At 49.5% G+C, this 67851-nt stretch overlaps 5 protein-coding genes across 8 annotated transcripts; 1 reads left to right on the top strand and 4 right to left on the bottom strand.

Annotated features, from left to right (window-relative positions):
• Positions 1-7137: 7137 nt before the first annotated feature.
• On the bottom strand, positions 7138-11739 carry Rrp8 (ribosomal RNA processing 8). Of its 2 annotated transcripts, none has more exons than XM_013126256.3 (7): positions 11526-11739; positions 9815-10166; positions 8846-9317; positions 8612-8741; positions 8367-8473; positions 8190-8286; positions 7138-8002 (listed from the first exon to the last, which is right to left on the bottom strand). In XM_013126256.3, the coding sequence occupies exons 1-7, from the start codon at positions 11622-11624 to the stop codon at positions 7883-7885; spliced, it is 1377 nt and encodes a 458-aa protein (XP_012981710.2). In that variant the 5' UTR covers positions 11625-11739; the 3' UTR covers positions 7138-7882. The 2 variants fall into 2 exon arrangements, with proteins under 2 accessions (XP_012981710.2, XP_005087487.2); XM_005087430.4 differs by having other exon boundaries at positions 8846-9314.
• Positions 11740-11816: 77 nt separating this feature from the next.
• Positions 11817-18094, top strand: Ilk (integrin linked kinase). 2 transcript variants are annotated; one of them, XM_005087425.4, is made up of 13 exons: positions 11817-11928; positions 12329-12464; positions 15381-15546; positions 15709-15804; positions 15974-16070; positions 16156-16239; positions 16339-16424; positions 16567-16676; positions 16771-16898; positions 16974-17095; positions 17181-17280; positions 17392-17522; positions 17687-18094. In XM_005087425.4, exons 2-13 carry the CDS (start codon positions 12376-12378, stop codon positions 17834-17836), a joined length of 1359 nt encoding a protein of 452 aa, XP_005087482.1. In that variant the 5' UTR covers positions 11817-11928; positions 12329-12375; the 3' UTR covers positions 17837-18094. The 2 variants fall into 2 exon arrangements, with proteins under 2 accessions (XP_005087482.1, XP_021079428.1); XM_021223769.2 differs by having other exon boundaries at positions 11922-12057.
• Taf10 (TATA-box binding protein associated factor 10) lies at positions 18067-19337 on the bottom strand. 2 transcript variants are annotated; one of them, XM_005087429.4, is made up of 5 exons: positions 19061-19337; positions 18812-18966; positions 18602-18666; positions 18397-18511; positions 18067-18233 (listed from the first exon to the last, which is right to left on the bottom strand). In XM_005087429.4, exons 1-5 carry the CDS (start codon positions 19290-19292, stop codon positions 18144-18146), a joined length of 657 nt encoding a protein of 218 aa, XP_005087486.1. In that variant the 5' UTR covers positions 19293-19337; the 3' UTR covers positions 18067-18143. The 2 variants fall into 2 exon arrangements, with proteins under 2 accessions (XP_005087486.1, XP_012981711.1); XM_013126257.3 differs by having other exon boundaries at positions 19115-19337.
• Positions 19338-21205: 1868 nt separating this feature from the next.
• Positions 21206-26681, bottom strand: Tpp1 (tripeptidyl peptidase 1). The gene is made up of 13 exons (XM_005087423.4): positions 26585-26681; positions 26399-26470; positions 25991-26130; positions 24576-24726; positions 24258-24385; positions 23939-24117; positions 23626-23824; positions 23302-23490; positions 23019-23088; positions 22693-22813; positions 22426-22584; positions 22125-22250; positions 21206-21950 (listed from the first exon to the last, which is right to left on the bottom strand). Exons 1-13 carry the CDS (start codon positions 26665-26667, stop codon positions 21810-21812), a joined length of 1758 nt encoding a protein of 585 aa, XP_005087480.2. The 5' UTR covers positions 26668-26681; the 3' UTR covers positions 21206-21809.
• Positions 26682-27338: 657 nt separating this feature from the next.
• On the bottom strand, positions 27339-60878 carry Dchs1 (dachsous cadherin-related 1). The gene is made up of 21 exons (XM_005087424.3): positions 60616-60878; positions 45258-47156; positions 40146-40334; positions 39823-40054; positions 39452-39688; positions 38185-39210; positions 37786-37979; positions 37474-37570; positions 37216-37373; positions 36157-37018; positions 35827-36066; positions 35579-35704; positions 34859-35068; positions 32752-33630; positions 32520-32633; positions 32158-32369; positions 31915-32069; positions 31598-31728; positions 31231-31514; positions 30752-30890; positions 27339-30424 (listed from the first exon to the last, which is right to left on the bottom strand). The coding sequence occupies exons 2-21, from the start codon at positions 47040-47042 to the stop codon at positions 27813-27815; spliced, it is 9882 nt and encodes a 3293-aa protein (XP_005087481.1). The 5' UTR covers positions 47043-47156; positions 60616-60878; the 3' UTR covers positions 27339-27812.
• Between the last annotated feature and the right edge of the window lie 6973 nt (positions 60879-67851).

Below are 67851 nucleotides of genomic sequence, written 5' to 3'. Positions count from 1 at the left end.
GGGAGGCTGTATGTGTCTGAACTAGGTCCTCTGCATATATGGTATGGTTGTGTAGATTGGTGTTCTTGTGGGACTTCCAACAATGGGAGTGGGGAGGGCTACTATCTCTGACTCCTTTGCCTGCACTTGGAACCTTTTCCCTCCTACTGGGTTGCCTTGTCCAGCCTTGATATGAAGGTTTGTGCCTAGTCTTGTTGTATCTTGTTAGGCCATGTTCAGTGGATATCCCTGGAAAGCCTGTTCTTTTTTTAAAAAAGGGAAACAGAGAAGTTGATCTGGGGAGGGGGAAGTTGGGGGATAGACTGGAAGGAGTGGAGGAAGGGGAAACTGTGGTCAGGATGTAATGTATGAGAGAAGAATAAAGGAACACTCTAATCACACCAAAAAAGTTGCTTGTGTTTGGGAAGTGGCTTCTGCTGCATAATCTGAGTGACTACCAGTGGCTTTGAGATAAATCAGAGTTAAATATTATTTCATATACTTTTCTTTATAGGTGCTTTGTCCCTTTCAATTAAAAGGGCTTTTAAGAGATTACTAGTGCCTCAGGAAAACAGCAATGTATTTCTCACTAAAGTGAAGCCTAAACCCGATGCTCCTATTGTGGGTGACTCTAGATTTGGTAATGCTCAGGGATCTAGGCACCTCTGTTCCAGTGCATCAAATTGGACAACGTGGAAATAACATGGGGAACTGTTTGTTAAAAGATCCAAGTCTGCCAGGTGGATCTCTCTGAGTTCAAGGCCAGCCTGGTCTACAATGAGTTCCAGGACAGTCTCCAAGGCTACACAGAGAAACCCTGTCTCAAAAAACCAATGGGGCAGGGGAAGAAAAGGATTCAAGTCTGGAAACCAACTGTCTCAACTCAACTCAACCTGCTGACATACAACACTATGGGAAGATGGGGAATATAGTATAGTTGACTTCCCAGGAGGAAAATGAATGTGTGAAGAGCACTGGTAATTCTCCACTACAACACACATATACTTAAACCATCAAGTATTGTGTCAAGGATATTTATGAGTCTAGGGATATAGGAGGGGGACAGGAGAAAATGGTTTGGAGCCATACACGGTGACTGGTACTTTTCATCAGCACAAGGAAAAACTGTCACCTGCTGCCTGGCCTGCTTTTCAGTTTTGGCAGGATAAATGTGCATGGGTTTCCTGTGGCTCCTTGAAAGGTAACCAACTAGTCTTGAGGTATGTAGGGACCTTCTCTGGAACAGCTTCTTGTTAGGTGAGGCTCTTTAGCACTAGGTGGCAGTAGATGCACTGTGTCCTAGGTTGCTGCGTGTTGCTGTAGTCAAACACTGAAAAACCAACTTGAAAAGGAAAGGGTTTATTACATCCTACAGGGTTAGAGCAGGTCATCAAAGGAAGCCAGGACAGGAGGTTGAGGCAGGAACTGAAGTAGAGGCCATAATGCAGCTTAACTAGTTTGCTTGCCCTGGTTAATTCAATTACCTTTCTTACTAGCCCGGCCTACCTGCTATGAGTGGCAATGCCCAGAGTGGGCTGGGCCCCCCACACAATGAACGAGAAAATGCCTTACAGGCCAATCTCATGGAGGCATCTTCTCAGCTGAGATGCTCTCCTCCTAAGTTACTCTAGTTGACACAAACTAACCAGCATACACTGTCAGGGTTAGGAGCTATGGACTTGAGGGACAGTTAGGTAATATCATAAGGAATCAACTAAAGTCAGTTAATGCACATGTCCCTCTGGGGAGCTCTGGGGACCTCAGCATTACATACAAGACTTAATATTTAAATGTTTGTTTTGGTAAAACATACCAATGATGTATTAATTAAATTTAATCTTCTCTGATATACTTTCCTCCATTCCAATCCCCAAACAAACAGAAAAGGTAAAGAATGAGTAAAAGGGGGGGCTGGAGAGATGGCTCAGTGGTTAAGAGCACTGACTGCTCTCCCAGAGGACCTGGATTCAATTCCCAGCACCCACATGGCAGCTCACAGCTGTCTGTAACTTCAGTTCCAGGGGACCTGACACCCACGGCAAAATACCAATGAACATAAAAAAGAATGAATAAGAGATCATATTCCTGGGCTGGAGAGATGGCTCAGAGGTTAGAAGCACTGACTGCCCTTCCAGAGGTCCTGAGTTCAATTCCCAGCAACCACATGGTGGCTCACAGCCATCTGTAATGAGATCTGGTGTCCTCTTCTGGTGTTCAGACATAATGGAAGCAAGATGTTGTGTTCACAATAAATAAATCTTTAAAAAAAAAAAAAGAGATCATTTTCCTTGGGGCGGTAGTGGCACACGCCTTTAATTCCAGCACTCAGGAGGCAGAGGCAGAGACAGAGGCAGGTGGATCTCTATACGTTCAAGACCAGACTGGTCTACAAAGCTAGTTCTAGGACAGCTAGGACTGTTACACAGAGAAATCCTGTATTGACACACCTCCCCCCAAAAAGAGATCAGATTCCCCCACGGAACTGAAGAGAACAGTTTGACACTTAGGAGCTATTGATAAGTTACTGAAATGTGGGAAGTGGCAGAGAAGGAAAATGTATTTAAAGGGTTTTTTTTTTTTATTTAGGCTGGATTCAGTCATCATAGAGAACATAACATATTTATACCAGAGTACTAACAAGTGAAAAGATCCTTGAAGTGAAGCCAATAGGAGGGTGGAGGGTAGGGGAGGAGGCTGTGGCAATCCGAGAGACATCCAAGAAGTCTAGTATGGTGTCTCTGCCTAACTAAGAATGCACCTGTGACTGCAAGAATTAGGACACCAAGAGAAGCACAAAGCCCTTACTTGGAACACTTCTGAGCTCCTGAAGTAAAGCCAAGATCTTTCAGGTTCCTTGTTACGTTAGGAAAAAATGTAAATGTTTAAAACATTTGATGGGATCTTTTAAGTCACAAATAATGGATAAATATTTCTGTTTTCTGATGTGAGCATTATTTTTCTTCATTTAAAAGTAGGATGAAGGGTTGGAAAGATAGCTCAGGAGTTAAGAGTTGCAGAGGACCTAAGTTCAATTTTCCACACCGTCATCAGGCAGCTCACAACTGCCTATAACTCCAGCTCCAAGAAATTCCATTTCTCTGGCCTTAGTCACTGCACTCACACATACATAACCCCATATATGTAATTAAGAAATAAAAGAAAATCTTTAAAGAAGGACAGTTACAAAGTACAGATTGGCACATGGTAAGATAAATGCTGAAGCCCCCAACAGGAAACAGGATTTTGTGGTAAAGTGGACCAGAAGATATATCCAGGATGCATAATGACAATTGCTGTAACATGCTCACATTCATTAGCTTAAGGGGTTTAGTTCTGTTTCAGAATCCAGTTTTCTCCTAAAATAGCCAAACTTCTTGTATCCTATGACTCCATCACCTTCAGAACCTGTCCTTCCTAGGTAGGGAGTAGGAGAAAACAGAAAAGGCTCATCTGCCTTTCACTTTCTTTGTCTGGTATGAAAACACCACTCTGACTATCTCTGGCCTGCCTAATGTACAGTGCTGGAAAATATAGTTTAATTTTAATGTGCCCAGAAAAATAGCACTGATTTTTTTTTTTTTTGCAGGAAAGATAAACATGTCACTGGTAAGGATATCTGGAAGAAGAAAATGAGTTAACTAAGGGAAAGAGTATTTTAGGAAGATGGAGGGTGCAAGTATAGACGTAGGGGCTTGGCAAGCTCCGGCTGTTAGTACTGAGGAGGGGAAGAGTGAGTTAAGATGCAGCTGGACTGCAGAACTATGCCTGGGTAAGACAACACTGGACCTGGGAAGGAAGGAGTCTTTCTTTTGTTCTCAAGCAATGAGAATCCATTGAAGGATTTTATGCAGAGAGGTCACATAATCTGATTTACATTTTCATAGAGATCACTTGGCAGTATGGAAAATGGATTGCTTTGGGAAGCAAAGACAATTAGAGCCCCATAGCAATCACTGCAGTAGTCAAAAGTCCTACAACCAGGTGGCTAGTTAGAGAACTCACCTGGGAAGGATGACCTGGTAATCAAAGGCTCTAATTACCAGTCTCTGAAAAGCTGCAGAGGGCTTTGTGTGATTACGTAACGGGTGAGTGCTTGGAGCTGAGCTGTCTCTGCCAAGATCGCACTGTTTCTTTTGGAACTGTGTTCTCTCTTAGGACTGTTTTACGGGAACAAAATCAGGAGCACACGAATAATTGCAGAACACCACTGCTTGGAGAGCTCTAAAAGGGACATTGAACATGACCCAGGTCTAGATTGACATCCATACCCAACTTCCTTCTTGTCTCCCACAGCCCTGAAAGAGTAGTTAACTCTTTCTCTGCTGTGGAGAAAGGCTGCAGCAAGCCTATACTCTTCTTATTCATTCATTCATTCACTCATTTATTTATTTTACTTTTAGTTTGTTTTACGAGTGTTTTGCCTGCATGTATGTCTGTGAACTACGTGTAAGCCTGGTGTGCCCGGAAGCCATGTGGGCACTGGATCTCCAAGGACTACCATCAGAAGATTATAAGCCAACTTGTGGATGCTGGGAATTGAACCTGTGTTCTTTCCAACAGCAGTCAGTGCTCTCAACCACAGAAACATCTGTTCAGCCCTACTGTCATATTCTTACTTAACTGACAGTCTATAATCAGCTCAAGGAGTAAACTAAATTAGAATGTCTAATTCTATGTAACAATAAATAACTGGCCCCTCCCAGCTTTGCCTCGCCTAAGTCAAGGAGGTTGCTTTGGGGAATGGAGGAAAGATCCCTGCTCTCCATAACTCTTTCCCACCTCCTTGCTGACTGTTCCAGGCACAAGCACTGAGGAGAGACAAGGAAGTCCAAGTATGGTTTGCCTCGATGGTTCTTTGACCAATGGTCTGGTGGACATTCAAAGGGGAAGTCTGTCCGTCTCTGATGGATACTGCATTATTCTGGATGGCTTTCTGAAACCGTTCCATCAGCCCAAATGTTCTGACTCCTCGCTGCTTGTTATGAGGTCTCTTTATCTCTTCAAAATGGTCCTACGGGACAGAACCCAGGCCTATCTTAACACTTAGCACAAGAGGCACAGAAGATACGCATGTGCTGTTGCCCAGGGCACATTCTGGGAATGCAAGTCACTGCCACTCCACCCAAGTAGCCTCTGAGCTTTTCCTTGCCCTGTATTTTTTTCAGGGCAGGAGTAAGACTCTAGGCGTATCATTCCTTAGAAGTAGAAATAAATATCTCATGTTTCCCTAACAGTTCCAGCAGACCTTAGGTAGAATTGTGGTTGGTGGGCAGAAACCTGACCCTGTTTGTTTTCTTGTAAATGGGGGCTGGATTCTGACAGACCAGTGGTAAGGGAAAGTAACAAGCTCCCAACACGTTATACCATGCTCCATCCTCTTCTGCCACAACTTCACGTGTTATTAACACTGCCAACACTTACACTCTATTTCCTTAGGTCAGGGTCTCCCTATGCATTCCCTGGCGGGCCTGGACCTATGTAGCCTGGGCTGGCCTCAAACTCAGGGGTTCTCCTGCTTCTGCCTCCCAAGTGCTGGGATTCTTTGTTCTGTTTTGTTTTCCTCAAAATCCCAATCCTCTCCCCACTTTTACTTTCAATGAATTTTGCTTCCTCTTCAAGAGGAAAACCCAAAAGCCATCAGAAAAGAATTTCTAGGACCCTACTCATATCTATAGAACCAGAAACTACAGGAGGGCTTGGAAGGCAGCAAAATAATAAACCCTGCAGATGACTCCAGTCACCCTAAAGTTTGAAAGCCACTATCTGTCACAATTAACCCCTCCTGTCCCCACTAACCTACTACTCCTCTCTCTCCCCCATCTGCTCTGGCCATAGAAGCCTCCTGTTCTTTTTATGCTGTGTGCGAGAGTGAATAGTGTTGTGTAAGCCCATGCAGGGGCGGAAGCCAGGGGAGGACATCAACTTTCCCGCTCTATCATTCTCTACCTTGTTACTCTGAGGCAGGGTTCACTGGATCTGGGGCTCACCACTGTTCACGGAGGTTAGCTGGCCTACAAGCCCCGACAGCTTTGTCTCCACTATCCCAACTCTCCTCAGCTTCAGAGCCATAGGATTCACTCTTATGCGGTGCTAAGGATCTGAACTCAGGTCTTCATGATTGCACAGCAGTGCTCCTAGTCACTGAGTTATCCCCCACAACCCAATTTCAACATTTTCCAGTTTATTACAGATTCTTTTCTCTCAAAAAGCCTCAACATTACACCAACTCTATCTGTGGGTTCTCCTGCTGGCACGCTTTTCCCATCACTAGTTCACAGCAAGCACCCTTACTATAACCCAGACATGACTTCAACTCCTGTAGTCATCAAGTTCAGTTAACTGAACTGTTATTCCTCAATGAGTCTGAGCACGCCCCCCCACACACAAGTAAAAAACAGAAAGATAAATATGGCTTGAGAAGGCTGCAGTGAAATGTATAAACCATCCACAACATAGTGCTTTCATGCTAAAAAAACATTTTGCATACAATATGTTGAGAATATAGGTACTTCTGGGGAAGGGGCTTTAAGAAACAGCTAAGCTATTTGGGAAAATGAGTAAACTTTGATAGTGAGATGCACGCTTAGCAGCAACATTATAAACAAAGACATTATATGGTGTCTGCTAAGGTTGGCCTCATAGTCCAGCCTCCAAACATGCCTTCCGGCCTGTGTCTTTTTCAAAATCTTTATTCCTTTAGGGCTGGGGGCATTTAATTGGTTCCGAATCCTGAGACCTATTTGCTCCTAGAGGGAACTGTGAGGTTTTGTTTTTGTGAATGGGTAGAAGAGGCTGTATCTTCAGTACCTGGATGCAAGGCAGATAGATACCTTCGGGATGAGCTCAGCATGTGGTCCTAGCTCATCTTCCCTCAGCACTTTATTTCTTGCCTGTAGTTTTCCTGACATGCAAGGGAGGCCCTAGGGCCAGGTCCTGCCAATGAGCAGCCCACTCAGCTGTTGCTTATGAACAGAGACGCAGCTGCTTCATCAACCCCTCCCAAGGAAAGCTTCCAATGCAGTAAGCCTCTAAACAGCAAATACCTATCACATGCCTATACCAACTTTCCCAGGCTTTCTCGGTCACAATGAAACCATTTACTCAACCTCCAAGTCAGCTTAGGGGTGATCTTTAAAGAACGGTAGGATCACCAACACACAACAGCCATAGCTGATTTATTTAGCGCCTCTTATGTCCCCAGCTCTTGCTGCAGCTTTCCTCAGTTAACCCATACAGCATGCTGTACCACAAGAATTTTACATTTTTCAAATGAGAAATGAAATACTCAGAGATGAAGAGATTAACCTGGGTACAGTGGCTCACGCCTGGAACCCCCATAATCAGGAGAATTGCCATTTAAGGTAGCCTGGACCTGTGTGAGATGCCCTCTCAAAGCAACAACAACAGAAAGACATTAAATGATTCTCAGCTCCAAGAAAGAAAGAAATAACTGCCAGCCCCAACTGGCAAACTAGCATTGGGACCTGCCATGAGGCAAAAGCTGTGTGTCTGTAGTCTTGAAGCTGAAGGAGCAGAAACTATGGATGAGCAGAGGCTAGACCATACAGTCAGAAGACGGCACAGTGGAGTGTCCTTGTGCCTTCTGAAAGATGAAGAAAACCAAACAGAGATCCATCGATTCCAAGCCAACTAGTTTACATGACATCTGAAGTGACCCACAATTCCCAGATACACCAATGCCCTCACAATAAACTCCTCCTTCTTGAGCATGCTTTGCGTAGCCAAGAAGGCTCCATTAGAGTAGAGTTGAGCAGAAGGCTTTACCAGTGTTCTTGATACAGGAGGACGGCGCCAGGTCCTGGCTCATAGCTTGGGTAGGTACAGTCTTCAGAGTTCTGAGCTTGGAGTCTGAGCCCCCCCCCCTTTAACAGGTGTCCTTTGGTCACCTGCGCTTGTAGAGACAGGGCTGAAGTTTCAAGCCTGACAGCTGGGCTTTGGGTCCTACTCGAGGAGGCCCAGTCTTTTCAAAGTCAAACAAGAAGAAGTGGCTGTTGGTCAGGTCCTAGGAGCAGAAAACACCAGTGAGTTAACAAATCCTCACCTCAGTCTGGCCTCTGAGTTTCCCCAGCTCAGAGAGCTTCCTATAGCTCCTCCCAGAGTTTTGCCTTGAAAGAGCAAAATGTCTATCTCTGTGGCTACGGCCTCCTTTCTGAACACCATTACCCCGAAAAGCTTCTTGGGACCCTTACCTTGTAGATGACCTTAAAGCCAAGTTTGGTCACAGCCCCCAAAAAGGTCCGAATGTCCTCAAAGCGGCTACTGACTTCAGCTACTTTGAGCAGACCCCTGGGAGAAGGAGGAAGTCATGAGTAAAGGTGGAGACACACGCATGCACACGAAAATTCATCCGTGTCCTAGGGACTCACCCCAGCTTCAGCACTCGATTTGCTTCCTCAAGGAAGTCCCTGATGTTAGTTCCCATCAGTGAAAGGCAAAACACAGCTACATCCACAGATTCATCCTCCAGAGGCACCTGACGATGAGGCGGGTCAGACAGAGCACACGGTGTTGTGAAAGGGAAATTCAGCACCAAGTGCTTCAGTTGGATAATAGGATGGGAAGAGCAGGAAGGGTTAGAAAAATCACAGGCCAGACACACAGAGGTGCTTACCTGGGCCATGTCACATACGGTGACCCTGGGGTCCAGAGAGGCCAAGTCAAAACAGTGCACAGGGTTCCGGACACTTGAAGCTAAGCGGCAATCTCCACAGCCAAAGTCAGCTACCACCAAGGATGCAGGCCTGGGTGTGGAGGGGAAGGGGGGTCACACACTGGTCAGATCCAAGTCCCTGATCACCGACTTCACCCTCACATACCCCACAGACCCGACTCCACCTCCCATTACTTCTGTCGGAGATCTTTGGCAATACGATCCACTGGGTGCAGTGGCCACTTTTTCATTTGTTTCTGAAAGCCCCGGTGATAGAGGAGAAAAGCCTCGGGGTCTTCCTGGAAGAGGCGCTGGGCAGCACTGCTGGGCCCTGAGTACAACTGTTCATTAAGGTATCGAAATCGGGCCCCATCCAGCCGTTGCGTCATGCGTGCCCGAAGGGCTCCGGCTCTAGTCTGCTGACTGTCCAACTCTGGGGCAGGAGGCACCTCAGTCTCCTCTGTGGAAGCCACGGGAGGAACCTGGTCTGGAGGAACCTGGTCTGGTGTCTGAAGTGGTCGAAACTTGTTCTTGTGTCTCCGCTTATTCTTCTGTCGGTTCCGCCACTGTTTGCGGCTCAGCGTATGTGAGGAGTCACAGGGTGTGGACTCGGGGCCTCGCTTGGGTGGGTTAACTGGAGCCGTACTTGTCCTCGACGTGTGAACTGCTGAGAGGAAGATGAGACGGCATTTGAAGCTTGATTCCCTAAACTCAAAGGCATGGCAAGTCATCCTGGCTTTTCCCTTGTCCGTGAGGCAAAGTCTGTGAAGTCTGTGGCCTGGATAAAAGTGCCTTCTTTTTTTTTTTTTTTTTTTTTTTTTTTTTTGGTTTTTCGAGACAGGGTTTCTCTGTGGCTTTGGAGGCTGTCCTGGAACTCGCTTGGTAGTCCAGGCTGGTCTCGAACTCACAGAGATCCGCCTGCCTCTGCCTCCCGAGTGCTGGGATTAAAGACGTGCCCCACCAATGCCCGGCAAAAGTGCCTTTTATGTCCAGCCCATGGGGTGTGTGTGTGTGTGTGTGTGTGTGTGTGTGTGTGAGAGAGAGAGAGAGAGAGAGAGAGAGAGAGAGAGAGAGAGAGAGAGAGAAAGAGAGAGAAAGAGAGAGACCTTTGTCATCTATGCAGTTAGCTCACAACCCCCCCCCCATATACACATATACTGGTACCTGTGTGGTCAACATTGTTCAGGTGCTGGGTTGGGTGTGAATGAGAATATTTCTGACATTTCTTCTTTCCTTTTTCTTCTTTAGCAGAGATCCCACCAAGGAGAGTTTGTGTGTGGCACTTGCCCTCAGTGTCACTGATAGATGACACCTGTTTTTGACATTTTCTTTTTCTTTTCTCCCCTACTTCCTTCGAGGCGTTGGCCAGTGAGGGCCTTTGGAGGTATTTTTTCTTCCTTCCTACCTCCTCCTCCTCCTCCTCAGAATCACTGCCAGGTGGGCTGGGGGATTTCTGGGAAAGAGATGCTGCTTCCAGAGTCCGTAATGTGGCCAAGAGATGGCGGCGCTTGCGGCCCTAGAGGCAAGCAAAGGATGAGAGTAGGTGTGAGAATGGATGGGGTCTAGAGACTAAGTAAGGGGAGATGGGGATATGGTTCAGATACTGGTGATTCTTCTCAGCCGTTTGTAAAGTATGCCAAGCCCAGAACTTTCAAGCTGCAATCCCACGCTCTGGGAAGCTGGAGAGTGGCAACATGCTTCCAGCCTGCTTTTTTAAGTGTGTAAAAGACTGTCAGGTGATGCTCCTTAAAGGAATGTGCTAAGGTCACAAACCACAGGATCAAGACAAGACCGCAGGTGACAGCATTCCAGGAGCACCAGAGAGGTTTCTTGAAACAGGGAGGACAGCATCACAGTGTCTATTAAAGATGATCCTAACTGCGGTAGAGATAACAGCCTGGTAGGCTGAGGCTGCACACAGGCAGGCCAGCGGCCTGCATTAGAAGGATAGGCTACAGAGATGAAAAGAACACCCTATGGAGGTACAGTAGCTCTCACATCCGATGAGGCTCAAAGGAAAAGACCTATTTTCTGGGAAGCTGACTTGGGGTTCAAGTCCTGCTGCTGATCTTTGGCCAGGCATTTACCTCAAAAGTTCTGGGTTCCCCATACCTGCTTTTAATAGTGACTCTGATAACCTTCCCTGCCACCTGCTTTGACTGTGTCCAATATACTTTCTATAGTACTACTAAGAACCTTTCCAAGCTGGGGGTGCAGCTCAGTGGTGAATGCTTGTTTACCATGCTGAAGGCCTGGAACTGATCTCCAGTGTAAAGTGATGCCGGGTGATAGAAAATGTGGAGAAACCACTCCATTGCTACAACGACTCCATTGACTTCTACCCTTAGTATATAAAAAGGTCCTTTTCTTTGTTTTGTTGTTGTTTGTTTTGTTTTGCCTTTCGAGACAGGGTTTCTCTGTATTGCTCTGGAGCCTGTCCTAGCACTCACTCTGTAGACCAGGCTGGCCTCGAACTCACAGAGATCCGCCTGCCTCTGCCTTCCGAGTGCTGGGATTAAAGGCGTGCACCACCGACGCCCTACCAAAAACTTACTTTTCAAACCTTTGGTTTACTCTGTGCTCCACCCTCCGAACCCCGCATTCCTATCTAGATACACTCTAACTCCATGTGTGGCTGCCCCCGGGCTTCTCCACGTTTCTCTCCGTCTCAGGCACGTTCTTCTCTGTACCAACTTCTCACCAAGCGTATTTTAGGGTCAGTTTTTTGGGGAGTTTCCGGATCTTCAGATAAGGACTAACTATCTCCATCCCGATCCACGACAGCACTGCTGGCTCTCCCTCTCCCCAGCACGCACAAGGGCGGCTCGGGAGGGTAGTTTCGCCACCTCAAACAGCCCAGTCCCTGGCCCCTCACCTTGACTGGCGGGGCAGTCGCCGGCCGAGTCTGTGTTGTTGCCGGCCGGAGACCCACGGCTGCTGGGGCCGCCTCGACCCATTCGGGCTCCTCGAACATGCCAGTGGACGGCAGGGTCGCAGGAGCCCACGCCGCGACCACGTGCAAAGCCGGTCAGAGACTCCTAGTGCTGGCCCCAGACCAAATCCAGCCGGAAGCCACCGAGCGAAAGCCTGTGGTGGCTAGAGCGGCTGGCGCGGAGCAGAGCACCATCGAGTGCAGCTGCTGGGAGCTAGAGAGGCAGTAGGAGGTCGGAAGGGAGGGACGGTGGCCCGTTCTGGCCGGAGAGGGCCGGGGCGGGGCCGGGCGGCGGGCGCGGCCGGACGGGAGTTCCCCGGAGAAGGCGCCTGCGGCCCGAGTCCCGGTGAGTGCGGGTGTCTCTGCGCCCTGCCCCACGTTGGTCCTGCAAGCCCGTCTCTACGATCTCTGCGGCGGTTACGAGCTGGGAGCCGGGGCCGCCCGGGAAGGACTTCTGTCTCGTCTTCTCCTCCGGGTGTTTGCAACTTGTTCCCCCCTCCTCCCCCAGCCGTGCTCGCGGGTCGGGACTCGGTGCCTACTGACACCGGCTCAGAAGATTAGCAAAGTCCCTCCTACACCGCCACACCCCGCCTGTCCCTCGCTCCCAGTGGTCGCCCCGCTACCCTAAGTCCTTCACAGACAGCCACTATCACTCTCGCAACGCCTAGCCCCCCATCCCAGCGCAGACACTTCTGTTCTGCAGAGAACAGAGCTGAGCTCATCCTCTTGTCTCTGCTTTCCTGCAGTTCCCCAAGGCTTCTCCAGTCCCGGGTCTCCGTGCTGGGTCGCCGCTATGGACGACATTTTCACTCAGTGCCGGGAGGGCAACGCGGTAGCGGTGCGCTTGTGGCTGGACAACACAGAGAACGACCTCAATCAGGGGTGAGCTGTAGCGCTGGAGAGTGAGAGAACGGCTTTCAGTCCACTCTCCGCTATGTGGGGTGCTCTTGTCGGGCGGGGGCAGCTGACTGCTATCCAGTGTGAGGAGTATAGTAAGCAGACTGTTGGAGAGGGATCTACATAGAGGAAGCTGTGTCTGAACTGAATTTTTTAACTAAGCTTCACAATCAGGGGTTCCGGGTTGCTTTGCAGCCTCTGTGAACTCATGTCAAAGGCAGACCAGAGTGCCAGGAAATTGCCTGGAATTCCATGTGTTTGGAGAATAGGTTTCAGTGCCCTAGAGCACTGGATAGAAGTGGAAAAGGACAGATGTCTGTAAGCAAAGCTCTGAAGCTGTGTAGTGATGGAGACTGCCCATTTGTCTAGTGTCATCCTGGAAGTTGCCTTGAAGTGATGTTTTGGACTAGAATTGGGACAGTTGAAAACTAGAAGTGGTGAGGTTCTCCCGAGTCATAAGGATGAAGAAATTGACTCAGCATGGGAACTGAGGGTAGTCAGAGATGACCTGGGGTTTGTGAGCTTTGGACACTTGGTTACTTGGAAGTTCTGGACTGATACAGTCATGATGACACTACAGCAATTAGAAAATGTTGGGCAGGTTGTTAGTTATGTAGATTTGAATTTCATGAGAGGTCTGACTGGGAGACCAAGATACCACAAATTATCATTTAGATGGTATCTGAAGATTCTATAGTGTGAAAAATAGTACCTCAGAAGAGTAAGAAATTAAGGCAGAGGATTAGAAGCCTGTCCGACTGACAGGGATCAACCATTTGAAGGAGAAATAGAAAAATTGGTTAAGATTAGAGAATGTTTTAATGAAAGGAGACTGGTCACTTGTGCATAGGCTTCTGAGAGTTAAAGAACATGAGCTAACTTACATTTAGGCTATAGTTGATCTTGTAAATGAAATTTCAGAAAAGTAACAGGAAACTGCATTATACTGGGTTCCTTCAAATAAGGAACACCACCTGTGGTGTTAGAGTCTGTAAATCACAGTCAATGCCCTTGAGATGGCAGGCTCCTGGAGGGCAGAAAAGGGAATGAGAAGTGAGGAAACGGAGAAAATATGACACTTTCTAAAATGCTGGCTGATACAGGAAAGCAAGAAAAGCATTGCTGAACAAGTTTAGTAGGTAGTGTTGGTTTGCTTTTGGAGACAGGGTGTCATGTAGTTCAGAGTGGCCTCCTGCTCTCCATCCTACTGCCTCAGCCTCCTGAGTACTGGGTTTTTAGTTTTCTGTCACCATGTGTGACTAGAAGAGTGTACTTTTTTAGGTAGTAAAGGATCATCTGTCATCTTAGGCCAGGTTTCACCAGTTCCCTCTAGGCTGTTTTATTTTTCTGTAATATTCAGTTGTTTCATTTTCCACATGACTCGGATGCCCTGGTACACACTGAGCCATGTTTTGTTGGTAAGGAAATAGAAGTTTAGGCTGTTGTCCGGTGGGAGTGGCATTTTGTGAGATTCCTTGCTGTCAAAAGGTGGAAGGGTATCATTAGGGAAACCAGAAAGATTTGGTGGCTTGAGGGGAACAAGGTATGTTGGTGGTGGTTAATTCCCTACAGGCTTTCTTGAGATAGAAATCTAGGCCCTGGGGTGACAGTGAGCAAAACTCTGCATTTATTTTTGTTCTAAACTTGGGCTTACTCTGAGGCCAAGACTGCCGGAGGCTGTTATGTCAGAACACATGAACAGTCTGGGAGACAAGACTGATAGCAAGGATATACTCACATCCTGGGAAAGGTTTTGCTGATTATGTTAGCAGATGAGGGCTAACTGGAGGAACAATTCTTTTAAAGCTACATACCTCCTTCAGCTGTTGGGGGGTTCTGGGTGACCAAGTCTGGATCAGCTTAAGGCTCCTCCTCCAGCCCCCTCACAGGAAGTGACCACAGCACTCAGGCATCTGGAGGCTGCAGGCCTAAACCACAGACCGCCCCCTGTTCCGCCCCTTAGATCGCATCTCTGGACTGGAGGGAATTTCCTTTTATGGCTCCAGGCTGTCAGTTTCACCCAGCCCACCCAATTGTTTTGTTTGTACACTTCTCTTTATAAAATATATGTTCTTAGGGAATGAAAACACAAAGTGTTCATTTTAAAGCTTCCATTTATGTTTTCTCTTGTGTGTCCCGGGTTGGTAAGTAGGAAAATCCTGTTTTGTGTTATTGTTTGCCTCATCAGTAATCAAAAGCATGTTTCCTTGTCATTATACCCCTCCCAAACATTTTAATTCATTCCATTTTTAGATGTTAGTTTCAATACCAGAGCCAAATAATAAGCTTATTCCCTTTCCTAAGTTATGGCCTGCCCGCTCCAATATGCCCCTGTCCCATCATTAACTTGCCTGGAAAGAACATCAGCTGCCACACTATCCTCAAGCATATTCTTTAACAGGCAAGACAAGCAGCTCACAGCAACAGATCCTCACAGCCCAGTCAGTGTAAGTCTATAATAAAGAGAGGCGCAAGAAGCAGTGCAAACAAAGGGTTATAGGTGTTGCTAAAGATGTATGAGCTAGAGATACAGCTTAGTGGTGTAGCATGTGCCAAGTATCTACAAGACCCTGGGTTTGACTAATACTGTCAAACAAGGAGGCAGAAAAAGCCAAAGAGTCCAGGAAGAGTGTTAGCACCTAATGAAGAGCTGCTGGGGAAGAGGCTCTGGGAGATGGTCATTAAAGTAATAATAACCTTACAGTTGTTGGGACATCTGGGTGACTGTTTAGGTGTGAAGCTCAAGGGAAAATCTGAATTGAACTTTGGAAATTGCTGACTTGAGTAAGAACTAAGTACTAGAGAGGGAAGCCTTCTCAGTGAATATAGAACTCTCCCATCAAAACTTTTGTCCCTCCCAACCTCCAACTCCAGCTTAGTGTCTATGCCTCTTTCTCAAAGGGATGATCACGGCTTCTCCCCCTTGCACTGGGCCTGCCGAGAAGGCCGCTCTGCGGTGGTTGAAATGCTGATCATGAGGGGAGCACGGATCAATGTGATGAATCGTGGAGATGATACCCCCCTGCACCTGGCAGCCAGTCATGGACACCGTGACATCGTACAGAAGGTATGGGCAAACCCTTCAAAGCCCACATCTCACAGGCACACAATTGTAAACATAGCAGGGACTGTCATATGGAGAATGTGTACTTTTCTCCCTTTCCTCATGCCTAGAAACAAATACCTCATTTGTGACTATGTTCTTTCTTTTCTTGGCCACGGGGCACAGCTGTTGCAATACAAGGCTGACATCAATGCAGTGAATGAGCACGGGAATGTGCCCCTTCACTATGCCTGTTTCTGGGGTCAAGACCAGGTGGCAGAGGTAAGTACTCAAGACTCCAAGTCCTAGGATGAGTGGGAAACAAATTGAGCGTGGAACCCATCCTGTCAGTCCTACTGTGTGACACAGGACAGTACATTGCATCTCTGTTCATGTTTGCTTGCGACACAGTTAACAGAGGCTCCTGAATAAAATTATCTTTTCTTTTCAGGACCTGGTGGCTAACGGGGCTCTTGTAAGCATCTGTAACAAGTATGGAGAGATGCCAGTTGACAAAGCCAAGGCACCCCTTAGAGAGCTTCTCCGAGGTCCACTAACTCACATCCTCTGGTCCTGTCCTGCATCTCTTCCCTCTGTGTCACAGTTAAGGCTAAGACTGTTTTTCCTCCCCAGAACGGGCAGAGAAGATGGGCCAGAATCTCAACCGTATTCCATACAAGGACACATTCTGGAAGGGGACCACTCGCACTCGGCCCCGTGAGTCACTGCTGTCGGGGGAAGGGCTCTAACTTAGGATCCTGGGCTAGTGAGGTGGGTTAGGGTAAAGCTAGGTACCTGACCTGCCCATATTCTCAGGAAATGGGACCCTGAACAAACACTCCGGTATTGACTTCAAACAGCTCAACTTTCTGGCAAAGCTCAACGAGAATCATTCTGGAGAGGTGATCCCTGCCCTTCTTGCCCCTCCCTCTCTAACACTCACAAACGGCCACTCTGTATCTCTAACTAAAGTCTTCTTCCAGTTAATGGAAAGGAAATAGTATAGCCTGAGCTAATACCTCCTAACCTCTACCTGTCCTTCAGCTATGGAAAGGCCGCTGGCAGAGCAATGACATTGTTGTGAAGGTGCTGAAGGTTCGAGACTGGAGTACAAGGAAAAGCAGGGACTTCAATGAAGAGTGTCCCCGGCTCAGGTGGGACAGCAAAAGTGGAAGCTGTTGTTTCTAAGGAACCGCCAACAGTACTGAAGTAGTACTGTTGGGTCTCACCACTCTCTCCCTCTCCCAGGATTTTCTCACATCCAAACGTGCTTCCAGTGCTAGGTGCTTGCCAGTCTCCACCAGCTCCCCACCCAACCCTGATCACACACTGGATGCCATATGGATCTCTCTACAATGTCCTACATGAAGGCACCAGTAAGGATGCTGGCCTTGTTGGGGAGGGACTAAAATAGGGGTGGTAAACTCTAAATTATTCTTGCTTCCTGTTAGATTTCGTTGTGGACCAGAGCCAAGCTGTAAAGTTTGCTCTGGACATGGCAAGAGGCATGGCTTTTCTCCACACACTAGAGCCTCTCATACCTCGACACGCACTAAATAGCCGGAGTGTAATGGTGAGTCCACAAGTTCACTACTGGTCCCCAAAGCCCTCTCTGCATGCCTACCATAGGTCCCACCTTTTGAACTTCTCTTCTTCAGATCGATGAAGACATGACTGCTCGAATCAGCATGGCTGATGTCAAGTTTTCCTTCCAGTGCCCTGGGCGCATGTATGCACCTGCCTGGGTGGCCCCTGAAGGTAGGTGAAGGCATCATGTTGGGAAATTGAGAAGAACCAGCTCAATAACAGTAGAAGAGGCAGAGATAGGACAGGCCAGGCAGCTGGAATAGTAAGCCCTATTCCTTCCAGCCCTGCAGAAGAAGCCTGAAGACACTAACAGACGCTCAGCAGACATGTGGAGCTTTGCAGTGCTTCTGTGGGAGCTGGTGACAAGAGAGGTGCCCTTTGCTGACCTCTCTAATATGGAGATCGGAATGAAGGTGAGCACAGGACTACTTGTATAGCGCAGTGGTGCTGACAATCGCTGTGGCAAGCTCTTCGAACAATTTGTACAGGTGTATAGTAATCCCATTGAAGGGCCACAAGTTTTTACCATATGATCAACTCCAACTCTGAAGTTCACCTTGTTCCTTGTCATTTCCAGGTGGCACTGGAAGGCCTTCGGCCTACCATTCCACCAGGTATTTCCCCACACGTGTGTAAGCTCATGAAGATTTGCATGAATGAAGACCCTGCAAAGCGACCCAAGTTTGACATGATCGTGCCTATCCTGGAGAAGATGCAAGACAAGTAGGACTGGAAGGTCTCTGCCCAGACTCCAGAGGTGTCAAAGCAAGGTTGGGGGAGTGTACTTCCCCGAAGCTGAAGGCCTCTGGTTGCCTCCCGTCTCCAATCATGGTACTATCCCTGGTATGGGGCCATCCCTGCTCCCATCCCTACCACTGTAGCCCCAAAAGGGGCTGGGCTCAGAGCTTTGTCACTTGCCACATGATGTCTCCCAACATGGGAGGGATAAGCCCTGCCTGTCACAATAAAGTTTATTATGAAAACAGGCTGGTGTGGGGACAGAGGGAAAGACAAACACATCTGGGTTAGTTGGCTCAGGTGAAGTAGTGCGGCTTCTTCACATTGATACCATACTCGCTGAGGGCAGGGGTCAAGTCCTCCATGGTTAGGGTGTACTTGCGGTCCTATGGGAAGAGGGAAGACCAGCTGAGGACAGTGATCCCAGATTCCAGTCCTTCGTTGTAACCCTGAATAGACCCAATACCTCCCCTAGGATGCTGCTTCCCCAAAGGGGTCTCAGGATAAGTTAGCCCTGTACTGCCGTGGAAGGTGGACCTCCTTTCACACCTTGCTCTTGCTCCGGGAGCTGCCAGAAGCTGTACCCTTCATTTTGCAGTGCTGTAGGGCATCGTTGGCAATATCTGAGATGAATTTCTGGGCAGCAAGTGAGATGAGCCGAATTCTAGAGAGAAAAGTGGGGAGGGGGACAGTAATAAGACATATAACAAACTGCACCCAGCACTCAACAGTCTGCCCTGAGTTTACTACTCACATGCGTGGGTCTGAAGCTTCAAAGCCTGCACGGTTCAGGTAATAACCAGTCACTGCATCTGGGATCTGAGAAACCAAATTAAACAGCAGTCAGTATTAGCCCTGACCCGATGCAATGGGTGGGAAGGAGGAATAAAAAGGGCTAGCAGTGTAGAAAAGAGGACGCTTGAAAGCGCGACAGCGAGCCGCCTTATCCAGGCGGGACGCCCACCGTAGGCGTGTAATCCTCCAGCTGCATCAAGAAGTCCACCAGAGGCGTGCTGGACACTACAGGCTTCACTTCTCCGTTGGCCGCGCTCGGCAGGGCGTAAACCCCGTTAGACATTGCCCCTTCAGGGGGAGCCGCGCCGCCCGCTGCCACCGAGGCTGAAGAAGAACAACGGAGGTGAGAAGAGCAGGGTTCCCCCACCGCGGGGCCCGGTGCGACACTTCCCCCTCCCTCCCTCGGCCCGGCGCTCACCCGGCCCGCGCCGCTCCGCCGGCTCCCCGGCTCGCGCCGCCACGGGGCCCGTACCCGTAGGGGCGGCTCCAGCCCCGGGCCCCCCTGCGGTCCCCGCAGGACTGGCTTTGCTCTCCGCGGCTGTGCTGGTGGGCAGCGCGGCGGGGGCCGATACCGGGGGCGCCGGACCCGCGACCGAGGCGGCACAGGCCGGCGCCGCCTCGGGGTCCGCGCCGGAGCCGCTGCAGCTCATGGGGCTGGTGGGAGAGGCGGCGAACAGAGCTGCTTCCGCTTCCGCTCGCCCAGGCGCACGCCGCGTGACGTCACAGTTCCCGCCCACCACTCTAGGCGGTTCTGAAGCCGCCGCAGCAGGCGACCTCTACTTGACTGTGGGCTGGTTAGACGTGGGCTGCAAGGCTGAGGACCTATGAGAGATTGTGGCCACCGTCACCCCGCGGCCCAATCCCCGCCCTACTGGGGCCGCAGAGCGTCCAAGACTGCGTATTTCACCTGGGTGCACAGACTTTGCTTGGAGAATCACCGGTCAGACACTTCCTCACTAGCAGTCTCCTGACAGTCTTTATTCTTTGTAGTTCCCTTACTCAGCCTTTTAAGGGTTGTAGTGGATTTGGTGAGTATCCCACCCACCCACCCTGAAGAAATAACGTGCTAAAATCACAACGAGTGAATGACACTTGCAGTTCAACAGTTATTCATTTAATTCGCCAACTACCGGCCTAGGACCTAGGGATACAAAGTTAAGTAGGATAAGATTCTGGTTCACGCCTGGCGGTGGTGGCACACGCCTTTAATCCCAGCCCTCGGGAGGCAGAGGCAGGAGGATCGCTGTGAGTTCGAGGCTGGGCTGGACCGACAGCCTCGAAAACGATACAGAGAAACCCTGTCTCGTAAAAACCAAAAGAAAAGATTCTGGTTCACTAGCAACAACAGTCTGGGAAAGGAAGGCAAAGCAACTGGCAATCTCAATACTGTATGGTTGTTTCCCAGCCACACGTAGGAACAGTGCAAGGAAGAAAGGGAGCTGACATCAGCTGCCTAATTCCAAGTGTCAGATATTATCAACGTTTATTCCCTGATTTTGAAGGCAGGTTTCGGTGCCCCTGACAAAACTCAGTCATCTTTGAAGAGTTTCTACAAGGAAATACACTGCTTGATCTGGAAGATGACTTTCCCTTGGATAGAAAGTCAAGGGTATTGAGGGGTTCTGGGAGTAGCTCCCCTCCCCAACTGCTTCCTGCAGTTTAGAGGAAAACAACATGGACTCAAAGCTAATGCAGTAGCAGTGGAGATGAAGAAGGATGTGAATGTGTGTGTGATTTTTGAGGCCAGATCTCACTATGTAGTCCTGGCTGGCCTGGAACTCTCTATGTAGACCAGGATGGCCTCGAACTCACAGAGACTTTACTGCCTCTGTCCCCTGAGGGCTGGGATTAAAGGTGAGCACCACCACACCAGCTGACAAAGATATATTTGATTTTTTTATTTTTATTTTTATTTTGTTTTTTTGTTTTTTTCGAGACAGGGTTTCTCTGTGGCTTTGGAGGCTGTCCTGGAACTCACTTGGTAGTCCAGGCTGGTCTCGAACTCACAGAGATCCGCCTGCCTCTGCCTCCCGAGTGCTGGGATTAAAGGCATGTGCCACCAATGCCCGGCCCAACGATGTATTTGAAAGGTGTAAAACTTGGTGGTTGAAGTTAGTAAGGAGGTGAAAAAAGTGAGAGTTAAAGAGGCATTGTATCATATACCAAGAACTGAAGCAGTTGAGGTTTGGGTAGGAGGGAGATGAAGTATTGAGGTATCTCACATTTGAAATATCAATCAGTAGATATCAGTGTGTTTGAGGGATGAATGAAATAAGAGCAAAGAACTAAGGCTGGAGCAATGAAGAACACCTGGATTCCAGGAGTTAGCAGAAAAACACAGCTGCTGGGCTTAGAGTGGGTATGCACCGGACGATAAGGAAAAAGGATGATCAGGGAACTGATGGAAAGAGCAAAAACCCAGGCCCACAGAAGCTAGATGTTTGCAAATATCTAACAGGTGGAATAAAAACCCACTGTTGCTTTACTGTAGCCAAGAAAGGGAAATAAAATGTAAATTTTAAAAATTACCAAAAAATTGTTGAAGCAAAATTTAAAGGTGACATCCATTTGTAACGACCTGTTTATTTATTTTGTTGAAAAATTTGGCCAATGAGAACAAGTTTAAAACACTTTGAGTTTACAAATTTTTAACTTTCTTTAGAATATGAGATTGTTGGCAACCTTCTTGAGAAGTGTATACTGGATAAAATGTCAGGGAGACCATTACACCTCAGTGTCAGGGGAAGAAAGACTAAACAATTAGTGCAAAGGTCTCATTCCAGTGAATTGAGAAGGAAACTTGGAGAGAAATAGAGCATACAGTCAGTGCAGAGGTGGTAAGCCCCGGACAGACCTGCTAGTATCAGTAATGGGAGACAAGCTCCTCATGTTCCTTTCACACCTCAGGTTGGAAAGAGGAAGAAGAGATGGGGAAGGGTGAGACAAAACAAGCTGGTTATAGCGTCTTGTTGCGTTAGGAGACCTGAGTTTGATGCAGCGCAGTAGGGCTGGGAGTCAAGTCCTGTTCACAGCATTTGAGGGTTAGGGAAAAGAGGTCTGCGGAGGCAAGAGTTAAGAGTTTAGCAGGGCTTCCATTGTGGCAGAATAAGGGACTAAGCCTTCTCCTGTAGCGCAGGAGACAATTCTACTTTCCTGGCAGGAAAGGGTCACGGGTTGAGTAGAGTCTTCAGTAGGGCTGGGAAGTTGGGTGTTCCCCAGCCGGTCACAGGATCCCAGCCAGGACCAGAGCAGAAACCCTGTCCCTCCACTTCTTCATTCAGACAGGACTCGTGGCAGCCACGGGTTACCTGCGAGGAGGTGGTGGCCATCAGATCTGGGCCTGCTGGTACCCATACTCTTAGACTGCTTCTTATTTATATTCATATCACAGAGACAATACCACAAAGCAGAAGTGTCCCAAGTTCACATTAACCCTTCCCTTATCATCTGACAACATCCACCCTCATTACTCCAACACTTACGTCAAAGAGTCCTGCCCCACGCTGCTGATAGAGCCTTGGATTGAGAAAGCCAAGAGGGGGCCTGCCATTGAGGATTCTGTGTTCATTTATCAAGGATAAAATTCCCCCAAACACTGGAGTAGAGGCCTGCAAGATGGAGATTCAAGAATGGGTCAGGGTTCCAGAGTGATTAGACTTTTGAGAAATGATGTTCGCAAAGGTCAGAAGTCTAAGAAACCAGGGGTTCTGGGTGCAAGATTTTATAGGTAAGGGGGTGAGGGTAGTTCCTGTGTAGAAGTTTCAGAGCCAAGCTGATTCTCACCGAGGTTCCAGATACCCATGGAATGGGGACCTTGTTGCTAACTACCCAGTAGCCATCAGAAAGTGCAGCAACGTCTGGGTAGGCACGGCCACTAGCATTGAAGTAGCTAGATGGTGGCAGATGAGAGCTGGACTTCAAGAACTGGGCCACCGCTTCCTCCTGAAGGACATTTCCGAGTGTGAATAGTGGTCAGCAGCCTGTTCAGCCTACTGCTGGACTGAGGATCCCCACCCCATCCTCCATGTATCCACATGAACATGTACAAACCTGGTATGAAGGCTGCGGGAAAACATTGCTGAAGCCTCCACCACTGATATAGTCGACTACTTCATTTGTGATGAGGAATGGATTCCTGAAGGAGGTGCCACCTACTGTAGTGACGTAGGGACTAAGGAGAAGACAGTATTCAGATAGTGGATGACTCCCAAGATGTGTGGATGTGGGTGGGTATGGTCTGGGTCTTACTGGAAAAGGGAGTGAGACTGAAAAACCTGCATACAGGGTTTACTGAGAGACAGGTAAAGCTGAAGGCTGAGTCACAGCAGCATCTGCTGGGGTCAAAGTCACAAGTGAAAGATTTGAGGGGTGCTTACCTAGAAGCAGGGAAGCTTGGACGGAACTTGTGTCTTCCAGAGACAGACCAACACCCAGCTCCTGTGTCACCTGGGAGAGACATAGTAAATATTCAGATTAGTTGGTGAGAGCTTGGGGTGTAGGCTCACATGCCGGAGAAGAAATGTGGGCGTCACCTCTCACTGCAAGTCAGAGTTTACAGGTCATGTCAGTCCCTGTTAAGGCTCTGAATTCCTATTAGGAGGCAGAAATCAGGCTGAAGTGTCAGCGGGGGCAACATGTCCACGTTGGGTAGAAGGTTACCTGAGGCAAAAAGTAGGGTGAGACCCCGAGCAGCAGCCTTCATGAACTCAGTGTTGACTCTCTGGATGTAGATGCTGCTGAGGGAGTCTTCGTCATCTCCATAACTCACAGTATGTACATGTGGCAAGGTGGACTCGTTGCTGAGAAGCAGGAGCCACTGCAAGAAGGGTTCCTGGGCCTCATGCCGGCCTGGGTTGTTTTAAAAGAAGGGGTATGGGTGGTCACTGAAGAGTTGCCAGACTCCCTGTATCCCCTTGATAAAATGAAACAGATCAACAGCCTACACCAACCCGCCCACCCCCCAACTGATTCGTTTAGCAATACCAGGGCTACTGTAGACCCAAGTGGAGATGTTGGCACCAGCACTCATCAGGTATTCCACATCTAGACTGGCCTCGATCCCAGCTCGGCCTCGTCCCTGTTTTCCAACCACTCTGGCTACTGATGCCTGGTGTGCAAACTCGCCACCGAACAGGCGCATGAACTCAGTCAAATCTGAGTCATGGAAATACTGTTCCAGGAACTGTGGAGACAGTCAAATCAGGGATCATGGATCAGAGTGGGCCCCAGGGTGGTAGTGAGGCACTAAAGGTATCCTGAGGAGGCTGTGAGGGCCCCAGGACTTTGCATGGCTCACCTGGGCGCAGGCCTGGCTATTGTTGGTGGTGCCAGAGCCCACATCTTTAGCTGTCAGGTTGTATCGCTGACGGAGCACAGATGGAGTCACTCCCAGGTGAAGGCCAACAGTTCTTCCCCCCTGTGGCTCTGGCCGTTGTCTCAGAGATGACGTAGGGGGAAAACGGTGCAGTCCCCCTACTGTGGAAAGGAGTCAGGCTTAAGGAAAGTTTACAGGTACTACTTACTTTACCACTGGCAACACCCTATGCCTCTTTGGCATCTAAACTTTATCCTCTAGATCTGCCTTCCCCAACCTCCACCAACCCCATTGGATTTACCAAAGTCCACATGAGGGGCCAAGGCCTGGGGTAGCTGGTAGGGATGTGGGGACCTTACAACATGGGTCTCTGCAGGTCCCCCCACATAGCGATGAAACTCAGCCCCAGGGAGCAGCAGCTCAGCCTGCCTGGAAGTCAGAAAACAGGAAGCATGGAGGGGAGCAGAAGTGGCCTGAGCCCCACTTACCAGCCAGTCATCGTCTCCTCACGCATTAGCTATACCCACAGGCCCTCAGCAAGCTTCCAGCTTCCTCCTTTGGGGGTAGTTTGTCTCTTTGGTGGGACAAATAACTCCATGGGGCAATCATTACTTCTCACCAGACACTCAGCCGGCAAGTCAAAAAGTCCTGTGTAGTCACTGAATGACAGTTCCGGGCTCCAGCTGCTAAGAGCCATTTTTGGACGGTGCTCAGGGTCAGTGGTGATGGTTGGACCAGTTCAGCTACATCTTCTAGGGATAGGTACTTTCCTGCAGAGATTCAAAAGAGGATCTTGTCTTGATTAGTGGCTCTCCTGGGTTGCTTGTTTGGACCTCAGTAGACATCAAGACTTTCCAAGGAGGACTGTGTAGGTGTCAGGTATATTGGAAGTCTAAGGGGAGAGAAGGCTAGAGAGACTTGGAATGTCATGGCCAGGAAATATGCACAGCATGCACTACCACAGTCACAAATATTCAAGGAGGCTAATAAACTTTAAATGTCTCACTTTAAGCTTATCTTCAAAAAAATTTTTTCCCAAACTTTTGGAGCCAATTACACAGAAACATCTAATTTAGCTCAGATCTTCATACTTGTTGATTTTAAACAGCATAATGTGAGTCATTCTTTCCTGCATGCAAGGAGCTTCTTGGGTGATCTGAGGATGCCCCTCCCCCACCTCCATTCTTCCATTACACACACACACACACACACACACACACACACACACACACACACACACACACACACCCTTGCCTCACCATGCAGAACTTTAAGCAGGGGAAGGATCCAATCCAGCCTGACCATCAGAGAGAATGCTCTTGAATAGTGTGGGGAGTGCTCTGGGGAGTGGGGTGAAGGAGAGGAAACTGCAAACCAGTCAGGGTGCTGGGCAGGAGTCCAGGAGAGAGAATAAACAACTGAGTTGGTGGTAAGAGGGATGGCCAGGGTGGATTAATCCAAAGACAATTTAGGAGTTGGACCAGCAACTTCAGTATTGGAACAGGAAGTAGGAGTAGATACAACATCGGGGAAAGACCATGATTTGATAATCACTTATACATACTAAGTGCTATTTCTCCATTTGGTAGCTAGTAAGTAGAAGTCAAAATTTTAATCTAGATCCGATTATAAAACCTGTTCTTAAACACATCTACCCCACCCTTACACTCATCTCACTGAAAGTTGAACCTAGGATTTTTAACACATGCTAAGTGAGTATCCTACCAATGAGCTACCTAAGCCCATCCCCCCCCCAAAAAAACACTTAAAAAATCTTGACAGTTTTGCTACACAGTCCAGGCCCAGGCAGGCCTTAGATTCAAAATCTTACTGTTTTAGCCTGAGTAGCTAGATTTGTTAATTACTTTTTAAGACTGGTGAACTCACATGGGAGATTTGGGGTGTGTGTGTATGTGAATGCAGCAGTTAGTGTCATTTGTCTGTCAAACCAGAAACATGACCCTACATGAACTGCACCAGCCAGTGCATGCCTGTTCCTGCCCCCTGCTTACTGCCCCCACTTCTGATAGGCACCATATCGAGGAGAACTGGGGTCCGACACCGCCTGCACCAGCTCGGAGAGTCTTTCCAGGTTCTGCTGTTTCAGGGCAAAAGTGAGACTCAGCTCTTCTTCAGGGTCCACGCGGCCCAGAGACACCCAGCCTGGGGGCAGCCTGCGGGTCAGGGATATGACTCGGTTAGGTATTAGATGGGAATTCCATCCAGATCATGAAGAGTCTGGAATTAAGAACTGAGACTTTGGATGGGATCCCAGATGCAGATAAGTTTCAGAGGTTAAGGCAGGAGATTAAGCCTAAGGGGTGGCAGATGAGGCTGGAGAGTGGACACTAGGAACAGTATAAGGGTGAAGAGAGCTAGGACCAAGTCAGTGGCTGCAGAGAAGGGTATGGGGAAGGCACAGGCAGTACTAAATCAACTCACATCCACCGCTGGTCCGGCTCAGGGCTGTAAGTGCATTGGCCAGTGATGACGAGAGCAAGGAGCCCTAGGAGGCTGCAGGGACAGCACGTGGGTTTTATCAGGAGCCGAAGCACCTCTGTATTCCCTCTACATGTAACCCCTCTAATGTAAACCCCGGTAGCTACCCTCCCCACCTCAGTTTCTCACCAGGCTTGGCGTCCCATTTTGGATTTCGGCTGATCTGAAGTCATGTGACAAGTCACATGAGCACTGTCTGCCACCTCCTCCATCTCCCTGCCTAGTAACTAGTGACGTTGCTGACTCCTCCCTCCCAAATGAGCTGGTTTGCATGCTGTGACTGTAACCAGAATTCCTCCTCTGCTGTATTGAGCATCTCAGCCTAGGGCTCCTCACCTGCTACCCAAGTCTGTCTCTCAAGGAATCACAAAGGAGTGAGCTGTGACGGTCCATAGGTGTGGGCTACTCCTGGCTGTGCAATATTAGAAAACTAAGCTCTCAGAGTTTAGGTTTCTTAATTTAAAATTCAGTGAAAATGTTCCCTGAGATACAGCAAGCAAACTCCATAGCTGAGACTGACCTGGCGAAGACTCAACAAGGTGAGCTCTTATTAATGTGGACATTTCATGGTTCCAAGGTGTATGTACGGTTGAGGACCTCTTCACTTACCTGTTCTCGTAACCACCCCACATTTTCTAGACCCTCAGGCTAGAACCCTTGAGTTCTCTCTATTCAGCCAAGGTCTCCGGGAGACTACTACATCTGAGTTTCTGCCCATGTTAGAGGGAAAAACTTCGGAGAGACCAAGGCTAGGCTCCTGAGCTCCCAGTGCCAGCCCTTCTCCTGATGTCCTGGTGCATTCCATCCCTCTGTATGTACCCCAGGTACCCACAGTACTATTCCAGGTGACTTTTGGTTATCCTGACAGAACAGAGCCGGAGGCTGGATACAAACTGCAGTTTATTAAGGCTCCAGAGTGAGAATTGGCACTTGTTCTGGGCAGGGGCAGGGGTGTCGGAAGAACCCAAAGAAGTTGGGACCTAGCAGGTTGAAGGGACCTCCCCCATCCCCCTGCCCCCAATAAATAAAGTCTCAGCTCCATTGCAGGGTGCTGGTGCAGGACAGGAAGAATGGGCTGAAGAGAAACCAAAGCTGTCGCCTCATTCTTATTTCTCCCCACACTGGATCTGGCCACAGGTCAGTGACCGACAGACCCTCTGTGGTCCTAGTGCTGAAGAGACTGGAGTGAAAATGTGGGACCTGTCCCAACTATAAGAGTTTGGGGTGGAGATCTGGGGACTGGTGGTGGCCTCCCCATGGCCAGTCATGGTCTGAGGCTGCCCAGGGCAGGCTGAGAATGGGGCCTGCTTTGGGGACACTGTACGTATCCCAGGTCGGGGCCCAGTTAGGGCCACAGCTAGATGCGCAGCTCTGTGTCATCAGGCGGCTCCAGGCCAGACTCTGTGCTGAGTGCTGAAGCTGAGGGGCCCTGGGCTACCCCGAATGGTGAGACAACGGGGGAACGAGCAGCCAAAGGAGACAGTGAAGGTGAGAAGCTGGGAGACATGGCAGCAGAGGACAGGGAACCTTCATGGCTGATGGGGGAACGGTGAGAGGCTGGTGGGAAGATGGCCCGGGCTGCGGCTGTGCTTGCAGGTTTTGGGGGAACAGACTTGGCTCCTGGGTGGGCCACAGCAGTGATGAGGGGTGGTGGATCAATCCGGGGAGCAGGAAGACACGGCCGAGCTTCATCCTTGAGCCGAGCAATCTCTGTGAAGACACTGGCCAAAGGCTGGAATTGAGGGCACCAGCTCAACAGGTAGTCCCAGTTATAGCTGCCACGGAGCTCTTCCTCACCAGCCACGATGGCTGTCAGAGCACCAGCTACACATGGCTTCCCATCTGCTGGGAAGCCATAGTCCCCAGTGGGTGCAGGGCTCAGGCCACAGCCCCCCAAGAAGGCTGTAGCAGTGGATGGAGGCCCCTCCTCTCGGTACAGAGTGGCCCCTGCACCTGGCAGCAGCAACCCTGCCTTTCGGCCCTTATACCAGGTGTCAGGGGCAGGAGGCTCACAGGATGTGTCACTCAGTCCATCTGCATCCTGCTGGATGCCTGAGTCAGGGCCTCGGGCAGCCAGGGAGGAGGCAACGCTGGCCACACGGGGAAACTCATTGATCATGCGGATCTCGTCATCCTCTGCAGCCTCTGCTGAGCCTCTGCCACTTGAATGTGAAGGGTCCAGGGAGCCACCACGGGGGTAAGGTCCTCCAGCTCCCGGCCCACCGTAGCTGGGGAGAGTCTGATGATACAGGTGTTCAGAGGGTGGTGGACTCGGGGGTTCCCGGCCCAACTTCTGTAAAGAGCTACTGGCTATGGGTGCTGCTTGTGACATCGGGCCAGGGGCTGCCTCAGCCTTGCGGTTCCGTGCCCGAACAAGGCCCAGGACCAGAGCTGCCAGAGCAAGTACCACCACAACTCCCAAAGAGGCTGCCACAGCCCCTACCAATAGCAAGTTGAGGTCAGGTGCCAGGCCCAGAGCAGTGTGGGTAATATCCACAGTCACAGGCACTGTGGCACTCCGGGACCCAGGCAGAGGCCCTCTTGCTACTACCTCCAGCCTTAACTCCCGAGGTGCTTCGCGGCGGGTCCGGCCCCCACCCCCAGAGGTGGTTGTTCCACTTCCTGGTGCCCGACTGTCCACTCGCAGGTACAGAGCACCTGTCGTCTGGTTGATAGCAAAATAGGGGGAAGAGGTAGCCAGCGAATAGAGCACCAGGCCATCAGCACCACCATCCTCATCTGTGGCCTGCACATGACCCAGGCTGTGGCCACGCTGGGCACCTTCTGGCACTTGGAAGTGGAAAGTTGGAGCCAGGAATACAGGGTCATATTCATCTTCTCCAGTAACCAGCACTGACACAGTGACGGAGGCTGAGAGATTCCCAGCATCAGCAGCACCCACTAGCAGACGGAAGCTTCCTGTGTGCTCATAGTCAAAAGGCACCCGTGCCCGCAGTTCCCCTGTTGAGCTGTTCAGTGAAAATGCCTCACGACCCTCAGGCCCCGGCAGTGCCTCTAACAGGCTGTATTGAAGTCTACCAAAAGTCCCAGCATCCCCATCAATTGCATGTAGCGTGGTCACAAGAGTGCCTGGAGGCTGGTTCTCAGCAAGGCTAGTGCTGAGCAGGTTCAATGGGAAGGCTGGACCATGGTCATTCACATCTTGGACCTCGACTGTTACTGGAACCAAAGCAAAGTGTGTTCCAGCAGGATCAGCTGCCTGCACCACAAGCTGGTGTCGAGCCTGGATTTCACAGTCCAGAGGGTGGGCCAGACGCAAAGCACCAGAGTTCTCATCCAGCTCAAAGAGCCCCAAAGGGTCACCCGAGCTGAGGGTGAAATGCACAAGGCCGTGAGGTCCAGGGTCAGCATCAGAGGCCTCCACATGCAATAGCTCAGCTCCAACAGGCATGTCCTCAGGCACTGTCACACGGTAGGATGCTCGGGTAAAGACAGGTGGGTTGTCGTTGACATCCAGTACCGTGACTGTCACTGGCACGGCTGAACTGCGGGATGGCTGCCCCCGATCAGCTGCAGCCACAGTTAGATTATACTGTGTCAGGCTTTCAAAGTCTAGAGGCTCAAGCAACACTAGGCAGCCCAATGCCTGAGGACCTGGTCCAACACCCTCCCCAGCCTCAGCCAGCCGGGGTTCCACCTGGAAGACTCGGCCCCGATTGCCACTGATGATGCTGTAGTCCACAGTGGCATGGGTGCGGCTTCCATCAGCATCTGTGGCCTCCAGGGTGAGCAGGGTGGAACCAGGGGGCAAATCTTCAGACACAGCAACACGGTAGTGTGGCAGTGTGAAGCTTGGAGCGTAGTCATTCTGGTCCTGCAGCTGAACATGCACTGTGGCCCGTGCCACTCGGCCTGGAACCCCATGGTCTCGTGCTTCCAAGACCACATCCACCGCTCCTGGCCCCTCGTGGCCCAAGGCCACTGCTCCTACTGTTGTAAACAGAGTTCCTGAGATGAGAAGGGTAGGGAAAGAAACAAGCATTCAGTGATGTCAACGACTCAACAAGAACGACTCTCCAGAGTCTAGGCAATGGCTTTGAGAGACTCCTAGGAGCAGCCCATATGCTGGGACAATATGCAGTGTCCTTGGGTATTCAGAGCTCAGGAAACAGCTTCTAGACATACAGTCAGTCAGGAGGGACCTTTATTAAAGATAGGGGGCCGTGGGTGTCCTCCCTGGGTCAGAGATCCAGGAGTCGAGATATGATGAATTAGCAAGTGTCAGGACTGATTGCCAAATCTAACCCAGTAGTCAGTGATAAAGGGAAGACATACCATTGTTGGGGTCAACACTGAAGCCCTCAGCAGGGGAAGCCAGATGGTAGGAAATGTGACCGTTGGCGCCAGAGTCTCTGTCAGTGGCAGAGACGGAGAGAATAGCACTGCCTGGTGGGGTGTGTTCCAACATCATCACCTGATGAGCAAAGAAAGTGTTGGAGGCCAAGCATCCCAGGCACTGCTGTCTCCCTTACCCTGTGAGCTGGAAGTCAACCCCATGAACTGCACTTGGTGTCCAACATGGAACCATACTCCCTAGCACTGGAATAGGAGCTGCCCACCTTCTTCCTTCTCACCACAGAGTGCAGAACTTGGATGCGGTTGACAGGACTCGGAAATCTGGCCTAAAGTAGAACCCTCCCCACCCATTCCCACATCAACCCCAGCATCCATCCTAGTCACTTCTACCTCTGTTATATTTCTCCAGCAGAAACAGTCCCAGGCCCGGGTATGGGGACATCAGAAAGAGCTGGTACCTGGTAGAGGCTCTGTGAGAAGGTAGGTACATTGTCATTGACATCCTCCACAAGCACTGTGAGGTTGGCATGGCCTTCGTGAGGTCCATCATGCGCCAGCAGCTGAAGGTGGTAGTGGTCACACTGCTCAAAGTCCAGGGGCCCCGTGAGGGAGACACGTCCTCCATAGCGGCCAATACTGAAGGGATCCTGAGGCCCAGATGGGCTCAGCACATACCATAGCACTGGTCCAGAATCCACATCATTCCCAGTTACCTGTGCGATCTCTGAGCCCAACAGCGCATCTGCCAAGCACGAAGGAAAGGTGATTTTAGCGTTCTCCTCAAGATAGCTTCCCTTTACACCTCTCGCTTTACCCGGCCCTCACCTTCTGACACTCGGAGCTCCCAGGGCTGGGGGATGGTGGGGCGATTGTCATTGGTATCGATGACCATCACTGTCAGGGTAGCTGAGCCCACCAGGGCTGGGCTTCCTCTGTCTGTGGCCATCAGTACCAGCCTAGATACAGAGCATAGTCAGGGAGCAGGGCCTAGAGACAGGAATGAACCCTGGCAAGGGTAAGGAGGATTCAGGACAAAGTCTGGCTTTGGAGATGTGGCTTAGGGAGTGAGCGAAATGCAAGAAAGGGCTTGAATCCTTACAGACTCAAGATGGGGTCTTGGACCCACAGGTGCCAGGTCTCACCGTGTTTCAGCCCAGATTTCCCGGTCCAGGATAGCTGTGGTAGTGATAGTGCCTGTAGCTGGGTCTACATGAAATAAACCCCGTGCTGGCTGGGATGCCGCCAGACTGTAGGAGATCTGTCCTCCAGAGCCTTGATCCAGGTCATCTGCTTCCACCTAGTAAGTGTAGAAGATTGCTGACACCGGTGTGGCCACAAAAAAGTCTGACCAGCCCTGTCCCTTATCTTCCCACCACACCCCACACCTGCAGCAGGGGTCCCTCCAACGGTCGGGACTCTGGCAGGAAAGCCACATAGTGAGGCCGCAGGAAACGGGGAGCATTGTCATTGGCATCTTGAAGGGTCAGCGTCAGCACTGAGAAAGCAAAGGCTCCTCCACTCTCTGCCTGGAGAACCAGTCGTAGCCGTGGGCTTGTCTCAAAGTCAAGCCCCTCTGCTGAGCGTACTGTGATGGCTCCTATGGGAGACAGGCTGCATCAGCGATAGCTCCTTTCCTTGCTCTGGAGCCTCCTCTGAGGGCAACTCCTCCTCCCACCGAACTCCTCTGGCCCAGAGAACCTACCCCTCCAGGAGCCTTTCTCCTTACTAGACTGTTCCTATTCCTTACCCGTGCTAGGTTGGATGGAGAATATCCCTTTCTCGTTCCCACTGAGAATGCTATAGGTGATTGGTCCATTTGAGCCCCCTGAATGGACAGCCTTTGGGGAGATGACTGGAGTTCCTGTAGGGAAGACAAGAGGGGAAACATGGTATTGGCTGGACTGTGGTCATTACATTGCCAGCGACTAATCCCAGTCCTTCCAGGGGTTCAAATACAGGACATGTAACTGGTGACCCACCTGGGGGTGCATTTTCACGGAGAACAGCCTCATTAGTAGCTCGGGGGAAGCGGGGTCCACGCTCAGACTCTCCCTGAATCCCAACAATGACCACACCAGTAGCAGAGCGAGCTGGTCGGCCAAGGTCAGTAGCCACAATGAAGAGGACACGCTCCCGAGGTCCCAGGGCTACAGGAGAGCGAGCCACACGGATTTCACCAGTGTAAGAGTCCACAGTGGTGCCAGGTGGTGGTGTGCCTGCCAGCCTGTATAGAATAGAGGCATTGGCACCAGCATCGCGATCTTCAGCTCGAAGTGTGGCCAGAGCCAGGGTTGGTCTACTGAGACTAGGAACCGAGCGGGGTAGGCGGAGACGCAGAGGGCTGGTGGGGAAAGTAGGTGAGTGATCATTAACGTCACGCACTGTGACGGTGACTGGTACTGTGGTGCTCAGGGGCCCAGCAGCTGCCCCATCCACGGCATTCACAGAAAAGGCGTAGCTGGCACAGTGTTCTCTGTCCAAGGCAGTAGCTGTGCGCAGCTCTCCAGAGGTAGGCTCCAGTAGGAAGGCCCCTGCTGTACCTGCACCCAGGTAGTACATCACACGGCCGTTGTCCCCATCATCTGGGTCATGAGCCTGTAGTTGTAACAGTAGGGTCCCTGCAGGTGCATCCTCAGGTACCTCCACAGAATAAGCAGGCACAGGAAAGGCTGGGGCATGGTCATTGGCATCCAGTACTGTCACTGTCACAAGCAAGGTAGCACTGAGGGCTGGCTGGCCTCCATCCCTGGCCTCTATCTGCAGCTGGAATGCTGACTCTACCTCCCGGTCTAGTGGTCTCACGGTGCCAAACTTCCCAGAAGTAAGATCTAGGGTGAAGGCTCCTGAAGGGTCACCATCTGCAGAGGATATGCACATACAAGCATGTGTGTGTTAGCCCATGAGTAGAGGTAACTTCTAGCTAACAACAGGAATAGAAGCAGTAGAAGGGAGCTGGCAGGATGGTGAAGAAACGCCAAGGCAAGGAGAAAAGAGAAAGGCCAAGGGCAAAGAAGAGTACTACGAAGCACATAGAGTGTGGCCTTGGGACTCCTGAGTTCCTCGAGATCTTTGCAATATATTGCAAGTATTTCCCTAAAACATCGTATTATATTATTTCCTTAGAACATATTATAGTATCATCCTCCTCTCACAAATGTAAAGTTGGATTTGTGGATGCTATATGACATTATCATTTGGTTAACAGAATATGTGCTTGTGTTCTATGTTTTCCAGAATATGCTAGATAAAGAAAAAGAAGAGGTATATTTTCAGAGATTCAATTGATCCTGGAAACCTTTAGTTACATTTAAATCATTGCAATCTCAACACTGTTGAACAATTTGTTGGAAATCATAACATTTTCTTATACCTATGCAGAAATAGCAAGCAATATCCTTAATTGTTTGTTCTCCTATGATATCTAATTTTTTGTAAGTTTTTTTAAGATTTTATTTATTTATTACATATACACCAGATTGAATTGTAGATGGTTGTCAGCCACCATGTGGTTGCTGGGAATTGAACTCAAGACCTCTGGAAGAGCAGTCAGTGCTCTTAACCTCTGAGCCATCTCTCCAGCCCCCTTTTTGTAAGTTTTAATATGAAGTACAGCAAATGCTGGTTTTTAACATACTACCTACGAACCCTTTGGGGTTCTTAAAACTTAAAACTATAGCAGGCTTAGTAGTGTAATCCTAGCTACTCTGGAGTCTGAAACTGGACAATCATGAGTTCAAGACCATCCTGTACAGCATAGTTGAGTTCCTATCACATAGAACAAAGCTTTAAGAGTCCCTGAAACCAAAAGGTTTGATAACAGCTGACTCTGTGTGAAGAGACATGCTAGAAAAGAAATGGGATAAAGAAAACTCATGTAGAGAAAGACAAAGAACCGGAGATGCTACAGGAGGCAACTTAAATGCACTGATCGTTAGGGAAGAAATAGAAGACACAAGAAGGGAAAAGACACACAGAAAGAAATAGAAGACACAGAAGGGAAAAGACACACAGAAACATTGGCATAAACCGACAAGGGTCAGAACGGAGCAAGTAGGGGCTGGCCCTGTGGCTCTGGACGCCTCTCACCCAGGATGCGGTACTGTAGCTGTCCATTGAGCCCTTTGTCTGGATCAGAGGCCCGTAGGGTGGTAAGGGTTTGGGGGTCCTGGCCTTCTGGGACTTCCAGGGAGAGATGGGTATTCCCAAAGGTTGGAGTATGGTCATTCTCATCTTCCACAGTCACCCGAACTATGGCATGGGTTAACAGTGGTGGCGAGCCTCTGTCCCGGGCATATACTGTGGAAAAAGAATATCAACAAGATCTACCCTACATCATGCTACGGATAATCCATACACATGTTCACCAGGTACACATATAAAACAGAAAATGTCTATCTCACAACATGCCCTGGGGCACACACATGGGCATACATAATGCATATGTCAGAAAACTCTCTTTTCTTTTCTATGTCCATGCTGACTGTATGCAACTAGCTTCAGTTAATGGTGATGTGACAGAAACAACAATAAATTAGGTATCAACGCCCAAACTGAACTCTCAGCCCTGCCACTTCCAACCCCTTAGCTTGAGCAGGTCACTTAAGCTCTCTGCTGATGTCAATATGTCCCTCTGCTAAGTGGCTGCAGTGCAATCAAAGGAGGTGTAAAGGGCTTGGTGGTGACGGTATGCACTGGGAAATTAGTGATGACAGGCTAGATGTTAGTTCATCTTACACTCTACCTTGAAGCTCCCAAAATGTAACAGGACCTGTGCTGTATACACCTCTGGAGGCCCTCAGAGTATACCTGTCAAGTTGATCTCCTCCTGCTCTTCCCGATCCAGGGCCCTCAGAGTCGTGAGAACTCCAGTGTTTGGGTCCAGAGAGAAGCTCTCACCAGAGACACCCCCATAAGTCACTTGCCCATTGGCCCCTAAGGAGAGGCAGCATGGATGATTATCAGATGGCGAGTATGTCTTTTATTGCCTTGCTCCGTCCCTCTGACAATTCACTCCCAACTCCATTCCTCCCACAATTCGATCCCACCGGTCTCACCAAGGTCAGGGTCAGTTGCCTTCAGAGTGAGCAGAGAAGTGCCAGGTGGACTGTTCTCACGAAGGAGGACGCTGTACTCCTGCTGAGGGAAAGCGGGTGCCTCGTCGTTGATGTCAACAACACTGACAGTCAGGAGTTGAGTGGATGAACGTGGCGGGGAGCCATGGTCCATGGCCACCACTGTCAGTACATGCTCAGCTCGCTGTTCACGGTCCAGAGGCCGCACCACGGACAGCGCTCCTAGGCAGCAGGAAGGGGATTGGTAGCCAACTTGAGTATTCCTTGTACTTCAGCACCCTCCATGCCGCCTACCCAGGGCCCAATTCTCACCAGTGGTAGCGTGTAGCCGGAAGTGGCCGTCCCCTCCAGCCGCAAGGCGATAGGACACGCGGGCAGCCTCCCCCAGGTCTGGATCGCGAGCTACCACGTGCAGCGCCGCGGGCCCGGGCGGCTGATCCTCAGGAAGGCGCACCCGTGAGGGGGAGGCAAAGACCGGGGCGTTGTCGTTTTCATCCGTGACAAAGACGCGCGCCGAAACGCGCGCTGCCCGGCGGCGGCTGGCATTGGCTGGCCGGTCGGTGGCTTCCACGAGCAGCAGGAGCGCGGGTGTGGTCTCCCGATCCAGGCCGCGCGGAGCGCTGAGCGCCCCGGTGCGCGCGTCCAAGCGCAGGGCGGGCACCGGGGGCTCCTGCCGCAGCAGGCGGTATCGCACATCGCTGTTGGGACCTGGGCCATCCGCGTCCGATGCACGGAAAGTGTACAGCGTGGCGCCAGGCTCGGGGTTCTCGGGTAGCGCCAGTGCCAGGGGGTCGCGCGCGAAAGCGGGAGCGTGCTCGTTCTCGTCCTGCACGCGCACCTGCACTCTCAACAGCCGCGCGCCTGCGCCTCCCGGCCCCTCGGCGCGCACCGTGAGCGAGCGCCAGGCCGGCCCGGCCTCGAAGTCCAAGGGACGAGCCAGGTACAAGCGACCTGAGACCGAGTCCAGGGCAAAGGTGCCCTCGGGGTCGGCGCCACCCACCAGAGTGTAGGTAAGTGCGCCCACACTGGCTGGCTCCTGCGGGGCCACCGAACCCAACAGGGATCCAGGTCGAAGTCCTTCAGCTGCTGTCACCGTCAGGACTACAGGCACTGTTGCCGCGGGGTCAGGTTCTGTGAGATCCGGTGACTCCACCGTGCGGGTGGAGGGAAGCACCTATTGCGCACCAGAGCGGGAAAACTGAATCAGGAGGAACTGTGTAAAAGAGGGTCTGTGCTGGCTTTTTTTTGGGGGGGCAATAGGGAAGGTTAGTCAGAGTGGGCTGACGAATAGTCCAGGGATCTCAAGAAGCAGGATCTACAGGAGGGGACCCAGAGGGCCAGACCAGGGGGCTTTAGGAAAGGCAGCCATACCTGCACTAGCAGTTGGAGGCTGGCACTTCGAGGGGGGCTGCCTTGGTCGTGAGCGCTCAGAGTTAGCACATAGTGGGGCCGCTCTGCTCTAATCAGGGATGCTGCAGTGTGCAGCTCCCCGGTGTGGGGATGCAGAGAGAAGAGCTCTGAGCCAGGACCTGGGGACAAGCGGAGGAAGGACGAGGATTTGGCAGTCAGAGCAAGGCAGGCCATGTGAGCCCTGATCGCTCCCAGGCTCCCTCCTCCCTGCCCTCATACCAGTTAGGGTGTACAGGATGGTCCCATTCTCCCCCTCATCTGGATCTTTGGCCTGCAGAGTCGTCACCAGTGTCCCTGGAGGCACACGGTCCGGTACCTGTGGGAACACAACTCACCTACAGTTGTCTCCTTCCAACGCTTACAATAGCCCAGGATTGGTTTTCATCCACCTATGTATAGGCACAACTGTCTGTCTTTCATCTTTCACCGGCTCCAGGAGGTAGTGTCTCTTACCTGTACTCACAGCTCAATCGGGGGACCCCTCCCCATCTCTTCCACGTCCTCAGCATGTGTTCCTGACCCTTTACTCACCTGTATAGGGAGGCCCCCGCCAGCAGCCCCTGAAGCCTGCAGGAAGGCGGGACTGTTGTCATTGAGGTCGAGCACAGCCACATGCACAGTGCCTGTGGCGCTGCGAGGCGGATTGCCCCCATCCTGCACATGCACCAGGAGCTGGAAGCTGCTCTGCTGCTCCCGGTCCAGGCTTTGGAGTGTAGTCACTTCTCCTGGAAGTCAAGGTGGAGATTCGTGATGTGATGCTTAAGGATTCAGAGCCCAGGAACTACAGATAAGCTGTGGCCGGGGAATGTGGGTAAACACCAGGGCCAAACTCCAGGCTGAATCCTGATGCTTACAGCCAAGATCTGGGCTGAGGATCTTGTCTGGCTATTTGCCAGTCTAGCGATGAGGCTATGAGGTCTCAGTGCTTACCAGTCTGGGGGTGGATGCGAAAGGCCTTGCTGTCTTCTGACAGCTGTCGAAGGCTGTAGGTCAGACGCCCATTGGATCCTGAATCTCTGTCAGTGGCAAAGACTCGGCCTACACTGGTCCCTGGGGGTTGATTCTCTGCTACAGCCAGGAAGGTGGGCTCTTCAGACAAGCGGGGACTGTGGTCATTTTGGTTGAGGATGCTGACCCTCACAGTGGCTGTGCCTGTCTGTTGCCCCAATTCAGCTTTGGAACCAGATACCGCCATCACCTTCAATGTGTATAACTCCTGGGACTCACGGTCCAGTGTTGTCCGTACCCATAGCCACCCACTCTGTGGCTCCAGGCCAAAGGGGTTACTGGCTCCATCTGCTGAAAGATGGTAAGTGACAGGGCTCCCATCTGGTGCCTGGGCCTGCACTTGCAAGATCTGAGTTCCAGTGGTAGTGCCTGAGGGCAAGTCTACACGGTAGGTAGTGCTGTCAAACCGTGGAGCCAGCCCGTGGATTCCCAAGTCCTGTATTACCACACGAAGCCGAAAGTGGCTGGTGCGTGGTGGGGAGCCTCCATCCTGGGCCTCCACCTCCAACTCATGGGCTGGTCCTCCTGGAGGTCCCAGAGATCCCATAAGTCGGACATGGCCTGTGATAGGGTCCACAGTGAACACTCCATCACCTCCTGCAAGTAGACTAAAGGTGATCCGACTGTTAGCACCTGAGTCAGGGTCTAGAGCACGCAGTGTATAGATGCTTGTCCCTGGAGCGGTGTTTTGCGGCAGTAATACGGTGTCTTCCGGGGCAGGGAAGGCAGGAGAGTTGTCATTCACGTCATCCAGCAGCACACGGACCCGAGCTACAGCAAAAGCTGGGGGGGTTCCACTGCCTGCTCGAACTTCTAGCTCTAGGACAGGTCCCAGAAGCTCTCGGTCCAGAGGGCGAAACGTTTTTAATAGCCCTGAGGGTGAATCGAGGGAGAAGAGTCCCTGGCGGTCCCCACCTGATAGGGTGAGGGTCACAGGCCCTAAGCGACCTAGGGAGAAAGAGAGAAACATCAGGAAAGAGGTAGGAGTCACCTCTTAATCCCAAGAAGGACAGTCCCCATGTGTGTGCTTTACAGAGTATTAGGAAAGGGGCAGGTGTTGGCAGGGAAATTGGTTGGCATTAGGATGGTATCCGTGTGCCATGCTGTTTTGAGTTAGAGCTCCCAGTGGTGCGCTGCTCTAGGGTCACCCTGAGATGGGACTGGAAGACTGTACTGCGATATCTGATACCTGGTGGGTTGTGTGCCTGGACTATGCCCACACTGGTGCCTGGCGCCACATCCTCTGGCACTGAAAAAACATACTGTAGTTGTTCAAATATAGGTGGTGTGGGGGTTCCAGGCACAATGCTGATGTTGACTCGGGCAGTGGGTTCTGCTTTCAGACCACCTCCATCCTGAGCCCCAATCTCCAGCTGCACCACAGAATTAGCTCGTCTGGTCAAGGGCCAGGCTACTGTCAACAGCCCTGGAGAAGGAAGAGAGGCCAAAGCAGGTGAGGGAAAGGATAGGGGAAGGTCCTGGAAAGAGGAGACAATATGTCATCTAGGCAGGTGAGGAGAGGGGGCTGATAGCAGGTCCTGGTGATGGGAGGATCCTCACCTGAGTGTGCATCCAATGCAAAGAGTGGGGGACTATTGCCAGCCAGGATGTGGTAGGAGAGTCGCCCATGGGGTCCTTGGTCAGGGTCATGGGCATGCACCCTCAGCACAGCTGTGCCTGGTGTACTCTGAGCACTCAGACTGGCAGCATACTCCCGTGGATAAAACTGAGGTGGGTTGTCATTCTCATCAGCCACAAACACCTTCACATACACTATGGACTTGAGGCCTCCCTGGTGGAACATGTAACATCAGTCGGTAGGCTTTGTCTAGGCTTGGTGAGAACTCTACCCCAATATCCCGGGCCAAGGTCCATTTACTTACCCCATCGACAGCTGTCACAGTGAAGTCGAAGCTTGAAGGTCCCTGGTCACGATCCAGGGTCCGGGTGGTACATACATCACCACTGTGGGCATCAATACGGAATGGGGGAGATCCAGAAGCTCCAATCCCAGCACCCAAGGAATAGGAGAGGAGGCCAAATGGACCGCTGTCAGCATCTGTGGCTGTCACCTGGGGAGAAGCTGGGGTAAGTGATGCCCGCTCTTGCTGGTCAGAAAAGTCAAAGCTAAATGGAGTTTAGAAAGCACTGCTGGTTCCCCAAGAACCTGGATGGTACACACACAGAGTGCTATAACACGGACCAAAACCCAACCTCAGGCCAGATCCTACTACTTAGGTTCCTGGGAGGCACTGGTTACAATTGTTTTTTTGTTAAATGGCAAATAAGACCCTGCCAAGGCTGAACCTTGGAAACAGCTCTTTATTGTGGCTGTGGGCCCAGATATCCCAGGAGACAGACTTTCTTCTGCATGAATCCCTGTGGGCAGCAGCACAGCTGCAGTCATCAATATGTAACCTTGTTTGATGTGTGCTTGGAGGCTCTTTAATATATAGTGTTGATTCATTAGCATTGACTTCACAGACACAATACAGTAAAGATGCAACCATGGTAGACTTAGATACTATAACTTCTGTGTGACCAAAGCTTATCTAATGCATGTATTTATTATTATTATTATTTTGGGTTTTTGAGACAGGGTTTCTCTGTGTAGCTTTGGAGGCTGTCCTGAAACTCACTTTTTAGACCAGGCTGGCCTCGGACTCACAGAGATCCGCCAGCCTTTGCCTCCTAAGTGCTGGGATTAAAGGCATGTGCCACCACCGCCCTGCACATGTATTTTATTCTAAAAGGCACATCACAACCTTCTACTTCACTAGGCAGAGCTGTACTGTTCTACTTGGGGATTGTTTTAAACAGCAAAATCACTAATAGAAAACACAAAAACAACAAAATGTGTCACCAAAATAGAGCTCAGAAAGGACACTGGGTCACAGGAGAGCTGAGACAAGTAGTAAAATGTCACTTGTTTCAACCTCAAGCTGGGAACCTACATATTAGGTGACTCATCTCTGCATGTGTCTGGGGTTACAAATAAATTTTACAGAGAAATTAATCTGCATATGATAAGGACCAGCTACAAAGTAGAGTACCCAGGGCAGCAACCTCTAATTCCAGAGGACTCCAGGAAACTACTATCCTCATCAAGTCTCCTAATCACCTCAAGCAGAGAACTGGTTGATAAATAGTTACAAGACTGATATTTTAAGTCTAATCTTAATGTGCATGGAGTCTTGTTTTGTTCTGAGATGGGGATCCCCACTATGCAGCTCAGGCTGGCCTTAAACTCAAGATCTTCCTGTCTCACCCTCCTAAGTGCTAGGATTGCAAGCGTGCCACCAATCCCAGCTTATCTGTTTAATCTTTACTGTAGTGTTCATTACACAGTTGAATCTGATCACTCTAGGGTCTGCTCTGTGGTTTCTGGATACGGCTCATGTATGTTAGCCTAGGACAGGGCCAGGTACACAGTACATGCTCTGGGCATATTTGTCCATTGAGTGAAAAGGCATCTGATCACCCTGCTTTGTAACAAAACTTTCTTTCACGCTCAGTTCTACCCATTGGGTGCCCACTAGGCCCTCCATAGTGGGTTGGCTGGTGGCTGACTGTTGCAGGCTGTGACAAAGTGCTCTTTGTGGGTAGAGAGACCTCAGGGTCAGAATATGCTGCAAGAGGAAGCTGCAGAGTTCCCCTTCTCAGCCAGAAAATGTGCTCAGAAAGAAAGCTGGCCAAGGATTTCTGATTGTTGCCCAGGCTCTTGACAGAAATGGTCTGTGCCATTGTTTATCCTCCCGAGAGACATTAAGACCCTGCCATGGCTGAACCCTGGAAACAGCTTCTGCTCCGGCTCTTTACGGTGGCTGTGGGCCCGGATATCCCAGGACACGGACTTCCCCCTTGCATCTATCCCCGCAGACCATCAGCACAGCTGCAGCTGCCTTCAGGAGCTGTTAAACACCTCTGCCCTCTGACTCTGTTGCAGGAAGAAAGCAATAAACAGTGGGAAGGGGAAGTTGTCAGGAAGTGACCCCCAAAAGGCGCAGGGGCCTTTGACTGGAAATGACCAAGGCAGGAGTGAATTTCCTGACCCCCCTGCTCAGAGGTTTGTCTGTAAACACAGACTGTTTTCAGCAGGTTCTCAGCTCTTTCTCCCGTGCTACCTCAACGCTATTGGAAGCCTCAAGCTCCTCCTCTTATCTACACTTGGCCCCTGGCTCTCACCAGATGTACCATTTCAAGGACAGAAGAAAGACCCTTTTCTACAACTTCAACATTCCTACTGGGACTCTTGTATCTTCCCAATCTGACACCATCCTGTGTGCGCCCCCTGCTCTGGGTTCTCGGTACTATCATAACCTGCTTTTCTTCCTACCGGTTCAGCCTCAACACCTGCCCTTCACCTACTGTACTCTGGTTGCTTTTATTCATCCTGTTCCCTGGACTCTTCCCTTGGCCTCTTTTCACCCTACAGGCCTCTTTCACTTTCCCAGCCTCAGGAACCATCTCTAGTAAGCTTTAAGCTTAAGGGACCATTCCCCTAGGCTGAAAACTTGTACATCCAGATGCCTGTTCAACATCTCCACCTGGATGTCCCACAGTGATCTTAAATCTAAACTGTCCAATATTAAACCCGTGGTCCTTTCAAACCTGCTGACTCTTCCAGCCACTCACTCAAGCCAGAAGTTAATTCTTCCCTTCCCCTTGCCTGGTATATCAATCAGTCAGGGATTCAATAAGTCTTCATTATTGCCCTTATAGTGAGTCATTTTCCCTTGGATTATTCTAACTCCTTTCTTATGGGAGTCTGACCCTCCACCAATCCATAGTCTAAAATTAAGGGTTCTCAACCTTGATACTTGTGACAATTTAGGTCAGATTCTTTTTTAAGGCTGGAAGCTACTGAATGCTTTATATCATGGTTAACAGCATCCTGGGCATCTACCCCCCTGCATACTGGGAGCATCTCATCACTTACAACAATTCAAACTGTATATTGTTAAATGTCTCTTCTGGAAGGTGAAACTGCCTCCAGCTGTAAACCACTAGCCTATACCGACAGACAATTGAGAAACAAATTTGATTATTTTATTCCTTACTTAAAAATAAGCTTCTATATCTTACATAGGAAAAACAAATTCCTTGGCTTGATTGGGCTCTTCCTGGTTCGTCTCATCTTCTCATCTCACATCTCAAATCTCAAACTCCAGCAATACTGAACAACTTGGAGCCTCTTAAACAAGTCAGGCTCTCTTAGTCCTCTGCAGATGTCACCTAGCTTCGAGCCTTTCACCTGTCTGATCACCCCATAAAGTCCCTTTTACTCTTTAGGTTTCAACTCAAAAGTCCCCGTGCTTTGAGAAACCATCCGTACTGCTTATTACCCCATCATGGAAGTTTTCTTACTGCAATAAGCTGTCTCTTTGCTAATTAAGACTTATTCAATTTGAGTTTGTTCATTACTATATTCTGTATCCCTGATACAGTGACTGACATATGTGGTGGATATTTAATAAATGTACATTGAATAAATCAAGTGCTAAGGCTTTGTAACAGTTATGAACTCCCAGTGAGCATTTTTGTCTTTCCTTCATTGTTTCTAAGAGCAAAAAGTCCAGGAAACCACCTGGAAAGTTGATCTTGTGCTTCAAGAACTAGCAGGGAGAGGAAAACTTTGGAAGCAATAATCCACTGGTCCTGGCCAAAAGAGTATACACATGTGAGAGTGGGTGGTGGGAGCCAGACAGCAGCAAGCAGGCAAACATCCAGGATCTGGCCAGAAGGCAAGAGATCAGCCAGACCTAGGCACTGGCCTAGAAGTCTGGGCCAGCAGACAGCCCCTGAGAAGACACTTGGGCTGTCCATACATCAAGCACTGGTCTCCTAAGGGACCTCCCTGCCCTCAGTCTTCACACTTGCAGCTAGACTTCATGGTGTCGCCAAAGCCATCTTTCCAAAAGACATGCTGTCCTTCCTATGATTTTTAAGAAAAAGCCAAAGCCTTCGATCTAGCCTGTTAACTAATTTGTCTTTTTCCCAATAAGTCTTTTCTATCTGTATAACTGAGGCCAGCCTGAACAGCATGGTCTTAACATGGTGGGGGTTGCTTTCTGTAGACCTGGTGTCTGTGTCCACACCTCACACAGTATTCATTTAGCAAAGTATCATCAGTTATTCCGGGTCCCTCCTCTGGACTTCAAAGTACTTCATTTCCTTATTGGTGTATCTTTCTATCTAGACTGGGTCCTGCCTGAGAACAGGAATCTCTTTTCCTTGTTCTCTGCTCTGAGCACATTGCTAGGCTTATAGTGCTCAGGAGTGACTTATCACTCACACATTGATCCATCTATCCCTCACCCTTAAAGTCAGCTACTTTAAAACGAAAAGCAAATATTTAATCTAATCATGCCCTTCCTGGCTCAAAGTGCAATGATTTCCTTTGTTTTCCAAGTACAGTCCTAACACATGGTGGTGAAATATTTCTGCAACATGGTCTCGGACTGCATCCTTAGATTCATGTCCCCATTCCCTTCCCTTGAAATGCCTTCTTTCTCTGCACATGAGGATCTTACTAGATCGTTCTTAGTACTTCTCATCCTTGTCCTTGAGTCCGTGTGTCTCATCAAGGCTTCCGTGTGGGGAAGGGATGCATATTTCTTCCAGCAGAGCCTAACTCTGGACTAAGCATAGAGGGCACCATAAATGCTGACCTACTCCTTGGGAAATAGGAGCCATATGGGAGTATAAAAACTCCATCTCTGCAGCTTTGCAGAACATCTCCTAAAGCTACATGATGCTTTTTCCCCCACATCCCATCTCAATTTCCTCAACTGCCAAGATTACTGGTCGCAGCTCTTGTGCTCTGCCCTCATATTCTCATTACACCATCTGCACAGACTTAGAGTTCAGAGAACAGGACCAAACCCTCTGGCTGTAGTCACTGTCAACAGCTACAAAGCTAGGCTCTTGCTCTGAGGTCCTCTGTGGCCCTCAGACAAACTCTTGCCCACAGTGTGTGGGCAGAGCCTACCCACCTGCAGGAAACAGGTTCCGGGCTGGGTACCTTCAGGCAGTGAGGCATTGTAGAAAGTCCTCTGGAACTGGGGCTCATTGTCATTCACATCTTGTAAGGCCACACTAACTGTGGCAGAGGAGACTAGAGGGGGCAGGCCCCCGTCTGTAGCCAGTACAATAAGCTGTGGCTGAGGTTCTAGTTCATAGTCCAGTGTGGCAGCTGTGGTGATGATGCCTGAGGTGGGATCAATGGAGAACCAGTGAGTGTGAGTGCCAGGAGCCAGACTATAGGTAACATGACCATTGGTGCCTTGGTCAGGGTCCCGGGCAGTCACCCGTACCACGAAGCTGCCTGGCAATGCAACTTCAGGTAGAGGTTCAGGTCGGTAGAGCTGGCGGTCAAAAGCAGGTGCATTGTCGTTGACATCAGTGACATGGAGCACAAAGGCAGCTTCGGCCCGTAGTGGGGGTGAGCCTGAGTCCGTGGCTGTAACCCGTAAGTTATAAACATCCCTCTCCTCCCGATCCAGCCTCCGAGCCACGCACACCAGGTAGATGACACTGTCTTGGGTACTTAGGGCAAAGTGGCCCTCTCCACCCTCTAGGGACACGTTGACGTGAGCAAAGTCACCATCGTCTGGATCTGACACAGAAATTCGAGCAACAAGCTGTCCAGGGGGGGCAGCCTCAGACACTCGGGGGGAGCCATCAGCACTCAGGAAGATGACAGTCATGGAGGGCTGATTGTCATTAGCATCTCGAACATGCACTGTCACAAAAGCCGAACCCAGCTCTGGGTGAGCCCCACCATCCCGTGCCTGTACCACCAGTTCATGGACTCGCCTTTGTTCGAAATCCAATGGGCGCTCCAGCCTCAGAAGCCCTGTGTGTGAATCAATGGAGAAGGGCCCATCACCTTCACTCTGTCTCCTGTTGATCTCATAAGTCACCGCTCCATTGGCACCAGCATCAGCATCAGATGCAAACACTTGCAAGACAGGACTGCCAGGGGCCAGACTCTCAGATACCACAGCATGGTATCGGCTTTGATTGAAAGTTGGGGCATGGTCATTGATATCCAGCAGTGTCACATCCAGCAGGGCCTGGGCTCTCCGCGGGGGTGAGCCACCATCGTAGGCCTCTAGTTGCAACATGTAGTGTGAGCGGTTCTCTCGGTCCAGGTCTCCAGCAACTACCAGCTCAGGCACTGGAGCTCCATTAGGACCAGGACGCATCTCCAGCCTGAAGGACTCTCCAGCCCCATCACCAGATAGTGCATAGCCTTGGGTCCCTAGGCGGCCAGCATCTGCATCACGGGCAGGCTCCAGTGGGTAGCGTGTACCAAGAGCTGTATGTTCAGGTATCTGCAGGGCAGCCCGAGCCTGAGGGAAAGCTGGCGCATGGTCGTTGATATCAGCTACGCGCACTGTAACTTCTACGGTGGCACCATCAGGAGTGACGGCAGTGAAGCGGTAAAGGTCTCTTCGTTCACGGTCCAGGACACGGGCTGTACGGACCACCCCACTGTGCTCATCAATAGCGAGGTCTGTGCCTACACCGCTGCCTTCCTGGGCAGAGATGAAGTACATGGGCGGAGGTGCTGTGCCTGGAGGAAGCCCCGCACTGATGTCTCCAATCAGTGTGCCTGCTGGTTGTTCCTCGTCTATCTGTAGGTCCAGGCTCCCAGCTTGAGCCCAGGTTCCTGGCACTCCAGCCCCCAACAGCACCAGCAGGGGCAGCAGGAGGAGAGTCCTGAAGCTCTTCATGCCTGGGCAGGAGAGTTGAACGCCCAACAGGGTCTGCATGGCAGAGGCAGTCTAGCTGGAGCTCCAGCTCCAGACCAGACTCCTAGCCCAGCCTGATTTCAGGATTTGGATCAGATCCAACTTGGACTCTAGCTGCAGTTCAGACTCCCTGACCTAAGAGAAAAGCAGAGGGAAAAGGTCACTATAGGTGAAGGGTTAAGAGGTCAGAGAGACCGGGAATCGGGTCACACCAAATCTCAGACATGCTCAGGGGCTGTAGAAGGCGCTCATCCACTTCTAGTCCCCCTTGGGAATCTGTGCTTTGGGATTCCCTGGAGTCTCCTCCAGTGTGCCCCGTGGCATGTGCCTAAACCTCATCTTTAAGCAGAGTATTCCATCTCCTATTTTCAGGTCTGAATGCCTGCAAACTTTCTTCTTCTAGTTCTAAACTTAAAACAACAGATCTTTTCTTACATCTTTTAAAACTAACACCCCTTTTCTAGTCTCAATAGCCAGGTATGTGGCAACCATGCTTGAACTGTCCTTTCCTCTCTGCTTGACTTTAAAAATCCAGTGTCCTTTAGCCCTACTTCGCTCTCTACAAGAGATGAGTTCCAACTACAAACAGTGAAAAAAGGAAACAGGACCTGGTTTCATGGAGCTTATAACTAGGAGTTGCATAGTTAGTCACAAATGTGATAGGGTTATGAAGAAGTCTTGGAAACAGAAGAGGATGTGAAGGGTTCATCAGAAAGTCACAGGTATCTACTCTGAGGAAGTAACATTCAGGTCAAGAGGCAAATGATTAGTAGGTGTTAGCTGCGCAATGTTAAGCAGAGGTGAGAGATATAGGAGAATAGTTCTGGAGGAGTAAACAGAACTTAGAAGGGATTAGAGTCCATACCAGAAGGGGAGAGAATGTTGGGGAACAGTTGGGACACATTGTCTGTGAGGTGTAATGTTGGTGCAGGGACTCACACACAGCATACTGAAAAATTTGACATTATCCTGAGTGCAAAAGGAAGCCACTGAAGCATTGCAACAAGTGCCACAATGACTTACACACAAACCAAGGACGTGCAGATAGGGCCGGGTAGAGGCTAGGGATGGCACTGTTTCCATGCTGATTTGGATACATGCCAGCAATAAAAATGAGGAGTGATGGGTAAGTGTGTGGGGCAGGGACTGGGGTAGAATGGGCAGGGCTTGATGACTGCTTGAAGGCAGGGATGAGGGAATAGAGATAGCAAGGACGATGGGCAAATTTCTGGTGGAAATGGCCAGTTGTACAAAGTGTCTTCAGGTGTCAGACACTGAGAAATAAAACCAGAGAGGGGAGGTGCCCTGGGAACCATCTAAGGAAATGAGGGTTTCTTTCAGACGTGGCTAAAGTTCAAGGAGAAGGAAGTCTTTTGGTGACTAGCATGAGTGGAATCAGTGGCGAGGTGGAGCAGAGGCTGATGGGAGGCAGCTGTGGGAGGGAAGGAGGACAGTCGCAAGTCACCCCTCCCTGTAAAGCTGTCTCACTTGCCCTCTGTGTCACTGTCCACCCCCTTCACTCCATGCAGAGGATTCCCTCTCTGACATCTCTCCCACTGAGCCAGTCACATCTCCCTCTTACTGGATCATTCTGCATCACTGGCCACTAACTCCCCCAAGTCCATTCCTCCTGGCTTTACCACTGTTGCTGTCCACACTTTGCCCTGTCCTCTCCTCAGGCTCCTTCAAAAGCTCTTCTCTGTCCAGTTCTTCAAAATCAGTGTGTTTCAGGACTCCATTCTAGGCCATCTTTTGCCATCTTCATAGTCTGGCTGGGTATCTGTCCCCACTCTAATGCTTTTGATTCAACTGTGTCAATCATTTTCATGTCTAATCTATTGTCAGTAGTTTTTCAATCTCCAGTTCTGGAAATACCTCAGTCTGACTTTTCACCTCTGTTTTCTTTCCCGTGAACAGCACCACCATCCATCCATGCCTCTAAGTCAGAAACCTAGAATCTCTGTTTGTTTGTTTGTTGTTGTCGTCGTCATTTGTTTGGTTTTGCTTACCTTCAATCTCAATTTCTACGTTGTTATTAAAACATGGTCACTTCACCCAGGGACGTATCAGTTCTAGCCTTTCTACACTGTTGCCATCTCAAGCTTAAGCACTGCCATCTCTCCTTTCCATTCCTGCAACAGCGCCTCATCAGAGAGATCCACACACTTACCTAACCAGGTCTGTAAAGGGTTCTCACTCATCGCTCATTCCTGGCAACAGAAGACTGCTGCCTCCCTATCTCAAAAGACGTATGCACAGGCTTGTGGCTGAGGTGTCAAAGGACCCTTGCTGCTGCAGGCACAGAATTTCTGACGTACATTGCAAAGTCCGCTTTCCATTAGTGTCTTTGCAGTCTGAGCCCTGCCAATCTTGCTTGTATTCCCTACCTATAGTTTCTCCCACCATACTTTTTCATCCCCAACTTTATGTTAATATGCTCCTTAAATTCTTTCTTGCTTTGTAAGTGGTATTTTCTCTTCCTAAGACACCTCCTAAAAATCTTGTCCATGTGGCCATCTATTATTAAAATTCAGATCCAGTTTAAACTTCTTATCTTCTGTGGACTGTTTTTCTTACATACCCACCCCTGCCCCATGCAATACTGTATGTACTCTATTGGGCATCTACCACAAATAATAAGCCACACAAAAGTTCTGAAGAATTCATGTGTCTGCTTCTGCACTGAATTGGAGGCTCCTGGAGGGTTTCAGGATTTAGTAGAGATATAGCATGAGCAGGCAATTGGTACCCCATCCTGCGTGCACGCGCGCGCACACACACACACACACACACACACACACACACACACACACAGATATGTGACCTCAGATAGCATATATGACTATGGGAACCCATGACCTGTGGCTAAAGAAGTTTGTCCTCTGGTCTTTATGAATTGCTCTTCTCTGGGACTCCCTAATCCCTGAGGATAGGTGTGTTTGTGACCTTATTCTTGCAACTCCCATCTGCATAAGGCAATAAAAAGCAAGGGCCAGGTATAGGTAGGTTGGAGAGATGGCTCTATGCGTAAAAGCATTTGTGGCACAAGCACTATTCAAGCATGAGAAACTGAGTTCAGATTTCAGAACCCACATAAAAAACTTGAGCCTCTACACATGTATCTGGAAGTCCTGCACCATGTGGAAAGGAAGCAACAGGATCTACTGGGCTTGCTGGCCACTGACCTAGCTCCAGGTCCAGTGAGAGACCCTGTTTCAAAACAACAAGTGGAAGCGTGACAGAGCATACAAAGGCACATGTGCCTGATCACACATATGCACAAATATCAAACATGCACACACAGAGATTTTTTTTAAAGAGCAAGACTTTGTTTTTTTGTTTTGTTTTATTTTTTTGAGACAGGGTTCCTCTGTGGCTTTGGAGGCTGTCCTGGAACCAGCTCTTGTAGACCAGGCTGGCCTGGAACTCACAGAGATCCACCTGCCTCTGCTTCCCAAGTGCTGGGATTAAAGTCCTGTGCCACCACCGCCCGGCTACAAGCAAGACTTTGAATCCAATCTAAATGTTCATTTGCCTAACCTGTGAAATGGTTGAATCTAAGTGCAGAGACTGATGAAGGGTTAAGGGTTGCTTCTATGCATGGCATCAGTCATGGAGAGAGAGCAGTAAGTAGATCTTGACTAGAGAAGGTCATGTACAATGAGGTCCATGTTCTTATTATCTTATTACACTTACCACACTGTAATTACTTGTCTTTCTGCCCAATTTGTACCAGAGACTAAAGATTTTCTTATTCATATTTATATGAAACATGACCAATTACATGATCAACAAATTTCTGAATGAATGGAACAATAGTAGGAGATAAAAGCTCAGATGAAATAGTCTTGCAGGGAAAGGATCCAGGCTTAGGTGGATCCCTTATGTAAAAGCAGCTCCTTCTTCCAAACTGCAGACTTCTATAACCTCTTTTACCTAACATAGACCTCTGGCCACTGCAAACTGAATACACACAGGCTCACACAGAGCACAGATCTCCAAACACACTAGCACTAGCACACTCAGAACTCTGATCTTTTCACAGTCAGTCTGCTTACATGCGCATTACACGCAGAATGCTTACAGGCGCATTCAACGTGTGCTTGTACACAGACTTACTTAACACACAACCAGGTTACATACAGACACCCCTCGTCATGTGTATTCAGAAGCCCATTTCCACATGTATAGTTATATTAATGCAGGCATATATAACTCACATACACAGAGAAAGTCACTTTTCTCACACAGAGAGGCACATATGCATCCTCAATATACACACAGGCATACTCACACACATAGCCTTCCCTGCCCAGGCAAGCCCACTCTCTACTTCATGCAGACTGACAAGGCAGGCACGCGCACACACACTTGCAGACCCACCCACACGCAGGCATGCTCTCACACATGCTGCCGGGGCACTCGTGGTCAACTCTGCGGCTGCAGCTGTGACCTCCAGGCCCCTGGGGCCTCTGTCTGGACTACGCCTCATCACTTCCTGCTCCACAGCTTCCAGTTCCAAACTCGAACTCCAGACTCTCTCCCGAGACCGTCTCATCCTTTCTCCAAGCTCTTCTCTGCACCGGGCCTCCCCTCTGTCCCGTGTTTCTCGCTGCCTCTCCCTAACACGCTCCTCCTCCTCACTCTCGTTTCTTCCCTTCTCAGGTCTGTCCCGTCCGTCCTGCGTCTTTCCCCAATCTGTCCTGCCTCCTGACGAGCTCTGCCACATCTCTCCTTCCACCCAGGGCTGCCTCGCCACATGCCCTCACTTTGTCCTCAGTCCTGTTACTTGGTCCCCGACTCCATCCCACTCTCCCCCTCTATCCCCACATCTGGGCCTCTGGAACCACAGCTGGTTCTCATTAAGAGGGGGAGGGGCAAGACTGTTCATTGGGGCCTGAAACGTGATGTCAATTCCCCCCTAGCTAACAGAGCCCCCCCTTCCTGTCCCCAGCTTGTATGTCTACAGGGCTGGGATCAACCAGAAACATGGGAGAGGAAAGAAAGGTGGGCTACAGGGAGGGCCAGAGGGACCACAAGGGAAGGAAGAATCTCTCCAGGAGGAAGTATAGGAGTGGCCCAGAGGTACAGAAGGGGAAGCATGCTAGGGGAGCTGGCACCACCTAAGCCTCCTCCCTCAACTTCCTGTCCCAGGGCCAGCAAGGGGCAGGACCAGAAAGACAACAGTGGTGAGGAGGGGGCTATAAAACAGCAGCTGGGCTGGAAGTGGAAGAATAGGAGAGTAGCCTCGGTGAGCAGGGGAGACGTGGATCCAGGGCTAGGCATAAAGAAAGGAGGAAGAGAGGTCAGAGTTCTGCTGCAAGGAGGCAAAGGAGCAAGCCTGGCAGGGAGCAAGTACTACAGCAGAGGAAGGGGTGCGAGGAGGCAGGAACTGCCCGGCCACGGGGCGGTGAGGCAAGGAGCAGGAACCAAAGCTGGAGAAAGGGGAGGGGGAGAGGTGGGAGAGGAGAAGGAGGCCATGGGACCAGCTCTCTGGATGTCCAGAAGACTCCCCACCCCCATCCCCCCCCCTCCCCTGGGCAGTGGCCAGGGCACTGCCAAGGCCAGGCTGAGTCCTGCAGAGGATGTGTTCCCAGGAGGCACTCCGGGGAGAGGCTGAGGAAAGGAGAGAAAAGCAGAAGAGGCTCTGCTTCTGAGCTTTCACTGTGTGCTGGGCCCCGCGCCAGGCAGTTCACAGACAGTATCTCATTTAATCATCATAACAACCCTGAGAGGAAGGAATCCCGGCTTCCAGTTTCCAGTGAGGAAATGGAGGCTCAGAGTAAAACAATTTTCCTGAGTTAAGGTCCCCCTAATCTGATCTCAGGACTATGCACACTCCATGTTGCCTGTAATTCAAGAGAGGCAAAACAGGAAGAAATGGCAGGGAAGCCGAGTGGAGCACCCCAGCAGGGTAGTGATGGCAGAGACCACTTCTGAGGAGTCTGCAATAATGCTGGCTAGTGGTGAGGGTGGGGAAGGGGACAGGACTTGGCTGAGGACTCTGCAGGAAAGAAGGGTGAAGGGTCGGAAAAGCTCCACACTCTCCTGGGGTTCCGACCAGGATATCAAAGTGTTCCTTATTCAGATACCGAAGATGAGAAGCCACTTGGGGAGCAGCTGTTGGGATCACCACATGGAGATGTCCCAAGCATAAATGGCTCTTCGGGCCTGGCTTTGACTTAGAGATACAGATGTGGACAAATTGCAGACGAACTGAAAACTGTGGGTGTGGAGAGTCAGAAGAAGCTAGGCCCAAGCTCTGTAAGTAGTCACAAAGAAAGGGAGGCTGAGACCTTTCTTCTTCCTGGAGGTAGCATCTCAGAAGTGTATGAGGAAACTTCAGAAGGAAGAAAAGATCAACCATGCCCAGTGCTGTCAAGAGTTCAAGTGAGTCTGATAGACCGAGAGGCAGCTGTTGAATGTAGTGGCAAGGAGGTGGCCACTGATGGTACTGTACTGGAAGAGATAACATCAGGGGAGTGGTGAGGGGGCAAGGCTCTGTAGTGGGGAACCAGAGAGAATGCATGGCCTCATACATAACTAGGCACACACCAGATTAGACTCAGCATAGATGAGCGTAGTAATGCAAGCTTACTGCATTCCTAAAGCAGGGAGACAGTGTGTCACAGGTGGCAGGGCAGGAGAGAGGCACAGACTCCGGCAACACAACAGGAAAGTCACTTATTAACCTTTCTTCCTTTTTTTCAGACAGGTTCTCCTATAGCCCAGGCTGACCTTGAACTCACTATGCAGCCCAGGTTGACCCTGAACTCCTGACTGTCCCATCTTAGCCTTCTGCGTCAGCCTCCTGAGTGCTAACATGATAAGGTTATGTCATCTTGCCTGGATAAGCCCCGTAAGCCTTCATTTCCTCCTCTGTAATGTGTGCATCAAAATGCCTACCTCCTCTGGCTGATGTGAGAGTTAAGTGCAATAATTCACAACTCTTATTACTAAGGCTTGATTATTACTGCTTACTGGTACCGTAGTGTGATGCACACATCAAACTCTGGGATAGGTGTTCTTCCACAGACGACGAATCTGGGGCTGGGAGATGGGAGCACAGAGACATCTAGAAGGCAGTTTTGGTGGACACACCAAAGCTCTTTGCCTGCCCAACTACCTCTCTGGTGGAGGCCTCAGAAAGCCAAGATAAAGGCTTGTGTGGCTGATCAGTCATACAGCAGAGAAAGAGAAAAGCCAGAGCCCAAGAGAATAAATCTGGCACTGTGCTCAGAGTGGGCGAACAGAGGAAGAGATCACAACGAAGGTAATCAGCATCCCAGGTACAGAGGCACATGGGTGTGGGCTCACACGGCGAGGGAGCAGAAGGAACCTGGCTGCCCGAAGGCCTCTAGGAAGGAAAGGGGCGGGGGAGGATGCAGGGCATGCATGTGACATGATTCACGGATAGATATAGTTAGTAAACATGTAAGGCCTACCATGTGCCAAATTCACTCTTCCCGAGAGACAGAGCAGTGGCTCCGACAGATCAAGTCTCTGCATCCATCGTGGGGACACCTGTGAACTGACCCCTCTGAGCGGGACTGCAGCAGTCACAGTCCAGGTTATAGAGGAGACTAATGGCGTTGGAGATAGCAGACAAGGTATAGACAGAAACTCAGAAGATAGGTTCGGGGCAGGGAAGCACAGGGTGAGAACCTGGATGTTAGATGCAAAATTAATTTACAATGTCCTGTTGTGGTCAAGACCCAGCATGGAAAAGGGTGAAATAATGATCAGCCCAGTTAGTAGCTGAAAAACGTAGCAATTTTCTTCCTGAACCATCCAAACAACTTTAAGTGGGTGTCATTACTCTCATCTCATCTGAGAAAATGAAGCTCCAAAAAGCTCAGTCAGCCATGAGAAGTCCTGAGGTCTAGCTGTTTACCTTTCTCTTCCCTTGTTCCTCCTCCTCTTCCTTCCTGACTGGTCACAAGGAAGCCAAGTTCTAGGCTCTGAGAGATAACAAGTTCCTTCTACTGAGTTAAGGGTAGGGGAGACAGGTCTTTTGTTTACCAGGGAACACAGGGAACTGGAAGCCCCTCCCCAAGTGGCAGTGGTTGAAAATGCCGTGGTCTCAGAGAGGTACACAGGTGACTGTAGACACCTGGACAGAAAGGGACAGGCAACAAAATGCTGGTGAGAAACTGGATTCTAGCACCTAGAACTTCTGCTAACAGGTACCAGCACTACAGAGGGGAGAGTCCAGGCTGGTTTCTGTTGCCACTGACAGGCAAGGAGGAAAGTACAGGAATCGGGGAACCTAGCACAGGAAGGAGCAGGGACAGGGATGCCAGGAGTTGAGCTCAGGATGGGTGGGCACCGGAGGAGGGAACAGCCTAAGGCATCCCCCAAGGAAGGGGTCTGGCAGAGGAAGAGATGAGGCCTGTGGTACTTGGTGGTCTGAGGACAGGTGTGGTGGTTAATCGTCATTGCCAACTTGACTGGATTAGGAATCACTTACAAAGCAAACCTCTGGGTCTATCTTCAAAGGCGTTTTCAAAGAGGTGTAACTGAGGAGGGAGCACCCACCCCAGGGCGGGAGCCATCAATCCATAGGTTTGGGTACCAGACTGAATAAAAAGAAGAAAGTGAGAGATGCAGCAGCATGTCTCCCCTCTCTCTCCCCCTCCCTCTCCCCTTCCCTCCATTCGCCTCCTCTCCTTCCTGACTGTGGGTGCAATGTGACCAGCCACTTCATGTTCCTGCTGCCATGCCTTCTGCACCATGATGGGCCATGTCCTCAAACTGTAAGTCAAAATAAACCCTTCCTTTTCTCACAAGTTGCTTTTGTCATGGTCCTCTGTTACCGCAATGAGAAAATCAATTAATGGAGCATAGCTTACAGACAAGGGTCTCCACAGACACGGGTTTGCTAACTCCCAGTGCTTCCTAAATATCTGCTGAGTAAATAAAAGAAATACAGTAGAGGAAAAGGATCCAGAAAAAGAGAAATGTGGGGGGGGTGTAGGTGGGGCAAGAGCAGGTGAGATCCTGGGGTAAGGAAGGATATGCTGTGGGGAGGGAGGGAAAGTGTCTCCAACAAGGCAAGAGGACTGTGTGAAAATGCCTCCATTGTGTGGGCGGCTGAGAAGAGGTGTCTTCTCAACAGAGACAGTAAGGGATAAGCTCATGCATTCATTTGTCTGTTCACTGTAGGAACCAAGGGTCACAAAGATGCATTAACATGTAATCTTGACAGCAAGCAGTCCCAACTTTGTTAGAGAAGCAGAATAAGAGTAAGGCAGTGACAATGGAGAAATAAAAGGAGCTCCTGGTAGAGTCAGACGGGTGTACTTGGTCATATCTAGAGTGAGAAGGAACTAACCAGGAGGAAAGAATGAAGGGCCTTTGAAGTAATAAAGCAGGGTGTGCAAAGGTCCAGGGGCATGGAAGGACGCCCTGTCTGTTGGGAACCACGAGGAACTCAACATAACGGGATCTCAAAATGTGTGCACTAGAGAAATAGGACAGGCAATGAGCTAAGGAGGTTGTGGGGAGAGCAGATTGTGATTCATAAGCCTTATTTAAACGTTGGGATTTCCTGCAGAGGAAACAGAAACACTGAAGCGCAGTAAAATGGCTGGATTTGCATTTTTATTCAAGTCTTTCTTGCTGCAATGAGGCACAGACTGGAAGAGAGAAGGGAAGTAGAGACCCACTAGGAGGTGCCCACAAAAGTTCAGGTGAAAAGGCTGCGAGGCAAGCGCAAGCATAGAGGTGATGGAGGAGATGGGATGAGATGTCAGGCACTGCTGGGGAGGAGGCAGAATCAACAGGTTCCTGGTCTTACAGTTCATGGCGAAGGGAGCGGTTACAGCTAATGTCCGGGTGTAAAAATAGTGACCTGGGGAAGGAATGATGAGTTCAAGTTTGTATATGGTAAGGGGTCTGTGAGCTATACATTAAGACCAAGTATGTCTCAGGTATATAGAGATCACAGCTCAGGGAAGAGGTATTTGGGACTCATCAGTCTATATATGTAAAACCATGGAAAGGAGTGAGATGGGTCATCAGAGGCTCATGTTACAGAGATACTCAGATGCAAACCAGAACCTTAAGGAACACCAATATTTAGGGGCCACGCAAAGGACCTCAAAGGTGACCCAGGACAGCCAGGAGGAGCTCTGTGAAGATGCACAGATCCCACCACACTGCCGTCAATTGCTTTTTGCCTATCTTGTTGCACTAAAGTGCCACCCTACTGAGGGTAGGAACAGTGGTTCTACCATTGTATTCTCATCACCTAGCAGCCTGGCTAGCATAGCAGTTCTTGTTTCAAGTTAAGAGAATAAAGCGGTGAGTCAGAAGCCAAAATCAAAAACAGCTCGGAGAGGAAGGAAAGCTCAACTATGTCAGCTCCTGCCAGGAGGTCAAGCAGCTGAAGACTTTTGAAAAAATCCCCTTGATTTGGCAGGAGAAGGTTCACTTTCTCTTAGGGAGAAGAGTGACATCAGGGAGTGGGAGTAAACGAAGTGACCGCAGCTTAGAAGATACAGAAGTCTCACAAAACGTGACAGTGAAGTAAACTGAGGAAGCCTCTTACCTAGAGGGGCATTACAGAGTTAAAGAAGGATACAGACAGAAGAATCTGATGTGTCCCCAGGAGTGGGAGCAAGATTAGAGACATGGGAAAGACAAGAAATCATCAGTCAAGTTGAATCTCCATGGAGGAGGGAGAGATGGCATCCTAAGTGCAGGTGGGGGTGACTTCAGTAGAAGAGAACCCTCCTCCTGATTAGGGGAGGAAGGATACAGGACTCAACAGGATGCCAGTGAGATGTGAGAAGGTACAAAGTTGAGGGAATGGATTCAAACCAGGTGCCTTTAGTTTCTTCAGTGAGTGAGCAGACCAGGTTTCTACTCTCCAGTCCTCCCTCTCTTCCAGCTTGCTGACCCCACTGCTAAAGAGCAGCCCTCTGCTGCCACTCCTCCAGTGCAAGCCAGCACTACCCCCCTTCCTGGGTTTCTACAATACCGTTCGGCTACTCTCAGGCGCCTCCCCCAGTCACCACAGACCTGCAGGAGTAGTGTTTCTACACAAAGCTGGCTTCAAATGATTTGATGACTTTCCATTATTCTGGGGTCAAATGCGCTTCCTGTGGCCATGGAGACCCTGAATGATCTCAGCTTCCTCCTGACACTCCCATCTCTCTCCTCACTTCTCGATGTAAGTGTCACAATCACTGGCTTGCTCTATCCCTCAGACACAAGACACATGAACTTTTAAATGCTGTTTTCTTGGCTTGGAAAATTCTCCACCCATTCTGTCTCATTTCCACTTCTCCTTTCCATGACTGACACATGGCTAATTCACCAATCCTAAGGCTTCCTCCAGAAAGCCTCTTCTGGACTTTGTATGCTGGCTTATGCTTTCTCCATGAGCACTGATGTGTTATGACACTCACCTGCCCCCCACCCCCAGTGTGTAAGCTCCTGAGCGTAAGGAATATGTCCATTTTTACTTTTGAAAAAGCCTACTCCACTGTAATTCCCGTCAGAGTAGATATTTTGTATGTGTTTGCTGAATGAGCCAGTAGGTAAATTCGTCTATTGAAAACAATGGGGTGAGTGATTTGAGTGGGGGTGGGATTCTTTATAGAAGGTCCTACGTGGAGAATTACAGAAACCAGAATTTCTAAATGCCACTTACTGTAGCTGAGAAACCAGTCTAGATAGGGTTGATAATTTACATGTGAAAAGGCTCAAAGACAATGGAGCAGCGTGTCAAGGGTTGTTTGGAGGGATGATTCTTCACCAGTGAGCTGGAAGGAGAGCCAAAGTCAAGCAGGAGCAGAGTAGGAAATAAGAGTTCAAGGGCAAGAGGTCAAGGGGGAAAGGTCCTATCTAAAGTTGCAGTTTCCAACATGTGGGCTTCACAGGGTCACCTAAGACCACTGAAAAACACAGATATTTACATTACGATTCATAACAGTGTTGAAATTATAGTTATGAAGTAGCAATGAAAATGGTCTTATGGTTGGGGGTCCCCACATGAGGAACTGAATTAAAGGGTCACAGCATTAGGAAGGATGAGAATCATGGGGTTAAAAAGTAAAGCCAGAAAAAAAGGCATCTGAAGGCTGCAGAGATGGGCATGTATGTGCGGAGTGGATGCAGGAGTTTAGCCCTGGGATTAAATCCTTCAAACTAAGTGAGTCCTGGGAAAAGAGAAGATACCAGAGGCTAAAGAGGTGAACAAACTGTCGAGCTGGTGTTCAGGCAGATGCCTAGGACCATGGCAGGGTGTAGGGTCAGGGAACAACCAGTGTAGCTCTCAGGGCCCAGGGGGCAGAAGTTCAGGAGGGCTGGGGCTTCTTTGCACTAGCAAAACTACAACTCTCCTTGTAATGTGGTTGTACGGTCCACAACTGTCTCCTAGACATTGTACAAGAGGCTGTGTGGTAAGGGCAGTTACCACACAGCCTCCTGTCAGTCCCAGGTCTCTGAAATACCTGTACTTCATGAGCAGACTGAGGAAAGAGATATAAATCCCTATGATGTGTTGCCTGACAGTATTTCCAATGGACGTGTATTGGTTTGAGAGGTGTTGGCAGGACCATTGTCTCCTGTGATATGAGTTGGCTGTGGCAGTGACTGTTGAGGTAACCTGGCTATGTTGTTTCTGTTGTATGTACACTGTACTGAGAACTTCTTCCACAGGTACATTCCAGCTTGACAGACACCTAGAGTGGGAGTAAGTTGGTTCTGACAGGACATCTTAGGGATGTCCGGTGGCTGTTGAGTGTATCTCTTGAGGGTATATGTTGCCTGGGACTGAGCCCCTTTGGGATTGAGTAGGGCTATAATTGTGTCCCCTGTGGATATTTGAAGAGTTGACATAAGCGACAATATTTTTTTGGCCTATGACCTGTGGCTGTGGGCCCAGCCCATGCACACTGAGTTCATTGTGCCTTTGAGTTCTCTCTCCCCACCCCCTCCACGTGGGACCTAGGCTTGCAGTGACCTCTCTCTGTCCCCTGACCAGGACTCTGATTTAAGCATCCTGGACACAAACTCCCAGGCTCTGGCACCAAAATGCACTCAAAATACCAGTTTGGGTGACCCACCGCCACATCAGGCTTCCTCCTCTCTCCTCCGCTTCTCTACTTCTGCCTCTTCAGTTTCTTTGTCTGTGTCTCTGTCACACACCCATCCCTACATTCTGACATATGGCTCCAACAGAGCCAGGTAAAATGCACACAGACACACACCCTCACAAGCACTGGCTAGACCTGACACACTCTCATTCTGGCCCACACCCCCTCCAAGTGACACGCACATGCACACACAACCTCGCGGGGACACTCACTGACTCACACTCGCTGCACACACTCAACCCAGTCCTCCCCCCCGCACACTCAAGCACTGCCACACACTCCCATTCGATGACACCCGCACACAAAGACCCCCCGGCCCTGCCCCCACGCTCACGTTCACGCTCGCCCTCTCCCGCAGGCCCCGGCCCCCCCTCCCCCATTGTCTCGGCTCAGAACAAAGCCCCCGGCTCCGCTGCCGCCGCCGCCGCCGCCGCAGTCGGGGAGGCCGACCGACCCCACGGGTGCGGCCGGACGGGCCGGGCACTGACCTCGGCGCGGTGCGGGCTCCCTTGCCCGGTGCTGGGGCACCGTCCGGCCGCGGTCAGCCCCCGGGACAGCGCCCGCCTGTGCGGGACCTGGGGCCGCGCATCGTCCGCCCGGGTTGGCTCGGGCTCACAGTGCCCTTGGTGCGGCCCGCCGTCTGTCTGCGCTCGCTCGGCCGTCGGTCGTCCGTCTGTCTGTCCGCCACCACCGCAGGGGCGCCGCCTCCTGAACAGCCACCCCGCGGAGGATGCAAGATGCGCCGCCGCGGCCCGAGCCCCCTCCCCTCCCCTCTTCTCCCTCCCTCCGCGCGGTAACCCGAGCCCCCGCCCTCCGCCGAGCCCCCGCCCCCGCCCCCACCCGCGCTGCTGCGGTCCCCGCGCCTCCCTCCCACCCTCCGCCCCTCCACTTCCCGGCCCCAGGCCCCGGCGCCGGATCCCGCCCCAGAGCCGCGCCGTCTCTGCTCCTCACCACTAACGCGCCAGATCCTCTTGTCCCGTCCAGTCCCCTCCATCCTCTCCTCTTTCCTTTCTCCATTCTGTACTGGTCTTCGCGTCTTCCATCCCTACTCCGCCATGGTCTGCTTCTGCCCCACTGCCCTGCTCTGTCTCGCCCCTTCACACCTCTTCTTTACCCTCTTCTCCCTTCCCTCTGCTCAGTGCTCTTTCTGTCTCCAGCCTCCCTCCATCAGATCCTCCCCATCTGCTTACTCTGTCCATCTGTCCGCCGGTCTTCTCGGCACCTTTTCTCCCCACCCCTTTTCCTAGGTCTTTCTTTTGTCCATCACTGCTCTAGCTTCACACCTTTCCCTTCCCCTCATCACCCTGTCCTTTCCTCTTCCCTTTCGTCCGTTTTAACATCCCCATTCTTTTCTGCTATTCACTTACTTCCCTGTGCTAGTCATCTCTTTCCCCATACAGCTCTGACTTCTTATTCTCTTATTTCCTCGATCGTCCCAAATTTGAATTTAGAGACTGAGAGGTATTGAACCTTGGAGTTTAGGGGCTGATGAGTATATTCCCCAGAAAAGTAATGAGAAACTGGGTAGGAAAAGTGACAAACGTCTAGAGGGACCAATTTGGGAGGATGTGTGTGTGTGTGTGTGTTCTGTCAAGTGGATAACAGTAAGCAACCTGGAAGCTTTGATACCTTGTCTCGGGTCTTTCCTTAGGACTATGAGCGACTGCGAGGGGAGAAAGGCATAAAGGCATCCTGGCAGATATAAGTGGCACAGAGAAACCAGGAACTTCTCGAACTTCTCGGGAGAGAAGACAAAGGGCCTCTCAGGCAAACGGAGGGAGCATGATGGTGGAAGAGTGGGAGGAGAGGCTAAAATCCTCAATGGCATCTGTGCTTCAGGCTTGGGCAGTCCGGTGGGTGGTGGTGAACAGGAGAACAGGAGTTCGTGGAAGGAATTGGTCTGGAAAGATGATGACTTGGGATTTGGGGCTGCTGACTTTGAAGTGCATGTTTGGGTAGGTAGATCTGCAGTTTGGAGGAGCGGTCTGGGCTGGGCATAAATATTTGGGAGTCATCTGCAAATACCGTATAAGTTTGAATATAGGGTGAGGTTTTTGCTTTTTTGTTTTTCCAAAATCATGTCAGGAAAGAGGGAGTAACCTTATATTTGAGTTCTTGCAAAGTCTCTCATATTACAGGGTTTGCTCTCATTTACTTTATTTTGAACAACAAACCACTGGATAGGGCAGTATGGTATGGTGACTAAGCTTGTGGACTCTGGAGCCAGACTGCCTGGCTCGGGGTCCAGACTGCCGTTTTCAAGCTGTGTGCCTTTGGGAGAGTTGGTTAACCTGCTTCTGCCTCAGTTTTCTTATCTATGAATTGGGTGTAATGATTTAATTATTTAATATAGATAAAGCACTATGTCCCTGGTATTTAGAAAGTGACCAATAAATGCTAAGTACTGTTGCTATCAGGACAAGACCTATTAACCTGAAATGTTCTCAACAACCTTTTTAAAATTTATTATTCTTGTAGAGGTCATTTGTCACAGAATCCCTAGCTAAAGAAATTTAATACAGTATGATAACTATTCCTGGTGGTATGACCTCACAACTGCATGTGTTAGATGGCTCTAAATATACTTTTTAATGATTGCTTTAAAAAGCCATAATGTCGTACTTGGGAGTGGCATCTAGGATGCTCAAAATGTTCTGTTTATTGACCCTAGTGACATTCCATGAATGTTTCATTTGAAGACAATGTATTGAGCTTAATGCTTGACTTTTGCCCTTTCCACATAAATGTTATACTTTAATTAAAAGGTTAACAATTTAAAGTATGACTTTAAAATGCAGTACATCTAATTCCAGCACTCCGGAGGAAGAGGCAGGTGGAGCTCTGTGAGTTCAAGGCCAGGCTGGTCTACAAAGTGAGCTCCAGGACAGCCTGGGCTGTTACACAGAGAAAACCTGTCTCAAAAAACAAACAAACAAACAAAAAATGCAGTACATCAAGTGATTCTATGAATCTACTCTTTCAGGATGCATGCCAAAAACTGACTGCCTAAGTGTGATGCAAATGGGACTTGTGACTTGGGATAAAGTTTCCAATGACTGCATCATTTGTGGATTCAAATTGTGCTGTGTTCTTCCCCAAACCCTTCACTTAGACTGAAGAGAAGGACTTCTATTCTGGGGAAATGTGAAAGACAACTAAAAACGTGACCTTAACAATGAGGAAGTCACTGCTTTTGAGGAATATGTTAAGTGTATTAAAGTTGTTAATACCTTAAGAGTACAAAGAGAGGCAGCACTTACAAATCAATGTTATTTTATTTGATATATGAATTTAAAAGCATGTATAATTACGTCTGTTAGGTAATAGGTGTAGAATTTTCCTTCATCCTCATCTTTACGGGAATTAAGTTTATTCTTTGAAAAAGATTTTTAATTGTATTATTTTTTAATTAGGTGTGTATTTGAGGGTGTGTCTGTGCATGAGTGCAGAGCCTGAGAAGGCCAGAGGCACTGGATGCCCATAGAGCTGGAGTTACTTCAAGTGGTTGGGAGCCACTTGAAGTGGGTGCTGGGAACCTAACTCTACAAGAGCATTATGTTCTCTTAACTGCGGAGCCAGCAATCCAGCCTCTGAAGCGCTTGTGTGTGTGCGGGGGGGGGCTTGGCTGCAGGGAAGGAGAAAGACCTATAGGGCAGGGGAGGTGGGTGACAGAAATTTTGGGAAGCAAGGTTAGTTTTTCCAAATTGGAAAATCTACATCTGTCTGCTCTCTTGCTTTCATTTGTGATGGCACCCATCAAAACATTCCAGTCCTGGGAGGTTAGGCAGGTTGATTACCACTAGTTTAAGATCAGCCTGTACTACAGAATGAATCCTTATTGGGGGGGTGGGAGGGAGGAAGAAGAAAGAAGAGAGGAAGGAAGAAATTTTCAGGTTGGCCAACATTTTTTCTTGTGGGAAAATGTGGGGTTAACCTTTGATTTTGGTTTCCTCATATGGTAAATGTGGCAGAAGGTGAGTGAAGCTAATGGACCCATTAAGGTCGCTCAAAGGGACTGTGTACATCAGAAATGGCCTTGTACAGATCCTGAGAATCTCTAGCACTTCAAGGATGAGAAGAAGGGCTAGGGAGGTTGCTTAGTGGTGAAAGCACTTGCTACTCTTCCAGAGGACCTGAGCCCAGTTTCCAGCACTCACATTGGGTGGTTCACAGGAGCTATAGTTACAGCTTCAGCAGATCTGACTTCCTCTCCTGGCCTCTACAAACAGCTTCATACAATTGGCGCATGCAAGTGATACCCTTTCTAGATTCATAATACACACACACACACACACACACACACACACACGCGCGCGCACACACACACACTCACTCACTCACACTCACACACACGGTTAGGGGAAGAAGTTGAGGAAACAAGCAGGTTTGTAGAAAGCTAAGATCATATGTTTTGTTATGGTGAGTTTAAGATGCATGTGAAGTATTTAAATGGAAAAGGTCTAAAAGATGCTTGTGTATAAACTTTATATTCCAGAAAGGCGCTGAGCTGAGGGCACATAATCTAGAGCCACTAGGATGGATATAGGAGGTAAGTGGATCATTGAGAACTAAAGTGCTCACTTAGCAAGAGTGACTAGTGGTTAGAGTGTCTAGCCACCTTTAAGGGGTGTGTTGCAAAAGAGTCGTGGAGGAGATTGAGAACAGCTACAAAGCAGAATTAATCATGAGAGCAGTGTCTGATGTATTTTACTAGAAACCAAGGAAAGAAACATCTACTAGAATGAGCATTGTCAACAGAATAAAAATACCACAGTAAGATGCATCCAACAGTTCTCCCATAGGGGGTCTGGGATAGATGATGACCTTAGTGATTATAGGAGAGGACATGAAGATGACAAGTTACTGTAATTTAAGGATGGAGTGGAGGTAAAACAGTAGTGACTGTGCACAGCAGTATAAAGTTAGTAGTGTATGGGATGCATACGTGTCTAATCCTAGAACTCAGGAAGGAGATTGAGGCAGGAGGATCATTAGTTCGAGGTCTGCCTAGGTTGAGGATCTATCTCAAAGACTAAGGGTTTGGGATGCAGCATGTAGCTCAGTGGTAAAATGCTTGACTCCTATGTCCTTGTATTTGATCTTCAACAATATCCTCCCTGCATCTCCTTGCTCTTGTAAATAGTTAATTGCATGTTCAAGAAGCCCAGTTTGCAATAGCTTATGAAATAAGGTAACTAAACCTAGATTCCAGAGCCCGAAAATGAAACGTTACCGAGACTTTGTGTCTAGCTCATGTTTTTTATTTCATTTCATTTTCCTTGTCAGCTTCATTTTTCTCCTACTGATTTTTTATACAAACTTTATTCTGGAGTAATTTTAGACTTACCGAAAAGTTGCAAACATAGTACCGGGAGTTTCTGTATACTCTTCACACAACTTCCTCTAATTAACATTGGCTAACACTGGTACATTGTCATTACTCAAACGCCAGACTTTGTTCTGATTTCACCAGTTTTTCCACTAATGACTTTTTTCTATCCCAGGATTCAATTTAGAATACCGCATTGCATATAGTCATCATGTTCAGTTTCCTCTGGTCTATGACAGTTTCTCCATCTCTCCCCTTTTAAGTGTCCTTGACAGTTCCAAAGAGTACTGCTCTGATATTTTTGTAGAATTTTCCTCAACTTACAGTTTGTTTTTAGGATTAGACTATGAGGAGAGAATACCATAGACTTGAAGATCCCTTCTTACTACATCCTACCAGGGTGTGTGTAATACTTTCTCTCCTGATTGCCTTGGTCACTGGTTTAAAGTAGTATTTGCCAGATCCCAGGAAAGGAGAGTCACAGGAGAATTATGGCCGAAGAGTCACCCAGGACAACAAGGAGGGTTTGGTTTTTACTGGAAAGGGGCATTCTTGACTCTAAAGTCACGGAGAAGATGGGGGATGGCGCAGATGTGTGCACGAGTGAGGGTGTGTGACACAATGTGTGTGTGGGGAGACAGTAGATGGCACAGAAATTTGAGGCCATTGAACTTAATCTGTCTCACTGGAAGGAGCGTCTATTTTGTGGGAAATGGGACACAAAGCAAGCAATTTGCTATAAATCTTGGGGAAAGTTTTGAAAAAACAAAACATTAGTTGTTTTGGGTTTTGTGTTTTTTTTTGTTGTTGTTGCTTTAGTTTTTGAGATGGGTTTCTCTGTGTAACAGCATTGGCTGGCCTGGAAGTTGCTCTGTAGACTTGGTCTCCAACTCACAGATATCCACCAGCTTTTGTCTCCTGAGTGCTGGGATTAAAGGTGTACGCCACCACTACCAGGCCAAAAACATTAGTTTTTTTAAAAGAAGGATGACTCATGGCCTTACAGACCTAAAGAACCAGGTAGTTGATGCTGGTGAGAGAAGAAAGACTCCCTTGAAATCTCTGATGATGAAGATGAGGGTCATTTCATGACTTCACTGGAATGGGAGAGACATGGGTAATAAAATGGCAGATTTACAGAGGCTGAGTTATGAGGATGGAGAACTAGTTGCCTTTACTCAGGCCTGGAGAACAATAGGTCCTTACTTCTTATCCCAAGAGGTATGGAGGAAGGTGTGGAAATGTGGTACTTGAGCAAAGTCAGGACTGTTATTTACCTGGAAGTGGAGGCTGGAGGGGGGTATATAAATGGACTGTTAAGATTTTGCCACCATGCTGGGCATTGGTGGCACATGCCTTTAATCCCAGCACTCCAGAGGCAGAGGCAGGCAGATCTCTGTGAGTTCAAGGCCAGCCTGGTCTACAGAGCGAGCTCCAGGACAGTCAGTCTCCAAAACAATACAGAGAAACCCTGTCTCGAGAAACCAGAAAAGATGAAGAAGAAGAAGAAGAAGAAGAAGAAGAAGAAGAAGAAGAAGAAGAAGAAGAAGAAGAAGAAGAAGAAGAAGAAGAAGAAGAAGATTTTGCCACCATGAAATGGAGATTCAGAACAGGCAATGTTGTGGGGTAAGTCCATGATGGAAAGGGCTAACTGTCAGGAAAGTAGCTGAGGCAGAAGGAGAAATAAGAGTGGATATGGTCAAATGGGAGAGGAAAGATGACAAAAAGGCCTGCCTTGTGCACAACTTGCGCACAAGCATCCAGAATGACAGGACTGCAGGCCTTCCTTACTCATTCGTTCTTTCTTAGGGAGAAGGCACTAGCTTGGAATCTGTGCCTTCATCCCCATTCAAAGCATTTCAAAAGGAGTCACAAGTCTTCAGAGTCTCAGTGAAGCCCAGGCCTGGAGGAAGTGAGCAGTATTGGAAAATGCCCAAACCCAGCACTGCTTAAGTTTAAGTCTTTCAAGAGTAAGAATGGCTTCCAGGCTTTGAAGGCATTCAGCTCCATACAGAGACTCTAGGGACAAACAAAGGAAGCTCCTGATTCTCTCCCCCAGAGCCAAAGACAGAGGAAGCATGACATGGGATCTAGAACACAGGTGGAGAGCTTAACTGTGAAGACCAGGGAGAACTCCTGTCCTCTGGGATGGAAAGTAAGGATAGCCAGTTCTGTGAATTTTAGCTCACAGAGTGGCCAACTTTTTAGAAATGACCAATTTTGTCAATTTATCAAAATTTTATTTCTCTAAATTATGTGTAAAATTTACAACAGTTTGCATTTTTGGGTTCATTTAAGCAAATTTTGAAGATTTCCACTCAGTATCAGTGTCATTTAAAGTTTAGTTTAATTTAATTTAGTTTTAGTTTTAAATTTATTTGCAGCTGTTTTACTG

Source organism: Mesocricetus auratus, unplaced genomic scaffold, assembly GCF_017639785.1.
Source record: "Mesocricetus auratus isolate SY011 unplaced genomic scaffold, BCM_Maur_2.0 Super-Scaffold_4256, whole genome shotgun sequence".
Lineage (NCBI taxonomy): Eukaryota > Metazoa > Chordata > Mammalia > Rodentia > Cricetidae > Mesocricetus > Mesocricetus auratus.
This window is presented reverse-complemented; position numbering and strand designations above follow the sequence as displayed.

Excerpts from the sequence above, each read along its gene's own strand:
- Rrp8 (XM_013126256.3), bottom strand. The coding sequence starts at position 11,624 with ATGTTCGAGGAGCCCGAATGGGTCGAGGCGGCCCCAGCAGCCGTGGGT. Across the intron at positions 9,318-9,814 it reads GAACAATGTTGACCACACAG|CAGTTCACACGTCGAGGACA; the intron begins GTACCAGTATAT and ends TCTTCCTCTCAG. Across the intron at positions 8,003-8,189 it reads GCTTTAAGGTCATCTACAAG|GACCTGACCAACAGCCACTT; the intron begins GTAAGGGTCCCA and ends TTCTGCTCCTAG.
- Ilk (XM_005087425.4), top strand. The coding sequence starts at position 12,376 with ATGGACGACATTTTCACTCAGTGCCGGGAGGGCAACGCGGTAGCGGTG. Across the intron at positions 16,071-16,155 it reads CCTTAGAGAGCTTCTCCGAG|AACGGGCAGAGAAGATGGGC; the intron begins GTCCACTAACTC and ends TTTCCTCCCCAG. Across the intron at positions 16,899-16,973 it reads TGTCCTACATGAAGGCACCA|ATTTCGTTGTGGACCAGAGC; the intron begins GTAAGGATGCTG and ends GCTTCCTGTTAG.
- Taf10 (XM_005087429.4), bottom strand. The coding sequence starts at position 19,292 with ATGAGCTGCAGCGGCTCCGGCGCGGACCCCGAGGCGGCGCCGGCCTGT. Across the intron at positions 18,667-18,811 it reads TGGAGGATTACACGCCTACG|ATCCCAGATGCAGTGACTGG; the intron begins GTGGGCGTCCCG and ends TTGGTTTCTCAG. Across the intron at positions 18,234-18,396 it reads GCTCCCGGAGCAAGAGCAAG|GACCGCAAGTACACCCTAAC; the intron begins GTGTGAAAGGAG and ends CTCTTCCCATAG.
- Tpp1 (XM_005087423.4), bottom strand. The coding sequence starts at position 26,667 with ATGGAGGAGGTGGCAGACAGTGCTCATGTGACTTGTCACATGACTTCA. Across the intron at positions 23,825-23,938 it reads ATAGCCAGGCCTGCGCCCAG|TTCCTGGAACAGTATTTCCA; the intron begins GTGAGCCATGCA and ends CTGTCTCCACAG. Across the intron at positions 22,585-22,692 it reads TCCCGCAGCCTTCATACCAG|GAGGAAGCGGTGGCCCAGTT; the intron begins GTTTGTACATGT and ends AATGTCCTTCAG.
- Dchs1 (XM_005087424.3), bottom strand. The coding sequence starts at position 47,042 with ATGCAGACCCTGTTGGGCGTTCAACTCTCCTGCCCAGGCATGAAGAGC. Across the intron at positions 40,335-45,257 it reads CCGGAACCTGTTTCCTGCAG|GTGACAGCCACAGATGCTGA; the intron begins GTGGGTAGGCTC and ends GCTTCTCCCCAG. Across the intron at positions 30,425-30,751 it reads CAGTGTTGACCCCAACAATG|GAACTCTGTTTACAACAGTA; the intron begins GTATGTCTTCCC and ends TTCTCATCTCAG.